This window comes from Leguminivora glycinivorella, chromosome 3, assembly GCF_023078275.1.
Source record: "Leguminivora glycinivorella isolate SPB_JAAS2020 chromosome 3, LegGlyc_1.1, whole genome shotgun sequence".
Taxonomy (NCBI): domain Eukaryota; kingdom Metazoa; phylum Arthropoda; class Insecta; order Lepidoptera; family Tortricidae; genus Leguminivora; species Leguminivora glycinivorella.
The window spans coordinates 25,966,655-26,038,743 of NC_062973.1; the positions used below are offsets into that span (position 1 = coordinate 25,966,655).

At 37.9% G+C, this 72,089-nt stretch overlaps 4 protein-coding genes across 4 annotated transcripts; all 4 read left to right on the forward strand.

Annotated features, from left to right (window-relative positions):
* The first annotated feature begins 25,008 nt into the window (after positions 1 to 25,008).
* Positions 25,009 to 37,428, forward strand: LOC125224674 (organic cation transporter protein-like). The gene is made up of 8 exons (XM_048128101.1): positions 25,009 to 25,482; positions 32,997 to 33,190; positions 33,552 to 33,765; positions 34,142 to 34,382; positions 34,471 to 35,637; positions 36,059 to 36,252; positions 36,849 to 37,062; positions 37,402 to 37,428. The coding sequence occupies exons 1-5, from the start codon at positions 25,049 to 25,051 to the stop codon at positions 34,891 to 34,893; spliced, it is 1,506 nt and encodes a 501-aa protein (XP_047984058.1). The 5' UTR covers positions 25,009 to 25,048; the 3' UTR covers positions 34,894 to 35,637; positions 36,059 to 36,252; positions 36,849 to 37,062; positions 37,402 to 37,428.
* LOC125224962 (organic cation transporter protein-like) lies at positions 35,234 to 37,066 on the forward strand. The gene is made up of 3 exons (XM_048128480.1): positions 35,234 to 35,637; positions 36,059 to 36,252; positions 36,849 to 37,066. Exons 1-3 carry the CDS (start codon positions 35,234 to 35,236, stop codon positions 37,064 to 37,066), a joined length of 816 nt encoding a protein of 271 aa, XP_047984437.1.
* An 8-nt stretch (positions 37,429 to 37,436) lies between the features above and the next one.
* Positions 37,437 to 39,051, forward strand: LOC125224675 (solute carrier family 22 member 12-like). The gene is made up of 2 exons (XM_048128102.1): positions 37,437 to 37,625; positions 38,120 to 39,051. Exons 1-2 carry the CDS (start codon positions 37,611 to 37,613, stop codon positions 38,537 to 38,539), a joined length of 435 nt encoding a protein of 144 aa, XP_047984059.1. The 5' UTR covers positions 37,437 to 37,610; the 3' UTR covers positions 38,540 to 39,051.
* Positions 39,052 to 40,654: 1,603 nt separating this feature from the next.
* On the forward strand, positions 40,655 to 43,851 carry LOC125224734 (solute carrier family 22 member 15-like). The gene is made up of 5 exons (XM_048128172.1): positions 40,655 to 41,271; positions 41,524 to 41,716; positions 42,077 to 42,290; positions 42,572 to 42,812; positions 43,365 to 43,851. The coding sequence occupies exons 2-5, from the start codon at positions 41,575 to 41,577 to the stop codon at positions 43,767 to 43,769; spliced, it is 1,002 nt and encodes a 333-aa protein (XP_047984129.1). The 5' UTR covers positions 40,655 to 41,271; positions 41,524 to 41,574; the 3' UTR covers positions 43,770 to 43,851.
* Positions 43,852 to 72,089: the final 28,238 nt, after the last annotated feature.

Here is a 72,089-nt window from a genome sequence, read left to right on the forward strand (position 1 = left end):
TTTAAGAGTAATCAGAATAAATGGGACAACCATTTAGTTTTCTGACTAAAAGCTACTGAGCTAAAAATGAGGTCCAGGAAACCAACATAAAATCCTTTTTGAATATTTTTCTCTCATGAAAACTCTGTTAGACGTAGACAGTCGGTCAAGATGATATTTTCATGATTTCTGAGCACAACACACTACCATTTTTTTTGCATGGTTGGCTCACCCATCTATGGCAGATTTCACGTGGTCCTCCATCTGATAGGCGGTTTCCGTCGTGGCCCAGTACCACTCTTTTTGTTAAACACCACGGACTTAAACACATAATCAATCTCGCTTCTTAGGTCTCAAATCCAAGACAAGGAAAGAGAAAATGGTTAAGCGCGAAGTGATAACAGAATAAAACGTAAAAAAACACGTCCAACGGTAGCCCCAAAGTAGCAGTCCCTACAGAACTACCAGTTGCGCGGTATCACGATACCCTAACGCGAACATTTTCCAAGTTTCTTTATTAAACCCGTGTTTATGGTCGCATAAATTCGCTTTATCTTTATGAATATTCAAGAAAGTCGTTAACACAGCCCGTCCACTTTTTTCGCTGAATAATGACTTTGATGTGGCGGTTAAGATAGATGTGTTGTTGGTCGACATAGTACGGAGTCTATTTCTTGTGTGAGCCAATTTAAAGTGGTCTCAAGTGTTTGTGCTTAAAACTGAAGATCTAGTGGCTAAATTTGCTACAAAGCTGGTCATTGTTGGCAACACTAAAGGCAAGAGAGCACGAGGCCGATCACCAACACGCTGGTGTTCCAAACTGGTGTGTCTAACCAAATGCGGTGAAGGCTACTTTGGACCAGAATCGATGGAGATAGATTGTCCGTTCGAAGGGTTCCAGTGACCACGATCCTAAGTAATGAGGATCGATTAAGAGAGAGTGATACAAGCAAGTGTGACATGACTGTCGACTACAGTACTCCCAAAGACGTAATCGATATTATTATGGTCGTGGTAGTCACTAACACCTTGAACACGATCCTGGCTTGCTTGAAAATATCCGTAATACGCTATTTTTGTCAGCAGTTAGACTAGGCACGACCTGATCAGGAGGCCTAGCACATGATTGCTGCGAGAGTATGTCGCCGCGAGATAGCTCACAGGTCTTCTTCTAACTGTATTAATGACGATTGCCGTGAGATAGACTACCCGTCCTTATGTCATGTGATAACCCTGCAGTGCATAACAAAATAATATAATTACTTGCTATGTATAAATCCTCAATTGACTCCGTATGGTACGTTAAGAAATTCACCGCCCTTTTTCTTCCTGTGAGTGTCGTAGAAATCGACTGTGGGATATGGAGTTCAATTGTGACTTGAGACTCTTGGGAGATGTGTTAGCAACATTTCAATTGTAATTTTCTTTAAGCTCCTTAAGTAAGCGTTGCACTGAGAGTTTCTTTTGCTCTGCCTACCCCTTTTTGGGAATATAGGCGTGGATTATGTATGTGTATCTCAAGCGATCGACTTGTCTGACAGGCTATAGGAATAGCAGCAACGATTTATCGCAGCTAAGTTATGGCTGAGCACGGCCCCGGCCTAGGTCTTATTCAGATTTACGTCCCAGCTAGGTTTCACTCGTGCCATGCCTCATATATTACTTTAATAGAATCTGTGTACTGCCGTATTCGAGCAATGCTGCTAAGATATGAGCAAGATGTCGCTCTGATTTGTCTTGAGTGACGTTTCTTCGAACAAACGTAATTTTTGACACTGATATTATCCGATCCATATCGTATTTAGATCTAATATTCAACGTATATTGAAGTTCGAATCGGGCTGTTGTACGTTTGTATTTACGCACACATACATGCACAAACTCATGCATATAATTCCAAAAGGCCGAGCACATGAAACTGACCAAGTTTCAGAGCCACTTTTGACAATTAAGTGCACCACCCGCTTAACTCAAGGTTAGTGGTGTCAGCTGTCAAATTCTATATAAAACGGTGGGTTAACCTCGGGTTAACCCTCTATTTTCGGTGGTGCAAGTGACCCTAAGAGGTTGAAAGATAATAAAATTGTGATATTAGCATGTGGCCAGGCCATTGGCATTGCTCTCACCAAATTTGAACCTTTATCTCACAGTTGACAGGTCTTTCAGCCGTCTCAAAACAAAAACTGTTTTTGTTCGCATTGTATAACTTGCAACTACCGGTTTGGCTCAGTCGGTAGTGACCCTGCCTGCTAAGACGCGGTCCTGGGTTTGAATCCCGGTAAGGGCATTTATTTGTGTGATGCACAGATATTTGTTCCTGAGTCATGGATGTTTTCTATGTATGTATGTATTTATCTATTTAAGTATTCAGTATATCGTCTCGCTTAGCACGTGGTTCAACATAGTACAATCTTTGCTTAGTTTTTCAATTCCATCCTCGTTAAAATACAACTTTGCCCCAATATTTATTTATTTATTTAACTAGGTACCAATATACATTTTCATTGTCCCCGACGATTGTATGTATAATCGATATGACATCCACTTAGACTACGACAAACACTTCTATTAATGACACTTTAATTTCCAACCTTGTTGAATAATTTAAACACAAGAAAACGTTCTGTATTCTAATCGACTTATAATTTCAATAATGTACTTGTAATAAGTAAATTTATACAACATTTTTTTCTTACTTTCATTGTGGTTCATACTTATTATTATGTACCTACTTGATTATGCTTAGATGAAGTGTAACAACAAAAAGAATGTGATAAACAAAAATCCGAAGGTTATAAAAATACTAGTGATTAAATACATACAATAACGCCTGTATCCCATAAAGAGGTAGGCAAATAAGGGGTTGAAAGAAAACGAAACTGTGACATTGCAGTGACAGGTTGCCAGCCTCTCGCCTACGCCACAATTTAACCCATATCCCATAGTCGCCTTCTACGACACCCACGGGAAGAAAGGGGGTGGTGAAATTCTTAATCCGTCACCACACAGGCGATTAAATATCTGGTGAAAAGTGTTTGAATCTTAAAGAAAAAGACACACCTAAGATAAATAAAAGCCTAGTACATCTTTCTTAATTATACACGTTTAAAAACTATTGCTCATATTTTTCAATCAGGCGTTGTAAATCCTGGATAGTCAATGATGATACTCGTAGTTAATATTAATAAAGATCAGCTATAAGTAATAGAATTAAGTAAAATAAGCATCTGCTATAATTGACATTTAAATTTATTTTTCATATATTTTGTTTTAATGTTACTTCTAATTTAATTTAATTTTACGTCTAATTTAATTTAATTTTGCAATTTATTTTAATTTAATTTATTTGTGTTATTTATTGTATTTTAATATGGGCTCAAGGTCGGAAATATTTTTTTTTAATAAGTTTTTGATGTTTATGAACACTCGAAAGGCGTAAGTGTCTTGGTGAATTACACTTGTATTTCCGTAGATAAAACTTTTTCTGATAATATATGTGATCTGAGACAGTTCTTACTTACATTTAGGTACAGTTATTACCAAGGACGATATATATCGTGACTGACAAGCCCATACAAAAAGTGTACCTCTGAAATGTGTGGGCCTTTTAGAGATAAAACTAGATGGCGCTGTTTCGCAGCCTGGAAGTGGCAAAAATCATATTTCCCCAAATATTATTGCGTGTTTTTAGTTTTTATAAGAACAAAATGTGACATATGTATTTCTTTATTTTAATATCATGAATTCACGTCAATACACATTCTGAAAAAAAAATTGTAGGCACCGTCAGTGTACTAGTTATGATAGTATTTAATAGGTGGCGTTAAAAAATTGAGGTATGATTCTTAGCATGAAGATTGTCAATACTATACACAATGAAATAAAAAGGACCGTTCAAATTTTGCATAGTGACTTTTGGGGTCATAATGAACAACTTTTATTACGGGATCAATGCTGAAATCGCGAAAAAAAATTAGGCTTTTTCATACATTTCGACTGTCATGTGAGTCATGTCGCTCATTTCTATGGAACAGCCAATTTTTTTAAATGTATGTAATGTATGTAATTTTTTAAATGTAATATACCCTGTATAAATTATCCTTGGTTATTATTACATACATTTTTCGTGACATTTACGCTGTCCAGTAAAATGTAAAATACTCATGTTAGAGTTTTCGTATAAAAAACTTTAAGGGTGGAAAAGAGCGCGACAGCTATTTAAACAGGGGTGAGTTACGACAGGTCACGGGGCAAAAGGGTAGCTTTACAACGGCTTTGTGAGCTCATGTCGACACCCTGCATTTTATTAGGCTTTTTATTTAACTTACAATATTTTTTGGTTTGTTTAAGTTACATTTTTAATAAAAATAAGTGTAATTTTAATAAAATTATGGTCTCACTATTTAATTCTGTCATACCTACCGAAAAAAACTAGTAGTACATTTCATGTATGGTAAAAAAAGTTAAAAGGGTCATAATATACGTACTGAAAAAACGTCGTACAGTACAGTACGATACACGTGCGAAGAGGAAATCCGTAACTCGTGTCGATTTCAAATACTCCCTTCGGTTTCATTTTAATTTATCGTCACTCTTATCTCTCTTCTTCCCGCACTTGTATATTGCCTAATGTACTATTTTCGCCGTGAGTCGTAATACTGGGAACTTGACAATAGTTATTTGTTATACAAGGGGGCAAAGAATAGAATCCTGAACTTGCAAGTTTTTAACACACGAGAAGTAATAGTACATTACATCAGAGGCCGGGAAAATGAGGATTTCCGGCCAAGCGGATAGGGATACGAGGCCGGGATATCTCAAAAACCGTTCACTTTAAGAAAAATGTTTTTTAGAAAACTTTATATCATTTTAAAAGACCTTTCCATTGATACCCCACACGGGTATGTACATCGAAAAAAAAATTTTCATCCCTCAGTTACATGTATGGGGGGCCCCACCCCCAATTCTTTTTTTTACTATTTAGTGTCATAATTTTGTAGCGGTTCATACAACACATATTCCCATCAAATTTCATCACTGTAGTACTTATAGTTTCCGAGTAAATCGGCTGTGACAGACGGACAGACGGACAGACGGACAGACGGACAGACGGACATGATGAAACTATAAGGGTTCCGTTTTTGCCATTTTGGCTACGGAACCCTAAAAATGCCCTAAAGGACAATATTTTATAAAAAAAAGTTACTTTGCAAGCCTAGGCCTAAAAAATAATATGAAATCCCTTTACAGTCCTCTCGAGTTGTTGCGCCCAAAAAGCGATACTTCCCAGCCCATTTTAAGGAACGTAAAGACAATATTTCATTGCATGTTTGAGAAAAATACATTTGCACCCGAGTGTAACACTATAGCGAGGAAACTACAACGCAAAAAATGCGTTTATCACTGCTTCCAGTAGTTCCACAGGTGGTAAATCATCTTTATTACTAGATTCACCTACTTTTATAAATTTTAAAGCAGTTGATTTGACTTTATTCAAGGTCAAATTACTTTACCCCCTAGTGGATAAAATGCGTTTTTACTCGCTGGTATTAAAGGACAAAATACGTGTTTCCGAGCTAGTGAGGGGAAAAAACAATAAGGTAGTGACTGTCAATATAAGTCTAGTCATTTGAAACTAACCGTGTATCATTCAAAAATAACACGAAATTGCTTAAATTTCTGAGGTAGAACTTATAGAAAATGAAATTAAGATATTGCAGTGACACGTTATTACTTAATAACTTAGTGCATACCATAGATTTAGAATTATTAAACTAGATTGTGGAATCACATTTTTTGCCATACTAAATTGAACCTTATCACTGAGACAGAAAGGTGATCGTATCAGACTAGCGAAAATGGTCCACATGAGAGGGCATTGTTTGGGCTGGTGTCCCTCTCGCACGTGTGGCCAGTGTTAATTTTTGACATACATATGCACATTGCACAGAGCTAATAAAATGCATCATTAAAACACTGACATCATTATTAAAATAAATCGATCAATCGACATATCGACGTCGTCCATTAATAAATATCTAACGAGTTACCGATTAAACAAGCAGTAATATAACCTTCCAACCAATTCAATGCAATTTCAACTCAAACATGTCTGAATAAGAGCTAAAAACTGTTGACAATTAAATGTGACTTAAGGTCTTTATTAAGAAAATAAGTAGCAATTGAGTTGACAATCTAATTTTCAATAGTTCAATACACGTGGCGTTTCCTATGTCGTCAATTTGAACTATCACTTAACGTATCGATTTGACATAATAATGTGTAGGTGTAGCAAAAACGATATAATACGGGAGTGACAAAGCCCATACAAAAAAGCGTACCTCTGAAATATGGGTTATTTAGGCTTAAAATTAGATGGCGCTGTTTCGCAGCCTGGAAGTGATCAAAATCATATTTTCCCCAAATATTTTTGCGTGTTTTTATTTTTTATGAGAACAAATGACATTATTTCTTTATTTTAATATCATGATATCACGTTAATACACATTTAAAAAAAATTAGGCATCATCAGTGTAGTTATGATAGTATTTAATAGGTGGCGCTAAAAAATGGAGGTGCGATTCTTAGTTTGAAGATTGTAAATCCTATATAAATAATTCTTGAAGTGTAGTGTAGGTTTAATAGGACGTTGGTTTTTTTTTAAATAAGTGACTCTATCGCGAATACCAAACATTAACTATGGACCTATAGTTTCATGTGCTTTGCCTACTCCTTCTAGTAACACACGCGTGAATTTATGTACCTGTAAACTCACAAACCCACTCACAAACACGCAAACACACACATTTCTTTTTTCTCTAAGATTGTTTTTCAAATACCTTATTATATTTAAATCTTTAATTTATAATATCAATATCGTGTATTATGTTATGTTATTTAAAAGACTGTCAGCACGGTAATTTGTTAACCTGCGAGTCCTGCGACCGATTGATCTCGAAGGTCCTGTCTGAAAACCAGCGCTAGGCCTTCGGCTTGGCACATGCTGATATTGGCTAATGCCAATATTTATATATTACTTGTCTAGTTAAGTAACATTTAGTAAAATATGTACTGTACTTAGCATGTAAGGTTACTTTTAAGTTTTTTTCTTTTGAGGCAATAAATAAATTCTTATTCTTATTCTTATGTAAATCTGAATAAAAGGTACATAAAGTAGTACGAATTTATTAACTTTAATGTTTCTGTTACGACCCAATTGCGTCCCCTTTTTATATCAGAATAATTCAATAGAGGGTTACATTCTAATCCTAAATAAGCCGGCTACCAAACGTAACATGAGCTTTGCAAAAAATCTATTTCACGCTTTGACTAAATCCTTCATAGTAGTGGAACCAAGGAATTGGTAAGTGAAAATGTGCCTTAAATTCTTGTAAAACAGTTTAAGACTGCAATATTATTGTAATATTAATAATATTTTCCGTGTGGTGACGGGTTAAGAATTTCACCACCCCCTTTCTTCCCGTGGGTGTCGTAGAAGGTGACTGTGGGATATGGGGTAAATTGTGGCGTAGGCGAGAGGCTGGCAACCTTTTTCACTGCAATGTCGCAGTTTCGTTTTCACTTTTGCCAAGAGTGGCACTGCTTTTGCAGAAAGTGAATACCCCTATATGGGAAACAGGCGTGATTGTATGTATGTATGTATATTAATAAGTTCGTGTTTCCTGGCTTTGTCAATGATATTTAATGTCACTTTTGTCATTTTATCAGCGAAAGTGGAGCGACAGCTGACTGTTGTCAGATAAATACTAAAGATTATGGCATCCAGTTACTATGATAGTTGGGCCATTTTTTCAAAGTTGTTCACCCTACTTTTTTTTAGATTAGGAAATGTTTATGTGGTTTCCATTTGAATCGCGAGCTCTTTCAATCCGTAATAGTAGAAAAAAAGTGTCCCAAGGTTTTTTTCCCATTCCGTTAACATTTTTTCATATATTTTATATGGCGGTAAAGGAATGGAAGGTTTGAAAAATGTATGGAAATCTTGGGACATTTATTTTCTCCCATCAGGATCGAAAGAGCTCATTCTGAGTTATGAATCGCGTAAAAATACCCATGTTAGAAAAAAGTGGGGTGGACAAATTTGAAAAAATAATTGTTCACTTATGATTTTAATAGTAAAGGCATAAAATGTCATGCAATAATTAAGAGGTTACCTACATTTTATGTTGTCATTGTCAAAAAGGTTTCTTTTCAATGAGATATTGAAGTTGTTGTTATGTTATTTTTTATTACTAGTTTTTTATAATACAGAATTATTATTTACCTAAACAAAACTTTCGGTAAGGACTAAAAAAGAAACAGCAAGACAAATATAAAAAAGCTTGTCAAATCTTGTAATCTTGTATTTTTTTTTAATTGTAAATACTGTTTATGTCCTATGTCCTCCACAGGACAGGCTATGCCTAGTGTGGGGACCAGTCTAAAATCTAACTCACTGTGTTATTTAAATAAATGTTTCAATGTTTCAAAAACAAAAACCTTGTAATTTTATCCACAAGTATATTTTTTTATCCACGTTGCAACAACTATTAACAAGCCACTAGTACAAACAACCACAAAAAACACCCCGAACGGATCAGGGGCTCAGAGACCCCACTCCATTGTACAAAAATCTCATTGTCGAGAGCTAATTACGCGCTTCAATGCCACCTTTTGACAGCCCTGTGACGCGCCCTGACGGATTTGTTATTGCGGCAACCCTAAACATATCCACCCTTTAAACTAATTTGAACTAAATACCACTTCAAATAAAGTCTCATTTTGATAGGCCATTTTTATGATTGTACAAACAATCGACTGTCAATCTTAATAGTACAGTTGGAGTAGGAAATATAGATGCGAAGAAAGTTACAAAAATATGTATACACGACTTTATTGCTTACACGTTAAAGTTGTGAATAAATTTTTGGGATTTTCTCCGCATCTATATTTAATAAATTAGATGTATGTAATTCGGCTGGTTTTTGATTGTCATATGTTTGTATGAGTAGTTCATTCAGTTAGTTCATACCTTAATAGGCTTGTTTTCGTATCGGGTCGATCTTGATTCGATCTCTAGTTCATAACTGTGGTTTATTTTTCTATTGTGCTGTGATTAGCCTTACTTTTGTCAATGGGGATTGGGAAAAATAATACTTGAATTAGTTTTTGAAATGGAATTATGTTTCAGTTAATTAAAAATGTTAGGGCTTTGTGAGCTCAAGTTCTATTTATAATGTTGGTGATTATTTTTTTATAGATACACGATACAAAAAATATGTATAATTGATGGAAATAGCTTCTCTTTTTAAAGCCAATTGTAAATAATTACTGCATGCATTTCAGATGAAATTGGCATTTGATGTCCACACTTGGTAGTTTTTTGCACTCCTCAAGTGGAGTCAACCCTCAAGTAAAATGGCGTACGGAAATCTAGCATTCTTATAAAGTTTTAAATAGGTAATTGATGAACTCTTTTTTTCTAAGTACAAAAACAATCTCCATGTAAAAAACGTATAGGTACTTATACGTTTTACGAGTACAGATACAGTACCAAGAAAAAAAGGGAAGTGATTTTTTCAGAAATCAAATCAACCTTTTAGAAATGTACAACTCTACTTTCAACCATTTCAATGAAAGGAAAAAAATGAAGCAGCTGAAGTAGCTTTACAAATATATGATGACATTTTGTTCACGGCTCTTTAGAATGTATTATTTCCAAAAACACGCCCGATAAACTCTGTAATCGGAGCTAATAAAAGAAACATCTATTTTGCGCAAATTCCAAACAGGGCCAAATCTTATTTGTACACAACTAATCTAACAACAATGTGACAGCTTTAAAAAATCCAAAACGTTGTAACTACCAAACTGTCAGATACCATAAATAGCCTTAACACTATTGATATAGCGTATAAAATTCCGTCAAAATATTTTTCCCTGAAAGGTCTTTTTCAATTTTATGTCATGCCGTTCGGTCTGTCCGCAGCGCCGCAGCTTTGCATAAATACCAACTTATATTTACCGACCGAATTCAGTAAAACTACCTAATCTCTGTGTTTAAAAAGTTGAAAATCGAACGAATAACTTAAATGGACGATAGATTGGATGTGGTTTGGGCTGTGACAGTTGACAATAAGGTGTCGGATAACGTTAATTCGATTCGGTCAGGGATTAGATCACATCGTTTCATCTAGACCAGCCTTTACCTGATCTCTGGTTCTATATAACTCTTATGAAATGAGGGGTAATTTAAAACTAGTTTTTATACATTCGATGAAGTGCGTGTAGGGTAACAATGGGGACAATGTGTCTATCTGATATTTTCCGGTTCTGTTATGTGACGGACAACTCGATGGGGTGGTTGCTAATAATGTGCGTCGTTTATAATTCTTTTCGTGTTTATGGACAGGCATGTTAGCAGTGAAACGTGTAAAGATAATCTCCTTCAACACCAAGAACAAAAATCAAATGGGGTACTACCTATAATTTTTTAAACAGTTTTCTGTCTCAATATCATACCGCCATCTTTGTTTTAGGGCTGGTTGCATCAAACCGTATGTCACTAACTCCGATCTCGTTCAATCGCTCCCAAACTAGCGTTTGTTAAATTTTTGCTCATTTAGTTCAGCCAGACCAGCGATCACTGCGGTCGGAAGTGGGACCGAATAGTGTCAAAATTATACGAATAGACGATAGTAACATTCTGAAAGGTTGTGAACGATTTAATATGAAAACTGTTTTTTGTTGCTCTGTCAAAGTCATTCGTTCTCGATCCAAACCGCTCGCGCTCGCCGATCCTATACTGAACTAAATGAGCAAAGACCGATCTCAGACCACGGAAAGATTCAGTTCATTTCGGTCTATGATGGGATTTTATTCCTAACAGTTCATAGTTCGTGAACGACACAAGCCTAGCGTTTGTTAAATTTTATTATATGGGAAATTCCATAGCCGTTTGCTGTGTGACGATGATGTGTCTGTCAAATATGGTTGATGCAACTGGCCCTTAGACTAGAAACCTCTTACGTACTTTCAGATTTCAGATGTCTTATAAAGCTGTAATTAGTCATGGACCCTGACAATAACTTTCGTCCTTTTGATCCATACAAATCCATTCCTAATACAACAGCTAAATTAACCAAGACATTTTGGTCATAAATATGTCCTCATCATAAATGGCTGTTACTTCATTCGACTTCCTACTAGTTTTTGTTGGATTATTTACTTTAACCTAAGTAGTGTAACTTAGTATTATATCAATACAAATAAATACAACAAACAGACAGACGTTCGGGATTATAGATAGATGTCCAAATTCCCAGCTATTCATCATCGGAAGGGCTCAAGAACCCCTTATCGACGCTAATGTATGCGCGGGAGACAAAAGAATGATCGTGTTATGGGTAATTGATATCGCATACGATCTGCATGGATTATACGTGATTATGCGGCGACACGGCCCGAATCAGAGGTCGGGGTAGGGATCCGTGAAAATATGTAATAATATTTTTTTTTAATGAAAACTTATACGTGATTGACCCCAGTCAAACCTGGTGGAAAGTGAAAACCGGACTATAAGATGAAGATCGCCGGTTCAATGATAGCTTTTTGAATAAATAATCTGGAAACGTTTTAAATAGAACCATTTGGCAGGTTTCTGCGATTCTAATGACAGAAGGATTTTAGTCAATGTTGATTCATTACGACATTCATTTTGTAGCTGCATAAAAGCCGATACATACGGAATGCTACTGAATTGGTATGTGAGAATTGCATTGAGTTTTTATACAAATTGGTCCGCCTTTATCAGCCCTAAATGTGTTATAATAAATAGTACATTTCATCTATTAATATTAATTGATTTTAGTTCTAAGCTTATTTGTTAGTTTTAAGTGTTTGTAACCCATAACTTGCTTGCCTGGATTCTCTGTAAATGTAAGTTGGTAAATAAATAATAATAATAATTTCGATACAAGTGCGAAAAAGTCGAAAAAGAGTAGTAGTCGAAACGAGTGGCGATAAATTAAAACATGACCGAAGGAAGTGTTTTAAATCGATACGAGATACGAATTTTCTTTTCACACGTGTATCGTACGACGGTTTTCAATACAGATGACCCTCCGAAGTTTCGATCTGACAAGAAATGAACTACTTTTCGCACTAGTGCGTAAAAAATCACCACCTGTGCATGTACAAAAACTCCGTTCGGTCGTGTTTTAATTTATCGCTACTCGTTTCGAACTTCCTTCTTTCCGCGTGTATCGTCGTACTATTTCCATAGTCATTGTTCATAATTGTATTAGAGTGGTTTTGCATTAGTGCCATACAAATAGTTCCCCGCCTACGACGGGTCTTATTTTCAAGATTCGGATCGGACCTAGTACGAACCCGCTCTTAACTTGGCGTAGTGAAAATTTCACGGAACCTTATCTTCAAGTCTGGCTCAAGATTCGCATCATGTTTGCAAGTCAAATGCCTGCTATTAGCCGAGCAGCGCGGGAGTGATTTTATGGTAATCGCCGATTATCATGCTAAGCTTCAGCCCTCCAATCATATTCGACATTTATACCACACAATTAGGTTGTTTTCTTGTTTTTGAAACGAGGTGAGATTAGGGTGGGCGAAGGGTTTATAAAGGTGTATTTAAGTGGATAGGTACCTTATATTATTTTTATTAAACTTTTTGATATACAGTATGTAAACTAACGAAAACCATTTAGCCGTAAATGTCCAGGTGATACTGAGAAACTTTTACTATGATCAATTAAATCACGAAAATATTTCTGACAGTTTCATGTACCTACCTATATACTTGTAACACCTACTGTATCATCACAGACTAAACGAAATAAAGAATAAAGAATAAAGAATAGGTAGTTTTATTTTATAGTAGATATGGGATAAATTTTTATTTCGCGTTTTGGGTGTTGGTCCCATTAAAAGTTTCTCAGTATCACCTGGACATTTACGGGTTACAGTAAATGGTTTTCGTTAGTTTACATACTGTATATTGATAATTATAGTGGACAATTTTGTTTGAATAATAACTGTAATCATAGCTAAAAATGGTATTCTGTAGATAATGTTTTCCTTTAGTTATAGGATTGTGGTTTAATTTTTTAATGACAAGTTATTTTGTAAATGTCGTATGTTAGGTACAAGGCGACTATTTCCATGTAGTGTGTAGTGATTTTTTCCATGTTTTACAATAGTTTACATTTTTAAATAGGGTCTGGTCAATTGGTCATATACGGCACGCGTGTTCAGTGGAACAAACACAAAGTGAATAGTGTAAAGCATGGAAATTAAATAAATAAATATTGGGGACACCTTACACAGATCAACTTAGCCCCAAACTAAGCAAAAGCTTGTACAGTACTATGAGTGCTAAGATGATATACATACCTACTTAAATAGATAAATATATACTTTACATAGAAAACATCCATGAATCAGGGACAAATATCTGTGTTCATCACACAAATAAATGCCCTTACCAGGATTCGAACCTAGAACCGCAGCTTAGGGTCACTTCCGAATAAGCCAGACCGGTCTTCAAATTGTCTCGATTAGTTAAAATTATCCGTGAGGTCTTTTTGCTTTCGTAAGCTAAAACATGAAATAAGTAACGCACGTCCCAACTTACCATAACATTAAAATTAAAAAAAAAAACCCCGACCGCGACATAATGGACCGATTTTCATGAAACATGGCTAAGAACACTCCCAACTAACTCAGCTTTCAGACAAAAAAACTAAATCTAAATCGGTTCATCCGTTCGAGAGCTACGATGCCACAGACACACACACACAGACAGGCAAACAGATAGACAGACAGACAGACAGACAGACAGACAGACAGACAGACAGAGACAGACAGACACGTCAAACTTATAACACCCCGTCGTTTTTGCGTCGGGGGTTAAAAATACGGCCCAACATCATCCACACTTCGCATTCACAACCTTCTGAAATCCCTTAAATTTCAATAAACCTTCCTTACAAAGTACCGAACCCTATGAATAACAAACACGACAGCCCTTTCCGTAAGAAAATTTTATTAAAGAGTGTTTTTAAAATGCTCGAGGGCGGCCATTTTGAATTGCCGCCATTTCGTGTCAGTGAAAATTGTAAGTTATTGCGCGCGGAGTGGCAACGGTTCTGGACTTTACGGTGGCTTGAAAAAAAGGAGTTATTACTTCTGTCGGGCGGTTTTAGGGAAGGTACCGTTATGGGAATAGTTGGAATCTGCATTTTAAATGCTGAAGAATGTTGTTTAGTTTATGATAGCGCTTTTTAAATGCATTTTCAGTGACACACGGCCGTATTCGAGCAATACTGCTAAGATGTGGATAAAATTTACATCGACAAATTCGATGCCTATCATATCTAAATCTAATATTTGTATGTCTGAATCGGGCGCTTAAAACTGTCCAATGTTCCCAATTTTTCTGGAAAATTGTAACTTTAAGCTTTTATAATGAGAGTTCAGGCGACGCCAAGCGGTCATACTAATTTGTTTGTCATTTACTCTATCCCTTTCATTCTCATGAAAATAAATAAAAATAAAAAGTCCTATCATATATGACGAATGGGGTCAGCTCACCCCGTAGACCATAACGCCAGAAACTTTCACGAACCATTTGACCCAAGATTAGTTCCCCGACTTTTATGAATCTGTCCCGAGGTCGTTTCTCAGCGTAATGGCGCAGGGTCGCGATATTTCTGAATTATGGCCCGCAAATACACCCAGAAATGCCTAGAATCCACTTTAAGAGTCTACTACGGATAATTTGTTGAGAACATTTGGGTCCGTGTTTTGGGGAGTTATCTTTTTGGTCAGCGACGTGGCTTTAGTAAGCATGACGTTTTCTTAATATAACCGCAACGTTCTGTAAAAGAGCCTTGGCTTTTTGATATAATGAAGAATATTTGTGCAGTTCTCGAAAAGTTGTTAAATTTGTTTTTATTATTCCTTTTTTGTTAGAAAGATTTATTTCTTGAATTGAGATTTTAGTAAGTTTTATTTCGTCATTAAGGTTCTCTAGTATCTACATTTTATTAATTATAACAATTATCCTGTATATATCTTACGAAAGTCGACTTATATCACTAAATGTTAGTAACAAAATAGGATCAATTAAAATTTGCTGACGTGGCTATGTACAAACTTTTTGAGAACTGCTGATTTTGAGGGATTGATATAAAAATTACACTATGAATTAAAATTCGGGCCTACCCCAAATCTTGGGGTTTGTTGTCAAAGCGGAGCTAACGCTGAGATAGCGCAAGGAGTATAAATAAATAAATATTATAGGACATTCTTACACAGATTGACTGAGTCCCACGGTAAGCTCAAGAAGGCTTGTGTTATAGGTACTCAGACAAAGATATATATAATATACAAATACTTATATACATAGAAAACATCCATGACTCAGGAACAAATATCTCTGCTCATCACACAAATAAATGCCCTTACCGGGATTCGAACCCGGGACCGCGGCGTAGCAGGCAGGGTAACTACCCACTAGGCCAAACCGGTCGTCAAGTATGATAATCCTTTTAGTCCAATGTCCTTACGCATAATAAAATGGGATGTGTGAGACGATGATGACTTTTTCTCGGTATCTGCTGCGGTTGATTCTCTGCGGTCCCCACAGAACTTAATTTAGATAGAAGAACTAATTCATATATTTGTATAGGGGCCGAGCGTGTCAAATTTTGTACTGAAGTTGATTCTTGCCTGTAATTTTAAATATGTCTCAGGCTCTTGATTGTTCATAATTTTTGTGTTGTTGCAATTGAATATCACGTAACAAGGCATTTTTTATGTTTTGGTTGACTTCAACTTACAAAAATTGACGCCCGAAAGCTGCAAGCTGCGAGTAAAGACGGACAACTCAGTGGATTTCACTGAGTTCATTTGACACGCTAAGTAGATACGTTTGCTTGATCTATGGTATATTATGACATCTGTGGCGGTCCCTTTCCGAAGTATTGGTGTGATAGAAAAGGACAAATGAACTTTATCGGCTTGATAACTTTAGAGTACGTTTATGAATAAGGGGTTTAGTACTTAAATTACATTACAACATACAACATCTTCTTCTTCGTCGAAACCTCATGATTGAGAGTCGTGACCACCATAAGTCGCTGTACGTTGCAGTGCTCTCCACGCAGGCCGATCTTTTGCCTTCCTAAAGGATCCCTGGAGCCCAACGCGTGTGACCTATAATCACAACAACATACAATCACGCCTGTATCCCATAAAGGGGTAGGTAGAACACATGACACTACTAAAGCTTCAGTGCCACTCTTGGCAAATAAAGGGTTGAAAGAAAACGAAACTGTGACATTGCAGTGACCTGCCTGCATTGTGTGTTGCCTGTGTGGTGACGGGTTAAGAATTTCACCACCCCCTTTCTTCCCGTAGGTGTCGTAGAAGGCGACTATGGGATATGGGTTAAATTGTGGCGTAGGCGACAGGCTGGCAACCTGTCACTGCAATGTCACAGTTTCGTTTCTTAAATTACATTAATAACTAAATTAATTGTCTGATTCTGCCTTCCATAGTCTTGGGCGGTTTTGTCTTGTCAAAAAAGGCCCAGGTGGATAAATTAATATACCTATTAATTTGCATCTAGCTTGAACTGAAGATTGTTTATATATCTATACTTAGAACTTCAAATGTTTGCCTTTTATGTCGCGTTCGCAATATCCATCTAAAACAAAGAATTACTCAAGTGTTAATAAATCAAACATTTTAATAACAGTTGAAGATCAAAGGCTAATTGAAGAAAACGTTATTTTTAAAACATTAAAGAAGTAACGATGAGAGACGAGGGGCGTTCCGAAATTAATTCTTGAGAGGTAACAATTTGTCTTGTGAGATTAAGAGTGCAAAAACTGGGGGCTTAATAGCTCAACTTTTCATCTGGACGAATTAACAAGGAGGGTGGCAGTAAACAAAAACAGAAGAAAATGAGTATAATGCTATAAATAACGTGTTTTTCTCTCTCATAGAAAATGTCAAGGTCAGATGTTAAAAACTGATCTATTTGAAAACATACGTAATAATGTCAGACAGACAAAAAGTATATTGGCTAAAAATAATTGTATTCAATATAATAACTCAATAGTACATAATAATAGAAACAATAAAATAGGCCCTTAAATAAAACTACAAACTAAAACTAAAATCTAAACTTATAAATAAACTATAAATAAAATATTTGCCCCAAATCGCCGTCCACTGGCAACGTGCCCAGAAGGCTGTTAGCATTGCCACGTTGTATGGCAATGCTGATCCGCTGTGCCATATATGACCCAGCCCGCTGGTTACGTGTCAACTAATTAATTGGATAGATTGCAGCATCATCTCTCTGGGTGCGTATCGATCGATATAACTTTTTTTGATATATTTTTAGTCGTTATAACGATCATTTGATATAATTATTGAATCATATAACAACAAATAATATACTAACAAATTGTATAATTCTTATTTAATAAAATGATCATTTTTTCGAAAAACATTTATTATAACATACTTTTAGTATAATGCTTATTTCCGATACTAAATAAATTGTATAACACAAAGTAATTCCTTATAAAGCACAGTTAGAATACTTAGAATAAAAAAATTGTACAATAAATTAGATCCAGCATTTACCAGAAAAGTAGATTAGGTTAGAACTGTGACCCCTACACACAACGCGCTGCTACCAGAAAAATAGGTTAGGTTAGAACTGTGACCCTTAAACACATCTACTGTCAGAAAAGTAGGTTAGGTTAGGTTAGAACTGTGATCCTTTAAAAAAAGAATAAAATTAATTCATTAAATGTTTTATACTGTTTGCTAGTTATATTATACTAGTCGTATATCAATAGATAGTTATACTATATAGCGGTTATTATAAATAATTGTTATACGAAATAATGATTATACAAAATAAAAGTAGATCTTTTGTGGTTATACCAAATGTTAATTATGTCAAATGAGTGATAATATCCTTTAAAAATATACCAAATGTTGTTATATCAAATGTTACTATACCAAAAAAAGTTATACCAATCATTACACACCCCATCTCTCTCACTATACCGCAATTGTTATTAAGAGGTGCAAGCACACATTGCTCGATCTTTTTGCCTGCCTGACTTGTCCGTTTGCCATGTCTGTCTTTGAGATGTGTTTGGAGCACATATCTACCTCGCAAGTCTCAATATATGAGCCAAATTTGACACGTTTATGTGAAATCGTTTTGAGTTATGAGGGGGTCAAAAGTGTCTCCAAATGATTCGTGTAATATTACGGTGCTGCTCGCCAGTTCTGTTACTTGAACTTGGCTTGACACGCTGCCGCGTGTCTAGATATTACACACACTTAATGTCTAGATATTATAGCATTATGTTCACCTTTTGTACTTTAAGGTTTTCTTTTTTATGGGATAGGAGGCAAACGAGCAGACAGGTAGCCCGATGGCAAGCGATGAACGCCGCCCATGGACACCCGAAACACCAGAGGCTTTTGTGCAATAAAGGTTAAATAAATAGGTGATAGTTGGTATTGTACTTGTTAGATACATTTTCAGTGGTATTTTGATTAAAACTTACACAGAAGATGAATTTTGATTGAAATCGAGACATGAAAGGGAGATTCAATTTAACGTCGTGTGCGTCAGTTTTTATCTCATCCATTTCATTAAAGTTTCCATTTAATTCTTGAAACAACTACTTACTTTCATTTCTCTAATTAGTTCTTAAAGAATTTTATCTTCACCTCTGACCTGTATGTATGTCTCACACAGGCAATAAACGTTAATAACAATCTGTCACAATTAAATGTGACATTATCGGCGTTATTAACGGCGACACCTCGCGTTAATTTAACGGTTATTGTCTCGGTTAAAATTAACTGTTATTTGCACTTGATAACTGTCTTGATTCATTGCGAGTTTTGATTAATATGTTACTGCCAGACTTGTCTGTGTTTTATGTTGTACTAATGTACTTGTTCTTATCTATTGTTTGATATAGTTAGTAATATATTATGTTTACAAACACTGACAATTTTTATTAGAACTAAGCGAGATTTCTTATATCAACTTATTGAGTTTTCAGTCTATGTGATATCATTTCATTGGTATTTAAATATCACTCGCGTTAGTATTACTAGCAATACTGCGATATGATACTAATATGTCATTGTCGTAAAACAATCTTTAAACAAAAACTTCATTTTTGATATTAACGTAGTTGACCCTTTTATGGCAACGAGATGGTACTATTTCATGAATATTAAAAATATTAATATGCTCATACATACCCGAAAGGGCGAGTTCATACATTTTTCTGTAAACCTTACATGGACCACATAATTCTAAAAGAGGAGGTAAATCGGGATGTAGTAGGTATACCTAAGGTAACTGTCCCATATTACGGGAACTTAAGACGTTTCCTACTTTGAGTGAGGATTGTAAAAAATATTTGAAGTTTCTAGTCGTGTTAATTATTTTATTTTAAGGATAAGTCTTCTACGATGGATTTAAGACACTATTTTGCATCGTAACTTCTAATTTATAGAAATTACCGTTGTTTTACTTAACCCTTAGTTTGCCCATTATTCCGGGATACAATTTTGGTATGGCTTCAATTCCGGGAGTCGTTGTACGTAATTACGGGATACCTTTAAAGTCCACGTTGTTGAAGCATAATGTAAAAAACGAATTAAAAATATTGTTTACATAAATATATAAATGCACATATCGTTTTGATAGATGCTTATACAGAGTGTATTTTTTATAATTGGCAATGTTTTGATGTGTTGGGGTGGGACGGGAAATATGATATTTTACGGTATTAACTATTGTATGATATAATGACAGGGTGTTATAAGTTTTACTGTCTGTCTAAGGCATCGCTTTCGAATGGATGAACCAATTTAGATTAGATTTTTTCGTTTGAAAGCTGAATTAGTCGAGTGTTCTTAGCCATGTTTGATGAAAAACGCTTTACAATGTCGGGGTTTTTTTTTAAATTTAATATCAATCCAGAAGCTATTGCCGGTTATAAAAATTGCATTTTTACTATTTTATATATATGTCTATCCTATTATGTATTATCCTCATGTAAATTTTAGCTTTCTAGTAGTAATAATGATTGAGCTAAATCGTAGACGGACAGACTGACTGACGGACAAACCAATATGCGGTATAAAGATTTTTAGCGAACTAAGGAAGTTTAAAAACATAATAGTCGGGTCTCTATACCTTATTTTGTGTTTTTATATTTTAATATACTTTATATAGGCATACCGGAATAAGATACACTCATATAAAGTCGTGTACTTAATTACAGCAGTCAAAACGAAGGCTATATTAAAAGACAAACAAGATTTTTTTCTTAGTACATTGGAAGATTATATAACAATTATACTCAAAACATCGAAATAAGTAACCTTTGTGCTTTAATTTTGTGAAATAAAACAAATTTAATGTCGATGCCACACTCCAATATTTCGCACGTATTACTCAACGAGTATACATTTCGTACTCAATTATGAGACTAAAATCTAAAAAATATATGTACCGTAATTATGTCACTATAATCTGTAATCTTTACTCAATAAATTTACATCAAATATATAAATATACTTCACCGGAAATAGTAATAAAACATAAAAACATTGCGGACTGTGTTTCCGTTATTCCGGGATAATCCCGCAATTATGTACACCGCGTCAAAATGGTGTACATTATTCCGGGAGCGGGTATTTTAATTAAAATATGCTTTAAATTAATTTGAAAAGATGATATAAATGTCTTTTAATAACTATAAGACAATTATGATACAAATTTAATATAAATAAACTTACCCGCATCACAGTAAACCCTTAAGAAGTTCCGCTGCCGCGTTAAGCTCACCGTCAAACACGCCCATAGAAACCACTGCGTGGTTGCGACTGACGCGTTTGGAGGTACCTCACGGCTTCAAAAGATATGATAGATATTCGAAAATCGACTTTTTCGGTTCTATTTGATCTATAGTTAATAAAATAGTGCCTTAAATTAAGATTTTACTAATAGTTTCCTTATTTTACGACAAAAACCAAAGTATCCCGGAATAATGTACCACATTTTACTATCCCGGAATAGTGTACAGTTACCTTACCTCCTTATGAATATTTTCACCCAACCAAAAAAAAACCGAAATCAAATCTCAAAGATCAAAATAAAACCAATTCCATACCTATCGAATGATCCTCCAGACGCCATTTGTAAACCCAATTACGGCCGTCACCGCCACCGCCGGTAATAATGATAATTGATGACGAAATCTGCGAGCTTTTTGTGAAGACCGCCTGTATTTCTTTGGGACGCGTTTGCGTTGACGTACGGCACGATAATTTTAGCTTTTATACGACGTGTCGCAGTTAGCTCATTGAGCGCACATTTTATCCAGCCATGCAAGGTCAAGTAACCATTTGTGTTGAATTTTAAAAATGTGAACCTAGATTCCAATTGCAATATAGTAAGGACGAGGCTGACGAGGCTAAAATGAAATCAAAGTTAAGTTTTTGTATATGTAGACCCAGATATAGTAAAAGGAAAAACTACAGACCTAAACTTAGATGGAGAGACGACCTGAAAAGCCACGACAAATACTGGTGGAGATCGGCTCTAGACAGGAAAGAATGGGAACGTTTGGGGGAGGCCTTTGCGCGAAAAGCGCCATGCAATTAATTAATTTATTTATTTATTAAGTATGTAATCAATTCATTAATTTATTATCCTTTAGAAATTAATTAGTAAACAATAATTCGCAAATCAATTAGTATAAATAATTATTTCATGAGCAGTCTGTTATCGCGATATTATTATTCAATTGAAATATGTTTAAAGTAGGTAAATGCATGTTACCGATCAAATGTAAAAAAAAAAAAAAAAATGTATCTACACATCTAATGTAATCTATAGTTGCATGAAATAAAAGGCTATTATTATTATTATTATTATTATATGTAGACTGTCAAAATGTTTTTAGTCTATGAAGTTATTGTTATTTTATTTAGGATCTTGTGTTTAAAACTACAAAATAAGAAATTGTAATTTGATTTCGTCCCTACTTGAATCTTATTGGCACGTGGGGTCCTGGCGCTCTAAGTCTCTTCAAGGACCTGTCGAAGAGACTAAGAGACGCCACCGGAGACCGAAGAGCTGGCAGCTTCCTCACTCAGCGTAATAGCTTGACAATCCAGCGAGGAAATGCTGCCATCGTCTTCGGTACTATGCCACAGGGGCCGTTTTTAGATTTATTTTAGTTTAATTATAGATTTATTTAGTTTAATTTTTATTTTAAGTAAATTTTTAAAATAATTTTAGATTTATATTAGTTTAATTTACCTGCAATATTGTTTTAAAATTGTGTAAATATGTTATTTACCAGAAATAAATGAAAATCTTATTAAGTCTCATTCATCTTTTGTGTTGATGGCCAAGACTAATTTTGGGTCATCGCGCTAACCAAGTGTAACCTTCAAAATGACGTTAAATCACTCAATATTTTTCTTATAAAATGTCTTACTCCAGTGGAAACGTGCAGGGGCTGCCGCCATATTTCTTCATAACACGGCCCTGTTTAATTTGTAAATCGCTTGACAACTGATTAAAACTCTTCTAAAAATTCGCAACGCGAGGGTCGCGTCTACCCATTTTTCTTCATCGGGATATTAAAATATTTTAAGATGGATATTACATTTATACTGGGGTTCGGTAGGTACAATTATTTTTTTTCTTTGCAATGTTTCTAAAAGTTTCGTTTTTTCTGAAGTAGGTAGCAGTGGCGGCTGGTGAAAATTTGTGCTAGGCAACACTGAGCAAAAATAAACGTACCTTTTACATTAGGCACTTTACTAGCAATCAATTTTAGGCAAACCGGTGGGAATCGGCTTTTATGAACCAGCCGCTGCTGGTAGGTAGTAGGTACGTAATCTTTCCCGTCTCGCTTGTGAACGCGCGTACTTTACATAGGAAAGACAATATGATGCAGAGTGGTACAACGACGTTCTCATCTATTTGTTTTTTGTCTGCAAACACCTAATTAATCCTAAGATTCGGGTGTTTAAGATAAGATAAAAACCCAAGAGTATGCATATTTAATGTAGTCGTTTCTGCTCGGATAGATAAATATGTAGTCGACTCAGCTGAGACATCTTACTACTAGTCCCTATATATACCCATTTTTAGGGTTCCGTAGTCAACTAGGAACCCTTATAGTTTCGCCATGTCTGTCCGTCCGTCCGTCCGTCCGTCCGCGGATAATCTCAGTAACCGTAAGCACTAGAAAGCTGAAATTTGGTACCAATATGTATATCAATCACGCCAACAAAGTGCAAAAATAAAAATAGGAAAAAAAATGTTTTATTAGGGTACCCCCCCTACATGTAAAGTGGGGGCTGAATTTTTTTTCATTCTAACCCCAACGTGTGATATATTGTTGGATAGGTATTTAAAAATGAATAAGGGTTTACTAAGATCGTTTTTTGATAATATTAATATTTTCGGAAATAATCGCTCCTAAAGGAAAAAAAGTGCGTCCCTCCCCTCTAACTTTTGAACCATATGTTTAAAAAATATGAAAAAAATCAGAAAAGTAGAACTTTATAAAGACTTTCTAGGAAAATTATTTTATAACTTGATAGGTTCAATAGTTTTTGAGAAAAATACGGAAAACTACGGAACCCTACACTGAGCGTGGCCCGACACGCTCTTGGCCGGTTTTTTTTTAAATTGAAGATGTAATAAATATCATTCCAATAAAGGGGGCCCATGACAGTTTACCGGACGTCCACCGAAAACTTATGTCAGGAGAAACTATAAAGGTACAGCGCCGAAAGGTCATGGGGCGTTGCTTTCCGACGGACTAAAGGTCTGGTTTCCTAGGATAGCAATGCCGTCATATCGACGACAACAACGTATAGGGTGCAAACTGCAATTATTTTTTTCAGAAAATTGCACCTTACCCACCAACGTACAAGGTGCTATCTGCTACAAAAAAAAATCGCAGATTTCGCCTTGTACGTTGTTGTCGTCGACATAGTGGCCTTCTCCATTCTTTGTACTTGCGAAGTATGTAGGCGGCGACTTTCGTATTGGTACGAAGAAGAACGGAAACGTCCACTATACATAAATATGACGGCATCTCCAGCTTTAGTAACATTATATTACTTAAATAAAATGTTCTCAAGTTGGCAAACCTGTGGATCCCCAATACGTGAAAGAAAAGTGAATAACAAACACCGTTAATTTGCGCTTCGACGGCACGTCAGGGTTTTGATGGCGACAGCTGTTAATGAATGAACTTTGAAGAAAATTCTGAGCCGATGAAAATAAAGCCCGGTTTTTTAAGGGACGGTGTATTTGCAAGAGCTGAAAATTTTTTAGGGGAAAATATTATAGGGATGCGACAACAATCTTTTAATTGATGGGGATAAGGAATCTCTCAATCATTAATGATTATAGTTATATGGGTAGGTATGTCTTTAGCACATATTTATTTTTAACAAAAGTTGCAAGTCATTGAACAAGAGTTCGTGTGCAATTAGGCACAAAAAGCGTAAGTTTTTATGTGGATTAGGGTTCAGCAATTTGATTTTACTAACCCTTAACGACAACGTAACTATGACGGTATGCTAATTAGGCCCAATAGCTTTTATAACCTACAATGCCCATCTATTTTCATACAAGTTTGTGTACTTAGCACATCTAGCCCTAGCCTTAATTTTCAATTAAACTTGATCTATTCTCATTAACCATTAATAAAATACCATCTGTTATTTTCGTTTGTAAGATTCACCTTGACCAAGACACGATGTCTGTTTTCCCCATCATTATTGTCTGTCGCGAACCATTAAGTGTCTAGCATAAGTACTTAAGTATCTCTTCAACGTTGACCTTGACTTCGCAAAATTTGCGCTTAAAACTAATGAGTCCTGCAATGTTTATTCTAACTGCAGCCAACGAGTGCGAAGCATCTTCGTGATTTTGAAATTAGAATTTAACAATATGGATACAGAAAAGCCTAAAGATGTTAAATTAAGTGACGTAGAATCTAAGAAAGATGTAAAGAAAAGTGGAAATAGTGATGACTATCTTGAAAAGACAATTGGTGCTTTTGGTGCGTGGCAGGCTAAAGTATGCATTCTTGCATCTCTGACAAGATTTCTTGCGATGTGGAACATGCTAAACATCATGTTTCTGACATATGACAATCGCTTCACTTGTGTTGAATTCAAGGGGACTCAAGTAGCTAATGTTACACCGTCAACGTGCTACGATGATTGCGTTCAGTACGAGTTTGAGACGGGGATTTTTGTAAAAGGTTTTGTGGAGGAGTTTGGACTGATTTGTGAGAGAGCCTGGATGGCTAGTTTTACGCAAACTATACTCATGTTTGGATTGCTGTTCGGTGTTTGGTTGTTTGGATGGATATCTGACAGGTAATGTGATTATAAAATATTTGGTCCTTATCTTTATTCTTAGTGTATATTTTAGTTATAGTTTTTTATTTATATTCTTTGCAATACCCTAACAGGGTCTCATGTTGTGTTGTTCTTTTTATATCTGCCACCTGTTAATCTTGTACTAACATGGAAGCAATAAAGAATTGAATCGAATTGAATATCTTCTGATTGCGGAATTGAATACGCAGTACACTTTCCAGTAGTTTCTTAATACGAAATTTAAATGAAAATTTGCAATTTGTGTTAAGTGTAACTGTTCTTTACGGGATAAGGTTCAATTTTGCTTGGGAGCAAGTAGTAAGTCAAACGCGTCTGGATATTAAACTTGATTTATTGCAACTAAACGAGAGGGTAAAAATGCATAAGTATAGCTACGCAGATAGGTAGGTATAGATATAGTACGGGGACAGAAATCGACACAACATACCGCCCACCAAAAACAACAGTTTTTAACTTAACTAGGAAAAAAACTTAACCTAAAACTTACGGACATACTTAGTTGCTTGAACAATATCATATCATCCAAAATGCATTCCAAATTCCAACACATCTTAGGTATCACAAGCACTAACATCACTATCGTATGTTTTAAGTTCAACACTAATTAACGAAACTAATGATTTTGATACATTTCACTTTCTTATCACTAAATAACGAATTATAATCCGAGCGACGCTGGCAGGAGCCAAAGCAAGAGGATAACTGATAAACAAGTTCAATTTCTTGAAGTAAACAACAAACTGCCTGCGTTGCGTAGGTAATAATCGAGTGGCCGCGTAGGGTATCTTTATCAACATTTTAGTACCTAATATGATGCTTACTTTCTAAGTACTAAATTTATATTACGAGTAAATGAGTCAACCATAACAACAAAATATGTGTACATACATACATAGAATAGGTACATTTTAGTGGACTGTATAACTAAAAATATTTTATTTAACTAACGTCATAGAAATGAGTTTCTATGTTTGTAGGTATATGTATGTTCGCTCGTTTTTATGGATGACTTAAAACATAGTAACTTTATAGCTAGATAATGTTTTAACTAACACATCTTCTATTTTAAAGATAAACAAGATGAATAGGTAAGTAAACAAGGAAAACTTAATAATATCTAAACAAATTAAGGATTTACATACCTATTTATTTATATGTAGGTTAGCATTTAATTACATTTGCGGAGGTAATGAGTTACAATGGTATGTTTAAGTACCTACAAACTATAGGAATTTTGGGATCCGCTCGGTGACCCAATAATAGGAAGTGACTATGTTTTACATTTAACATCTACAAAATTGTAATCGATGCATTTACCTATAAATTACATACTTAAGAGTTTCTATACACTTAGCATAAATTACATAAGACAAAGTAGGTATATTTTACTTAGCGCTTGGAATAAAGAGTAACAACAATTTTCTCGCAAACCTTTGTGCTTATGTATTGAGTAGGTATTACAAATTATAACTACAGTCGGCCGGAATTATAAGTACCTAAAAATTTATTAACATGCGAAATAAATTTAACCGCCCACCATAGCTCATTATTTTTTTTACCTTTGATGTATGTTATTTATTCATCACCAGTTTTAGGTAACAATATCAATTTAGATAACGGTCTTTTTAGAATATGATCGCCCTTGCATTGGACCGTTGCAACACGAACTAAATTGTCGGGCCCTGCGTGCAGTGCCGTGATTCTACCTAACAGCCACTTGGCTGGAGGTAACTCCTGCTCCTTTATAATAACAACATCTCCTATACAGGGTGCTGTTACAGCGTCATATCACTTATGTTTTTACTGGAGTGTGTTTAAATAATCTGCTTGCCATTTCTTCCAGAAGTCTTGCATTTGTTTTTGTACGAGCTGCCAGCGTGTTAGCAGATGTAACTTCTTGGTTTCATAACTTGTATCTGGAACGTTCTTCAGAGCCTCACCTACCAGAAAGTGTCCTGGCGTGAGGGGATTGAGTGTATCCAGGGTGTCATCCAGCTGGCAGAGTGGCCTTGAATTTAGGCACGCTTCCACTTGGCACAGCTGAGTTGCCAGTTCTTCATATGTCAACTTCGTAGTTCCGTTGACTCTCAACAGATGGCGCTTTGCTGAGCGAATTCCGCTCTCCCATAATCCTCCAAAGTTTGGGGACTTTGGCGGCACAAAGTGCCACGTTGTGCCATCATTAGCTAAGAGTTCAGCAATTTCTTTAGGTACGTTGCTAGTACTCTTGGACCACATAGCTCTTAGTTCTTTATCACCACCAATGAAATTGGTCCCATTGTCACTCCATAATTGTGAGCAATGTCCTCTTCGTGCGACGAATCTCCTGAACGCCGCGATGAATGCTTGAGCTGTTAAATCAGTTACTGCTTCCAAGTGGATTGCTTTGGTGCACATGCAGACAAACAAGCAGATGTAGCCTTTTGTAGATGTACGGCCTCGACCCTTTGACGTTCTCAGGTACACTGGCCCTGCAAAATCAACTCCACTGTGGTAGAACGCGCGATTCTGTGTAACTCTTGAAGTAGGTAACTGGCCCATTAACTGCTGTCTCGTAATGGCGTTGTTTTTTATGCATACGATGCATTTCCGAATATAATCTTTAACCGAAGATTTGAGACTTATGACCCAGTACTTACTTCTGACGTAGGTCATTGTTTGCATGATTGTGCCATGTAAAGTTTTGGCGTGTGCATCCGCTATTATTAACCTCGCAACATGTTGCTTGCTTGGTACGATAATCGGGTGTTTAGCGTCTTCTGGCAAATCTGCTTCACTCAGCCGGCCTCCAACTCGCAGTAGTTCGCGTTCATCTACGTACGGTGTAAGTTTAATTAGTGAACTTTTGTTTCTAACCTTTCCTTTCTTTTTCAGGTCTTCAAACTCTTGGCTGTATACTGCTTTCTGATAATATCTCACGCAGCAGATTTCAACGTCTTCTAATTCTTCGGCACTCAAGATTTCTTTATTTCTTTTGTTTTTATAGTTTATAAATCTCTTACAATGTGCTATCACTCTCTTCATCCTGACCATAGACGAAAAGCTTTCCCATATGGGCGTGTCTTGTACTGATGTATAGAATGCTTTCTTACATTCTAGGTCTGTTGTTGGAATTGTAGTGGCCCGTAACACCTCAGTGTTTGTATTCTTTAACCATGCGGGTCCACTCCACCAAAGGTCATTGTTTGGAAGTTCACTTGCCCTGATACCTCTTGAGGCAAGATCAGCTGGGTTGTGTTCCGTCGAGACGTGTCTCCACCTGTCGTTATCTATATGCTGGATGATCTACGATACTCTGTTGCCAACGAATACCTGCCACCGGCTGGGCGGGGACTGCAACCACGAAAGCACCACCATCGAGTCTGTCCACGCGTACATTCTCTGCATAGGTATGTTCAATAGTCCTGAAATTTCATGTAGCAGCTTTGCTAATAATACCGCAGCACACAGCTCAAGCCTCGGGACCGTTAATTGTTTCAGGGGAGCTACTTTTGTCTTTGAAGCCAGCATCGTGACATGAACAACATCATGCTCATCGACCACCCTTGCATACACTACAGCTGCAAGTGCAAGTGTCGATGCGTCAGAGAACCCGTGCAGTTCAACTTCTTTGCAGCGAGAGGACATCTTGATCCATCTTGGAATCTCAATCGTTTCCAGCTCTTGTAGTTCGTCTCTGAAGCTAATCCATTCGTCAACTAACTCTGAAGATAGCTCATCATCCCAACCACAATGACAAAGCCATAATTTTTGGATCATGATCTTCGCTGTGATTACAACAGGTGAGAGCCAGCCAAAGGGATCAAATAAGCTAGCGACATCAGATAATATTACTCTTTTTGTTACAGGTGTCCTGATCGCTGGTAAGTTTACTGAAACGTGAAAAGTGTCATCCTTTCTATCCCAGGTAAGTCCCAGTATCTTTATAATTTTGTCTAATTTAATTTCTTTCTTATCTTTTACAGGTTCCGGAGTCTTCAAGTCATCAGTCAAGTCCTTCAGGAGTTCTTCAGAGTTGCTAGACCACTTCTGCATCTCGAACCCACCTGCCTTTAGTAATGCCTTAATTTCTTTACAGGTTTCTTTTATCTCGTCGAGATCTTCGTGCCCTGTCATAAGGTCATCCATGTAGAATGAGTTTCTTACTACCGCCGCTCCTCGAGGGTAGTTGTTCTGCTCATCATCAGCCAAACGTTGAAGAGTACGTACAGCCAGATGAGGTGCCGCTGCTGTCCCAAATGTAACTGTAAGTAGCTTATAACTATCTATTCTTTCAGATGTGTTGTCCCGCCATACAATACGTTGTAAGTCTGTGTGTTTGTCGTCCATTCTTACCTGACGATACATCTTTATAATATCGCCAACAACACAGATTTTGTGAGTTCTCCATCTAAATACCAGACTACGCAGGTCTGGCTGTATTGTAGGTCCTACCATCATGCTGCTGTTTAAAGAACATCCGTTTGGGGCCTTTGCTGACGCGTCAAAAACTACGCGCAGCTTCGATGTCTCTTTATCTTCTCTTATTACAGCACAATGAGCTAGATATACTGCATTATCTTCGTCTTCTGGGTCGACCTTCTTCATGTGGCCCAGCTGTAAGTATTCGTGTATTACCTTAGTGTATTCAGCTTTCAGATTCTCGTTCCTTGCGAACTTTCTTTCCAGCTGCTGTAGCCTCACTACTGCCTGATGCTTTGTATCTCCACACGATTTTACAGTGTCTTCAAAGTTTGTCTTTAAAGGAAGTTGTACTACGTACCTCCCTGTGTCGTCTCTCCTTGTTGTTTGTTGATATATTTCCTCGCACCGTTTTTCCTCCTTTGTCCACATGCTCTGCTTCGTGTATAGTTCAGATTCAACCTCCCAAAACTTCTTCAGGAGATTATTATCCTCTTCAATTTGTCCAGTAACATGTAGACTTGTAATGTGCTGTGAAACAGTAAATGATGTATTATTATTACCCCCTGACAAAATCCAGCCCAGGTGTGTTTTTTGTGCAATAAAGTTTCCTGGTCCCTTCATTAAACCTGTTTCTAGGATTTTGCTGTAAACTTTCGCACCAAGGAGAATATCAATCCTACCGGGTGAGCCAAAGGTGGGGTCAGCTAAATCTATTTCGTAAACTTGTGGCCAATTAAGATTTCTAATTTCCCTAGATGGTAGCTGACGGGTTATAGTTTTCAATACATAAGCATCTACATTTAAACAATAGGAAATATCGTACCTTGATTGAATGTTCAACGTTACCCTATGCTTGATTGTCGTCTCACACTCTTCAACGGCAGAGATCACTCCGCTGACCTTGGTTTTCTTCAAACCCAGCAAATCGACCGCCCTTGCAGTCGCGAAGGACTCCTCCGAGCCCTGGTCGACGAGAGTCCGCAGCACGTGTGACTGCCCCGACTCCGCTGTGACGTGCACCAATGCTGTCGTCAGCAAGGTGCCTAGACCAGGTTGTAGACCTCGTGATGCGCTCGATGACGTGTGCGCAACAACGACGGTTTGTATCTTCTCTTTGTTGTTGTTATTTGTTTCTCCAGACGTATGCGACTCTCCACTTGCTTGTTTCTCTCGGTGCAATAACGAATGATGTTTTCTTTTACAAATCTGGCAAGTTGTCTTCTGTTTACACTTGAATACATTGTGATTCGGTATCAAACAATTAAAACAGAGATTATTCTTCTGTACAAAACTGTATCTATCTTCAATCGATTGCTTAGAAAACTGTTTGCATTGATATATATAATGATCTTCATTGCAGAATGTGCACTTCACTTCGCTCGTTGCAGTTACATGAAACATCTTTGTTTTCACAGGTTTGTATACTTTACTTGCAGGTTCAACCATCTCCAGGGTACGAAATCTGTTTTCCAGGAACGATTTTAATTTATCAAAACTAGGTAAGTCGTCAGACTCATCTCTGCTAATTAACTCTTCCCATTCCTTGTGAGTGCTCGAGTCCAGTTTTGATACTATAGAATAGTTAACGATTGCGTCCCAATGATTTGTAGGTAAGCCTAGATGTTTCAGTGCACTCATACATTCTACCGAAGTGTCTAACAGTTGTCTTAAAGCTGTAGCTGATTCTTGTGTTAACGTTTTTTGTGTAAAGAATTTCTTAAAAACACAGTTCGCTATATATCTCTTATTGGCATAACGTTTCTTCAGTACTAACCAAGCTTCTTTATAATTTTCAGCAGTTATAGAAAATTGTCGCAACAATGCCTCCGCTTCTCCAGCTAAACTGCTCTTTAGGTAATGTAGCTTCTGAACATCTTGTAAAGATTCATTGTTATGCACTAATGCCATAAATAAGTCATGGAAAGACTGCCATTCAGTGTAGTTGCCATTAAAAGAAGGTAGCGAAATTCTTGGCAATTTAACTTCACTACTATTCGATGTACTAGGTGTACTAGGTGTAGGTGTGTGTTTAGACTCACTTTTTGTCGGCTCCATACTTTCTAACTTAGACATCATTTCGCCTTTGTAAGTGTAATACACTTCTTCAAAATCCTCACACATGTTGTCAGCGAAATAATTTGTAGCTTGACGCTGTTCCATAGCGACCGACAAAATTAACATTTCATGTACGGCTTTAAACTCCTTCCAGTACGTTTCCAGTGTATCTATTCTTCCCTTCACATAACCAGCTGTTAATCTCTCCCGGGGAGATTTCTTGTAGTTAACGTACGCCTTTTTCACCTTTTCTAAAGTATCGGCCTGAATAACTATGTGTTTTTCAATGTTTTCCATTGTAGTAAATGTCTATCACAAAATACAGTCAAAAAAAAACACCACGTAAAGTACGTAACCACTGTAGGAAAGTTCCAGTCCTTTGTTAACTTTTTATGAGTAGGGTAAGCGAGCGCCGCACAAAATTGTCCAACAATTTCACCCAAATCACGGCGGCTCACTACTGTAATACACGGCACAGTACTGTCTTATATTTTGTAGTTAAGAACCACAAAACGTTTGTATGCACAATACACCTTGTCCTTAGTTCGATTATAGCACTTAATTAATATGCAAAACTGTTTTGTTAAAAACACCGAATTGTCTTAATCCTTATCGTTCTTTTTGCTTAATTCACTTGAGTTGCATATTTGTCCAACGAATTAAACACATTTCAACTGTTATTTAACGTTATTTCACCGAAATTACACTAATTTTCTATTGAACCAATTATTTTTACGAGTCACTGTCCGAGCATCTTGGTTCGTATGGACCATGTTCTTTACGGGATAAGGTTCAATTTTGCTTGGGAGCAAGTAGTAAGTCAAACGCGTCTGGATATTAAACTTGATTTATTGCAACTAAACGAGAGGGTAAAAATGCATAAGTATAGCTACGCAGATAGGTAGGTATAGATATAGTACGGGGACGGAAATCGACACAACAGTAACATTCTAAAAATAAAGAGCACCACTCGTAGGTAGATGGAAAACCAGCAACGAAACTTATTTATGAAATTATTTTTTCTTTTCCAGATTCGGCCGCAGCCGAGCTATAATCTCCTCAGCTTGTCTCGTGGTGGTCCTCCAGTTTGGTTCAAGCTTCGCTCCAGACTACTGGACCTTTTGCGCCCTTCGGTTTCTCATGGGAGTGGCCACGGGCGGGCAGATGATTGTAGCTGTGGTGATCGTGCTGGAAGTGGTAGGAGCCAGACATCGTGAGCTTGCAGGTTTGTTCATATTTCATAAGCTTGTGTGTTGTGTAGTGAGCTGGTTTGTGGTTCAAGCTTAACAGACGATCTGCGCCCTTCGACTTTTTTTGACAAACTGAAAGAAAATGGCGCTTCTGTAACGAGCCGTGGACAAATTATAATTTAAATATTTATTTTTTCTATGTCAAACCTCGGGTCGGTTGTATCAAACCATCTGTCACCGTTAAAGCGTTCGCAAATTTTTTGCGTGGGAAATTCCATAGACCTCTGTTGCGTGACGTTGACGTGTCTATCAAATGTGGTTGATGTAACTGCCCCATAGTGTAGAAGTTCAGAGAAATCAAGCTTTAATTTGTAATTTAAAAAAATCTTCTTACAGGCGCCTGTATTTCCTTACCGGACGGAATAGCCGAAGCAACCCTAGTCGCTTTCGCTCACTTCGCCCCAACTTGGAGGATCTACCTGTTTTCCATCAGCGCTGCATCAGCACTCTTAATGCTCATCCAGATATTGTTGCCCGAATCTCCAAGATGGCTGATGTCTAGGGGACAAGTTGATAAAGCAAAGATGATTATGACCAAGGCTGTTACGTGGTAAGAAATGTTTTTTTTTTATGATTAAGGACGTAATTTGGGAAAAGGATCCGGTTCTCACAAATTTTGCAATATAATTAGAATTTTCTGTTAAAACATATTATAGCAATAATGTCACAATTTTAGTTTTCATTCAACCTCTTTTTGCTAAGAGTGGCACTGAAACTTGAGTAGTTCATGTGCTCTGCCTACCCCTTTATGGGATAGAGGCGTGATTGTATGTATGTTGTATGTATGTATATATAGCAAAATGATCCACTTTTTGCTAACCCCCGTTGTGTTTTGTGTGACAACGTTTTTGCTTTCCTTGGTGTCTGGAAATAAATATTACATAAATAAAGTGGATGGACTTTAATTAATATATTACTTATTTCAGTAACAAACTGAATGCAGCTTCTCTAGAAGAAAATATTAACAGCAAAACTCCAGTCGATTCAAAAAAGAAAAACAATAATACGTATTTGGACCTATTCAAATCCAAAAAAATGTCCATTAAAACTCTGGCAGTCATTTTCATATGGGTGACTCATGGAATGTGTTTCTTTGGCATCAACCAATATTGTACGTTTTTGGGCTCCAATGTCTTCCTGTCTGTTATAGTAATGGGCTTGATTCAGGTATTTATATCAGAAATTAACCAATCAAATATTAGCGATGACTTCACATTGTGTAATAGATAAGGTTAAAGTTTTATTTTAATTTCAGCTTCCTGCCTGCTTCGTCGCAACATGGTTGAACAAAGTATACGGTAGAAAAGCAACCATGATAAGTAATTTAGGAATCACTGGCCTGACTATGTTGTTACTTATCTTTATTAAAAAGGATCACTGGGCCGCTTTAACTTTAGGAATCATTGGACTTTGGGCAGTTAATATTACTTGTAACGTCGCATATGTTTGGGTGTCTGAATTGTTCCCTACTCCATTAAGGAACATGGCTTACGGTATGGGGTCCTCAGGAGCTAAGGTTGGAGCTATGATTGCACCTTTTATAGCAAATCTTGGTCCTCATTGGGTGCCATCGTTGATATTCTCAGCTGTATCGTTCTTAGCTGTAGGCGCTAGTTACGTTTTGCCTGAGACTAAGGGAAAACAATTGGAAGACGATATAAATCATGCAGATAAATAAAAACATAAAGAAGTTATTTTTAATTAAGTACACGTACAAGTAAAATTAATTATATTAAGGCAATGATTAACATACTTACAAATTACACTTGAATTGTCAATACGGACAACTATTAATTACCACAACTCTTTAATACTACAAAACCTGCATGTTTCTTTGGGTATTAATTACCTACTAATTCTTAAGTTAAGGAACAAAAATACCGGATTAGGCCCTGACCTTGGTTTAACAAATGTAGCACGTGAAATGAATGCGAGTAGGTATTATCTTCATTCTAATTTTAACCAACGAAGGTGAAACATCTCAAATACTCGCTACTAAGCGGTGTCATATATTTGATATGGAAATTGAAAAGACGGCTAAGAAAGATGAAGAAAGTGATATTGATTATATTGAAAAAACAATTGGTGCGTTCGGTTGGTGGCAAGCAAAAGTGTGCATTCTCGCGTCCTTGACCAGATTCTTGGCTATGTGGAACATGCTAAACATAATGTTCCTGACCTACGACAACAGTTTTACGTGTATTAGATTCAACGGAACTCAACCAGTGACTGTGACCCCTACAACTTGCTATGAGAACTGTATCAAGTATGATTTCGAGTTTGAAGAGGGCTTATTTCTTAAAGGTTTTGTAGAAGAATTTGGATTGATTTGCGATAGAGCCTGGATGGCTAGTTTCGCACAGACTATACTTATGTTTGGTTTGCTCTTTGGAGTCTCTTTGTTTGGATGGATCTCGGACAGGTAATTCTAAATTTAACAATAATTTATTTTTATGCATAGCACGTGCTTTTCATTCTGAAAACTTGTTTGATTTTGTACCTCTAGTTTCTAAGCGATGAAACAATGTGATAAAAACAAAGAAATGCTGCCCGGCTATTAGGTATGTTTCCAATTTTATGACTTATCTACGTGGTTAAAGCATCCGTCACGTTTTGGCAAGTATATTAAGTGTGAGAGTGAATGATCCACGTTGATAATGTTAAGTGAGAAAATTGCAAGCATGATGACGATACTTAAATACATTTGGACAAAACCTTCCGATAATGATTTTAACAGTAAAATCTGAACCTTGCTAGTCGTACAAATAAAAATTGTCTTAGTTAACATACTCATTAAAAAATGGTAAACAAAACAGTGATAAAAAAGAACTCTTTCCTTTCAGATTTGGCCGTAGTAAAGCGATATTTTACTCCGCTTTCCTGGTGGTAGTTTTCATGTTAGGGTCTTGCTTTGCTCCCGACTATTGGACATTCTGCGGTTTACGGTTCCTCACTGGAATCGCCACTGGTGGCCAGATGATTGTTGCTGTTGTTCTGGTGCTGGAGGTCGTGGGAGCCAAATATCGCGAGGTTACTGGTAAGTGATTTTTGGCGCGCTAGTCACCTATATAATTTATACCACAGAATTAGATTTAGATAGAAGAAACGAGTTCATTTATTTGTATGGCGGCCGAGCGTGTCAGATTTTGTACTGAAGTTGTTACTTGCCTGTGATTTTAAATATGTCTCAGGCCCTTGAGTGTTGATAAGTTTTATGTTGTTGCAATTAAATATCATGTAACGAGGCATTTTTAATGTTTTTGTTGACTTCAACTTACAAAAATTGACGCCCGAAAGCTGCAAGCTGCGATTAAAGACGGACAACTCAGTGGATTTCACTGAGTTCATTTGACACGCTAAGTAGATACGTTTGCTTGATCTATGGTTTATATGACATCTGTGATTTATACTAATTGTACACATCTGTGATTTATACTAATTTATACTAATTGTGTCTGGCGTGTTACGCATGAACGGTTTATTGAGAATTTTGAAAACAACTGCCGTCTGCATTCGTAATAGCCTAGTGTGTAAATGACCCAAATTATACACCTAACACCTATTGCTACTTACAATTTATGCACTTATTCTATTATAAATGAATTGTTGCACAATTGTTGTTTCTTTCAACAGGTGCCTGTATCTCCTTGCCCGACGGAATCGCGGAAGCAACCTTGGTGGTATTCGCCCATTTTGCCCCCACATGGCGAGTTTATCTGCTGTCTATCTGCACTGTGTCAGCTCTGTTGATGATCCTGCAAATATTTCTACCTGAGTCCCCGAGGTGGCTGATGTCTAGGGGGCAAGGGGAAAAGGCAAGGACGATTATGATGAAGGCTGTTGTTTGGTAAGCATTGTTCTTTAAAATGTAGATTAAGTTCTAGATCTAGTTTTGAAAATTGCTGGTGGGTTGTGTATGAATGTCATATTTCGGAACATGTGAAATGCTTACATAGGCTCTCCATTTCACGCCTGCCTATTTGCCTAACCATAGCATTGCATCACTGTAGATTTAATCAACTTGTAGACAAATTCAGTACCCATCGGATTTTACAATGTAAGAAAGAAAGAAATAATATTATATTACAAAAACGAGTGGTCGGAAACAAAAAATAATACTATTATTACAGTGCAATATGTATCTATGAAGCTGAAACTAAATTACTATACATATTTGGATTTTCAGTAACAACCGGACTTCTACTACTCTTCTCTATCCCCAAGGAAATAAATGACAATAACAAAGCCACATACTTCGATCTGTTCAAGTCGAAGACGTTAATTGTCAGAAGTTTAGCGAGTATTTGCATTTGGATTGTCAACGGAGTCTGCTTTTTTGGCATCAACCAATACTGCACTTTTTTGGGGTCGAGTGTTTATCTTTCTGTTGTTGTGATGGGACTCGTTCAGGTATGTTTAATAACAAATGTCTGCCTAGAGTTCTCAGTCTAGAGCTCATTGAATTATAATACCACCGTGGGCCCGAATAACCCGAATAACCACGTATTTTTGATGTAAAAATTAACAAAAAATGTTTTAGGTACGACTTTTGGAGAATTTTTACTATTCATTTTCACGTAAAAAGTAAACGTTATTCATAAAACTGGCACTTAAAATGAGTTTTAACGTTTTTTTCTAAAAGCCTCATTTTTGAAAGGTTTTACTTCTCACTTTTTATAGTGAGACTATTCTCCATAATAGCGTCACCACCAGTAAAAGGGCTTTTTGTACTAAATAAGAAAATATTTTCTTTTTAAATTGATATTAACTCTGAAACTAGGCGATATCCAGTAGATAAAGTTTATATGCTGACATTATAGTCTCTAAATGTGGTCAGGAATACACTGTCAAAATCTTTCGGGTTATTCTGGCCCTCGGACTATATCACCCTGCTTTTATTTCAGATACCAGCCTGTTTGGTTGCTACATGGCTGAGCAGAGTTTTCGGTAGAAAACTGTCTATGATAAGTAATTTCATCATCTTGGGCCTGACCATGTTCGTGTTAATTTTTACACCGAGAAATCATTGGACTGCTTTGACTTTCGGTATCATCGGACTTTGGGCAGTTAATGTTACATTCAACATTGTATACGTGTGGGTCTCAGAATTGTTTCCTACTCCGTTAAGGAACATGGCTTATGGTATGGGTTCTTGTGGAGCAAAGGCCGGAGCCATGACTGCGCCTTTTATAGCCAATCTTGGGCCTCATTGGATGCCATCTTTAATATTCTCAACAATGTCTTTATTAGGTGTAATCAGTTGTTTAGTTTTGCCAGAGACAAAAGGGAAGAAATTAGAAGACAACTTAGATCATACGAAATAATTAAAATGCAATAGTAAAATTTTGTAATATTTACTAAAGACCTAATTGTAAGATTTTGAACGCAAATTAAGATAGACCAGATGAACCTGAAATCACGCTGACGGTACAAGAGAATTCAGACCCTGATGTTTGTCGCTGGTGGCAACATTTAGCACAACGTCACTAATTTTTTTTACTGCAATTTAGTAACTCAAATAATCTGGTACTCGCAAAAATACTTTACAAATGAATAAGGTAAGTACTTTTAGGTACCTTTTTCCTTAAATTCAATAACGAGATTTTTATCCTTATTGAGCATTTTTTGCCTTAGTAATCCGTGACTTGTATTATTTACAAGAATTTTACGACAAAAAAACATGTCAGTATATTGAATAGTAATATTAGATCCGGGTACAACTTCATTTGAAATACGCATAAAAGACCAAAAAACAAATTTCAGGCGGCTGTGTTAAACAAAATTACCGTTTCCCGGCTCCGTCAAACAGTAAATAAGACACACCCTTTGCCAGTACATAAGATCACATGTTCGTTGAATTCGTCTCCGCCTCGGCCGTCAATTACTATTTGTCCTACTTACTTTCGTGCAACAATGAGTTTAAAAAAACGTGCTACTTAGATACATTGCGAAAAAACAACATTTACTTTAAACTACCAAAATTGGGCCATATTACATTTCACCTTGAAGTTGCACTTGTACGACTGAATAAAGATAACAATTGTGTTATCTTTATTCTGTCTCAAATCAAAGGTAAACAACAATCGGAACTAGTGTACGACGACCTTTTTAGCCACAGTACAGGTTCTGAACGTGCCAGACTCTTGGCTGTGGGGACTAAGGAGGCCGGGGCCTGTTTGCATGCTTTCCCTTCGGTGCACACTGGCACTTTTTTGGAACCAACATCCTACCTGTTGGCGGTTGGGTGTTCGTGTTTGCGCTCCTCATAAGTGCCCGTGTGGTGCCCAAGTGGATATGCGCGGCCACCATGGGCTTTCGTGTCAGAAAAGTGCAGGGCGTTTTTCTAGGCACTCGGCCCTCAACGACGTCTTGAGACGAGCGCTCACCAGCGCAAACCTGCCGGCTTTGCTGGAGCCTCCTGGAATGGTCAGGAATGACGGGAAGAGACCTGACGGGATGACATTGATTCCGTGGGAGATGGGGCGGGTGTTAGTGTGGGACGCTACATGCGTGAATACACTGGCCCCGTCCCATCTTCATGGCACTTCCGTCTCACCGGGTGCGGCGGCGGATGCGGCTGAGCGTCGAAAAAGAGCAAAATATAGCGGTCTGGGCCAAGAGTACACTTTTGTTGCTTTTGGCGTTGAAACTCTTGGTCCTAGGGGTCCAAGTGCCAAGAAACTTCACGGGGCGCTGTCTTAAAAAAAATATTGATGCCACTGGGGACCGTAGAGCTGGCAGCTTCTTCGCTCAGCGCATAAGCGTTGCGATTCAGCGAGGTTATGCTGCTAGCATCTACGGAACATTGCCGAAGGGGGAATTTTTATTTTAGTTTTAATTTAGGCTGTATTTAGATTTACTTAGGTTAATTTACATGGTTTATAACTTATTAGTTTATAATTTTTGATGTACAAATAAAATATATATAAAAATATAATATAATGCGTCTACTTAAATATCCTCAAAAAAATGGAAAATGAGAAAAATGAGTCTTAAACAAGGAACCCGAAATTAGTTTTTTGAGATTATCTCGCATCTGCAGACTGAGTTGCAGTCCTTATTGCTCACCGGGATCGATAAATGGCAGATAATGTTGATAACGTTGACGATGAATGTTAATTATTTATCAAGAACGCAATTACAATTAAATGAGAAAAAAAAAATGCTAAAAAACCTTCCATCATAATACACGGACCGCTTACTATGACCTCGATGTAAAATGGCATTAATCTACAAGTTTTGTTTTTATAGATACGTACTCCAACCCAACCATCCACCCAGTACATCAACCCGTATTGTTTAAGAAATTGTATTGATTAAGCATAAATGGTCAATTATATCATTCATTTTATGACACAGTTGAGTTTTTACTTATGCGGGTCCAGACGCATCTTGTATAAAATGCGGTTCTAGTACCTACTGTGTTCATTTTGTCAAGACTTTGCAAATTAGGCTTCAGTTCAGCAGTAATAAATGTGTTACATTTTGATAAAATTGACAATCGCGCCTTCCTGATCGGTATTATTTACATAAAAAGTGTCTTCAAGTACGCAACTACTTAACTTGAAATTTGTGAAACAAATTTTAACGCAGGCGATATGAATAAAGTATAATCCATATTAGTAATAAAATAATTGTTAATCATGGAGGTGGATAAACTACGAAATGAAGAACAAAATGAAACCGTAGCTGAAGAAGACGATGAAGATTATCTAGAGAAAGTGATAGGTGCGTTTGGCGCATGGCAAGCCAAAGTATGCATTCTCGCTACAATGACAAGATTTCTGGCTATGTGGAACATGTTAAATATAATGTTTCTGACCTATGACAATACATTCGTTTGTGTAAAATTTAATGGAACACGTCTAAACGTGTCAACATCAACATGTTACGATAACTGTGTCGAGTATGCATTTGAAGAAGGCATTTTTATCAAAAGTTTTGTGTCGGAATTTGAGCTGATTTGTGAAAAGGCCTGGATGGCTAGTTTTACGCAGACGGTTCTGATGTTCGGTTTGCTGTTTGGGGTTTATTTATTCGGATGGCTTTCTGACAGGTAAGATAATAAAATATTGATAGGGCAGAGTCTACCTTTAATATCATAAATTATGCGATTGCTTCTTTCATGTTTTTATTAGACGGATTTTCTTTTCTTTCATTTCGTTTTATTTCGGTTTTATTTCGTTCTCAAGAATTTACTTACGCTTTATTAAAATTAACTACTTTGTGACTTATTTTTTCCTTTTAATATCAACATTCCATACATCATTATTACTTTTACGAGATTCACTGTTGACCAACATTTCAGATACGGTCGTCGCAAAGCGATCTTTTCTCCGCGTTTCTCGTGGTGGTTCTTATGGTGTCTTCCAGCTTCGCTCCTGACTATTGGACGTTCTGTGCCCTCCGCTTCTTCATCGGTGTTGCTACAGGCGGAGTGCTTATCGTCAGCATCGTCATGGTGCTTGAGGTGGTGGGACCGCAGCATAGAGAGGTCGCAGGTATGTGTTTTTAAATTAAAAAAAAACAAACCAACGGTTAAGGTTAAACAGGGAAGAGAGACAATATGAAAAAACCTGCAAGTACCTTATCCCCTTGGACCACCAACTAAACTGAAATATTTAATTTACTCGTTGTTTCAACCTATGTTTTTTTTTCTTCTATAGGCTACATCTAGCTGACTTTAGTTTTACTAAAACAGTCTCATATATGATCAGAAATGTTAACTTTCTATAAGAACACGATATTAATTATAATGGCATTCATAAACTTTTTCTGTCAGAATCGATGCAGCGTGGAGGAGAACTTTTAACAAATAATCTTTAGTAACTTCTCGTTTTTAAATTTCGTGATACTTGCAGGTTGCGGAATAAACTTGCCAGACGGTCTTGCCGAAGCCTCCCTGGTATCCTTCGTCCAGTTCTCACCAACCTGGAGGATATACCTTCTGTCCATGGGTGGTGCATCTGCTCTCATCATGGTATTCCTGGTGCTGCTGCCTGAATCACCTCGGTGGTTGATGGCTAGAGGACGGTTGGATGAAGCGAGGGTTTTGATGATGAAGGCGGCTAAATGGTATGATTTATTATGATGTATTGTATTACTTATTTTGTAAAATAATTTCTATATAACACATATCGTAGTTGCAAATACATACATAGTTGTCAACCTCCAAAAGCCCAGCCATATTGTAAATCCAATATTTGCAACTAAAATGTGAACCTGCAGTGTAGAGAATAGAGTTCAAGAAATTTCGAAACTGAAACTCTGTTCCAATTTAATTTCATTTCAATTTAAACGAACTAAACTAGGCCGTATACCTGTACCGAGCTGATTTTTTTTCTATTTTCTTCTAGCAATGATCTCGACCCTTGCACCACCGAAGAAACCATAACCACCATTATTTCAAGAGAAACCAAAGAAATCAAAACCACAACATATTGCGACCTGTTCAAAACTAAGAGGCTGTTCTCAAGGACAGTGTGTTCTGTGCTGGTGTGGATGATAGCTGGGATAGGGTACTTCGGCATCACGCAGTATTGCACGTTCTTGGGGACGAATGTGTTTGTCTCTGTCGTTATTATGGGGTTGATGCAGGTGAGCTCATCTTTGATTTCAAATATGTATCAAGAGAAGCCAAAGAAGACTAATATTTTTGCTACCTTTTAAAAAAGAAATTTCATTAATTTGAGTTGTTATTACGGGCTTAATACATGTATAAAATATCTATTTATTTTAATTACTTCGATAAGCACACTTGATAAAAATTTAATTTAAAATTATACCTCTAACATGGGTAGTTTTCTGATGGAAGCCTAAAAAAATAAAAAGGAATTTAAAGACGTTTATTTCCCTAATCTTTAAGTTTTATTAACAGATAGTATACAGATACACTTATACAGGGTGAAATCAAAAGGACCGTTTAAACTTTGCATAGTGACTTTTGAGGTTAAAATAGTCAAAATGTATGAAACAGCCAAGTTTTTTTTCGTGGTTTTAGCATTGGTCCCATAATAAAAGTTGTTCATTATGACCTCAGAAGTCACTATGCAAAGTCTGAACGGTCCTTTTTATTTCAAAGCAAATGTCCACAACTTGTAATTTTGAATTGATTGGTCCATTACATGTTTGTCTGTCTGTATATTTCAGATACCTGCTGCTTTTATAGCAACCTGGCTCAACAAAATCTACGGCAGAAAAGCAACTATAATCAGCAACCTATCCACCACTGGCCTCACCATGTTTCTCCTCATCTTCACTGCTCCCGACCACTGGGCAGCACTGACCTTAGGAATCATCGGCCTCTGGACTGTTACCATAACCTTCAACGTCCTCTATGTATTTGTGTCTGAACTATTTCCTACTACTTTAAGGAATATGGCGTATGGTGTGAGCTCTTCTGGAGCTAAAATTGGAGCGATGGTAGCTCCTTTTATAGCAAATCTTAGCCCTCATTGGGTACCTTCGTTGATATTTTCTGTATTAGCATTTTTGGGGGCGGTGTTTGTTTCGCTTTACCGGAAACTAAAGGGAGGCCGTTGGAAGATGAAATAGGTCATGTGGATTGACAATTAATTAAGACGAAAGTCTATTAGATAATTATCTAAGATATAATAATAAATATCATAAACATGAAGGTATCTTTGATTATAAATTATTTATTACTAGCTTTGCCCGCGGCTTCGCTTGCATTAGAAAGAGACAAAAAGTAGCCTATGTCGCTCTCCGTCTCTTCAACTATCTCCACTTAAAAATTCACGACAAATCGTTGCTCCGTTTTTCCGTGATGGTCGGACAAACAAACAGACACACACACTTTCCCATTTATAATATTAGTATAAAAGTATAAATGCTATAAAATATTATTGAAATAAATAATCAAGTTGTGATGCAAGTCAAGGGCACTAATCTCTGCACAATCAGTGTGACCTGACTCGATAATTACTGCCAGAGATAACTGAGTTTTGTCTAGAGCTAACAAGTTATTGATTTCGGGCGCCCGAAAAGGGGTTGACATTGTTTTTTATTATAATTAATGTTGATAAAATTAATCGCCGAGTGTGGTGTATTTAATTCTAAAAGCATATTTTTCTTTTAAGTGATAAACTGTTTATTTTTTTTAATAGGTCATAATCACAGTCACTTGATTTTTCTTTAAATGACTAGAATACCTAGAGGTATATAAAACGTCCTACGTTTCGATGGAATCAGGCGTTACTTTGCGGAAATCCATGTTAATCGTAAACTAGAACTTTCCTTTGCTAATCCGCGAATAGATAACGTGCAAGTCAATCAGTGCTAACCTGTTATAATTACTTGTGTATTTTTTACATGCAATTAATTTTCCCACCCTCCCACCGCAAAAATAAAAATAAATACGCAAGCATGCGGTGGGAGGGTGGGAAAATTAATTGCATGTAAAAAATACGCAAGTAATTATAACAGGTTAGCACTGATTGACTTGCACGTTATCTATTCGCGGATTAGCAAAGGAAAGTTCTAGTTTACGGTCCTACGTTTCATTTTCCCATTTTGTTACCATTTTCAAGCCCACTGTATAACGAAAGGAATAGAGAATACGTAAGTTATGTGAGATTCTCTACAAAAAAATATATTTTTGCTGTATTTGCCGTAAAGACGACTCATTCGTTTTTAAATTATAGTTGACGCTTTAATTCTTGTCTGCTAGTTTGCCTATATCATAAAAAAAGGTAATATAATCTTATTTTATTTTATCACGTTTTGCGTGACTTTAAAATTATTTTTTGTTAAAAAGTTTATTTATTTGTTGATTTTTAGTGGTTCCTAGTGATATTATATGTATCAGTCCGAATACATGTACAGTAGTGAAAGAATTATCCTTTAACTCCTAACCATTGAGGAGTTGACCTTCCATCATCAGCTCAGCCACATAAAATTATTACCATCAGACGTAAATACTGGTGTACCTTTGAAAAATAGACTAAAAACATTACATGTGCCTATAACATTTGAAGAGTTCCCTCGATTTCTCCAGGATCCCATCATCAGACCCTGACTTGGTGCCAATGGGACCATCTCGGGGTTATACCGGTTCGATCAAAAAAAAAATTTTGAAAATCGGTCCACGATTCTCGGAGATATCGAGTAACATACATACAAAAAAAAAAAAAAAAAACATTCAGTCGAATTGAGAACCTCCTCCTTTTTTGAAGTCGGTTAAAAATAGTAATATTATCAAAAAACGATTTTAGTAAACCCTTATTCATTTTTAAATGCCTTAGTCTTACAAATGTATAGAAGAGTACAAAACGCGAGAATTTAAAATGTTATCCATACTAATATTATAAACGGGAAAGTGTGTGTATCTGTTTGTTTGTCCGTCTTTCACGGCAAAACGGAGCGACGAATTGACGTGATTTTTTTAATGAAGATAGTTAGTTGAAGGGATGGAGAGTGACATAGGCTATTTTTTGTTTCTTTCTAACGCGAGCGAAGCCGCGGGCAAAAGCTAGTATATCATAAAAATAAAGTAGATCCAGATAAACTTAACCTATGTTGAAAACTCGTTATTTACAACTTTTAACGATATGCTCAACGCCTAACAATTGTCATAAATTACACTCGAACTACTAGATTACATCTACATTATTTATAGTTGCTCCATTATCAGCCTATTTAGATAGAAGGTCAAGGGACACTGAATTTATGGCGAGAAGTATTGATAGATAAGACATAACCTACATCACGATAAGTGTCACGAAAACAATATTAAGTGAAGAGCGTTTATCGTGAACATTGAGATAACATAAACATAAAGAAAAAGATAAAGTGATATAAATCATACAACATCTGGTTGACTCTTGAACTGTAAAAAGGTTAGCTATTATTGATAATATTAAAGTTATACTAAGCCTGTGTAGATGTGAATAGCTGCAGTAAATGGGATGTAAATACCAGGGTATTAAAACCTACCTTAAAAGTTTACCCAAGATGCCCAAGACCGGAGTCAAAGGAAATATGATTCGAGCCCTACATCCCAGCAGAAGGTAACAAGACTTAAGAGGATACGGTAGCGAAAATGCTAAAATGGAAAGGATTTATCAAAAAAAAATGTCCATTAAGAACAACTCAGTCAAAAGATATTTCAAAAACATCTTTAAAATCGAGGTTCCGCTCTCGACCACAGAATATATAATAGTACAAGTACAGAAGGCTCACTCCTTTGAAGTTCACAAAACGCCGCCATTCTAAATTCTTACCTACATTAACAAACGGACCGCACGCGTGCAGACGACATTGAATTCTATTGCGCCGCGCGAAGGTCGTCGCCACTGAACGGGCCGCGAACTCGCGGCCGCCGGCATGTACTTGTAGCGCGGTGAAAGGATCGCGGAGTGAGCCGCCCCTGTCTCGACTCTTTCCTTCTTCAAAACTTAATCAATCGGAACGAAATTTGAGAATCTGAATAACAATGAAATAATATAATATGTCGCACCGTTTAGCTTTTTTGGTTAATTGTTACCAATCTTGAGTATAACACCTTTTTTTGCACCACAATGAAAAAGGCCGTTTTTGGAAATTTTTGATTGGCTCTAGAATCTTTAAAACACAGAATATCAAAAAAATCAAAACGGTCCGACACAGATAAAAATAATAAATCATTGCTCTTGCTTTATCTTCAAAAACCGGGTAGGAAATAGTCGAGAGCGTTTGTATGGAGAATTGACCCCTACCATATCGTCTTACCTTAGTCAGCTAGGTATATGGTACGCAAAATGGAAGTGAAAATGTTAGTTTTGTTGTGCATAAATGTTATAGGTTATTTTTATACAATTTACAAGCTACAGCTGGTTTTACTCTCAACTCTTCCCATGTCCATCACCAATCATACTTCTTTTGAGAGGCATGTGGCACCCAATCAATCTGTGCAGCACATCCTGATTGGGTGTAATCTTGAGCGATCAAAAAGGCCGCGCCCTCGACGTGTTGATTGCGTCAAACGGACCGCCGTTTATTTTATTTGTAGCGACAAATTGTGGCTGGTCACTTACTTTGTAAAGTGATATAAAAATAAAAATAGTAGTTTTAGGGTTCAGTGGTCAATAACAAGAAAATCTGAAAACTGTTTGTGCGTCTTTCCATCAACGCCTTTTCATACCTCCTAGTGAGAAAGAAAAAGTTGATATGAATAGGTACCATGCTTTTCATTGGGTAATTATTTTTTGTCGAGTCTATTGAATTCGTTACCTAACGTCGTTGAAGATTGAAAATTTCAAATTTTTATTTGCATTGGTCAGTTACCATTTCATTGCCATTTCAAAAGACTTTACTAATCATCATCATTCGCTTGCCCTTATCTCATTTACTTGGGGTCGGCGCCGGCGCAGCATGTCTTTTTCTTCTACACCAGACCTTTCTGTCAGACGTTGTCTCATTCACTTCATTCGTTTCATATCATTTCTCACACAGTCCATACACCTTTACTTATCGATTGGTGTTTTTTCGATTACGAATAGATTTTCACCTTGGCTACATTCCCAACTAAGTTGTTGATTTCGATTTCGGCACACCGTCGCGTGCGGCCTAAAGCATTACCCCCCTTTTCGTAACCCGCGCCTTAAACTGTCAACAAGCAGCCATAATAATCGCTTTATATGCGTCTCGCTGTTTTATCGTCCTCGATAGAATTAAATTGGCCGCAGGGGCCATAAACAACTGGCTAGGAAAAGTTGTGGACGTTTATAGCTAATTCTTGATTCGATTGGGTCGCGGAGGTAGTGGGTTCTGCGCACTAATGGAAAGGACACAGGTTTGGAGTCTAGACTGCAAAGTTTAGAATGAGCAGTACGAGTAAAAAAAGATCTAATAAAAACGGATACAAGTTTTGAAACACAGTGGAAATGGAAATGCAATTACATTGAAGTGACTAGTTGCCCATTTCTTTCATTCCCAAGTTACAAATTACAAGTTGTATTTGTTGTTTAATAATGACAAATTGAATAGAGACTTGTTTTTGTAACTTGTAACTTTCAGCTTTGAGAAATGGGCTAGGTACTGACTGTTCGTGTGCCTCTCATCTCAACAAGCGAATTCTAAAATAAGATCTATGGTCATTTTGTTAGAGTATTTCAAGAAACATAAATAATCAGATGGATTACCGGTGGCCTTTTTTTTTGACGGATGGGAATGCAGTTACGCACGATGTGTGGGACTCGCCGTTTCTTTCCCCTCCCCCAGCGAGAGGGGGGAAACTTGGCCCTACCCACTAAACCCACTCCGGAGTTTCATCCTCTTTGCCGTTCGTGAGGGCGCGCTGATATTGATGTATGTCATTCACCACGGGATGAGACGGTGGTAAGAGCATTCGACTTTCTATTGGAAAAAGCAGTACGAAAAGTTTTTTTTACATTTTTTGCCAGTTTCTTTTCGGTGAAGGAAAACATCGGGAGGAAACCGGTCTGATCCAATCGCGTCGCTACTCGCTATTCTTACAATTCGGTACATTTTAGTACAAGTAGTTACATGAAAATGGTCACGTCACATCAACTGCATTGGCTAACGGTCTGGCGCAGTCGGCAGTGACCCTGCCTGCTACGCCGCTGTCCCGGGTTCGAATCCCGGTAAGGGCATTTATTTGTGTGATGAGTACAGATATTTGTTCCTGAGTCATGGATGTTTTCTATGTATTATATAAGTACATACTTATATATTATAATTATATATCGTTGTCTGAGTACTCACAACACAAGCCTTCTTAAGCTTACCGTGGGCCTCAGTCAATCTGTGTAAGAATGTCCTAATAATATTTATTATTGGATTTTATATTTCTTTATTTACATGAACATATTTATATAACTATATAAGAAAATAAGACTAAACTTAAAAGCTAGCTAATGTCTAAAATAGGCCCTTGAGGCATTGTACCAAGGATACTGGCGACATTTCCTCGCTGTATCGCAATGCTGATACGTTGTGCGAGGAAGTCGCCAGCTCTTCGGTCACCAGTTACCTCAACCAGACGCTTCGCGATTTCTGTGAACAACTTGTTCGCCCTGGGGCCCCATGGACCTAGAGTTATTTATTTATTTATTTAACTGTGTAGTTAACAATAGCTTGGTCTAACTTGAGACAAGCACTTTCCAGTTACACTTTAATTCCTCGTTTAAACCGGCGATATGAGAGCCTCGCACGTAATAGCCACAGAACAATAACGTAATTTGTACTTTATTTATGCCATCTGTGTTTGAATACAGTACCGTCGGCGTAACAAGATTAGTTACGCTTAATAACGTAGGGTAAATGTCGCGTTATTTTCAATATTCGATTTTGTCTTATTCGATTGTATCTTAGTTACAATGTCTAGTGGCCTATTTCACTATAGTGACAACTGTGGCCCGACAGTGACACTTCGCTGTTCATTGCCTGTTCAACAATGAAATATTGACGCTGAGTACAATTTTACTTATCAACCCAGAAATAGTCAAAGAATTGTCAGTGTCAAGTGTCAATGCCACTATGATAAAATAGCCCACAGGCCGCAGATGAATTTAAGATATTAGTCAAAATAATCTCTCTTTAATTTAACTAACAATATATCCTTTAGGCGGGGCAAGACAGGTTCATATTAAACCAGTTGAGTTTTAGGCCAAAATCTGAGTAAGTATGACTCTAATGTTGCCAGTTTCTATTTAATTCTGATTCTGAGTAAGTTCGATAATGTATAGGGTATTTTATTAGTTATCCAAGTTCCTAATCCTTTGGATATCTGATATTTTTTACCTACCTACCTACTTTTTGAAAACTATACACTGGACCGATTTTGAAAATTTTATTGAGTGTTTCACACACCTGTGGCGATTTGTCAAAATTTTTGACGTTTACAGAAGCAATGCACTTGTTTGTTATGTTGCAATGCTGATGCAGAAACCCTGATGTATATCTTAACCAGAAACTGGTGATTACGATCGTCATATATTTCTTTGAGTTTATGGCTACAACAATGTATAATTTACACAAATACATTACTTTGCTATCAAAAGCAAACTGATATGAAACAATAAGTAAAGGATCATTGCAGCGTACTGTGGTGACCACAGGCATTACATCGTAAAAGTAATTCGCTAGGGCATCGCTAAAAAACACCCACTTAGGGTTGCTATTACACTCGCTTCTCATGAACGATCGAGTAAAATGCTCTGGAGGACCAGTTTAAACAAAACAGCTTATATTTTATCTGAGATGAAACTCATGCTACAATTTGCTTGTGCAAATTTTGTACTTTAGGATAGCGATGGTTAATGTTGATTAATCATTTTTAACAGAATCGTTCACAAAACATATCAACAAAATTATCAATACCTAGTCTAAATTTTAGACTAGACTAGACTCTAAAAAAGTTCAATAACACCTAAAGAGTAATGTACCACAGCATCAAGGAGAATGGTCGCCCGTATTCCTAGCGAGGGCTTTTCATCTTTAACACGACAGTTAAATACAAAAAAAAAGGATAGCGATGGAGCTTAAGCTTGAATTTACAATTTCCTAGAGTCAGGACAGTTAATATCAAACCAAAGAGGATCGAGTATTATAGTAAAGTAAAATGTGTAATCACAGTGCAAAGGCTGCCATCTCTCGACACAGGCTTAAAACTATTGAACCTCAGTTTTGACAATTTGCCCCATATGTGTTACATGTCAAATATTAATATTAACGCCATCTAGCCGAGCGTCCCCCAAAGGTATAACGCCACGCCATCTAGGCCGGACCTTTTTCTATATGGTTCTGAGGTACGTTTTTTTCTTAGACTTCTATCTTCTATCTGCATGAATGTCTGTATTGTATCTTTGTGTCTTTGCATCAAACTAAATACTTACCTAACTAGATGTAACTAAATCCGCCTGAGTCCTACTCGTGCAGAAACGCAATTCAAGATAGCACTGTCTTGTGTCGGAAGCCAAGTCTCATTTTGAGTCACTTGGTAGTTGTGTGTCTGGGATGAAAGTGGTCACACTACTCTGGTCTCATAGGGCCCAAGAAAATGTGGCCTTACTAGTCAGAAGGGAACACGGTAGGGTCCGAGACACGTAAGCTGCAATTTGTCCGGCGGCGACCGTCGCCGCTCGATGAAGCCACAAATCCGGATAGATCGCCCGATAACTGCAAGCACTAGCACGATGTTTAGTATTTCTTCTCTAGGACGTTTTTAAATTAAATATCAATGCAAACCGAATCCATTCGTGCGAGTGCACTTCTCGAATTAAAACGTCATATTTAAATTCAATTTTGCAACGGAATTCAACTTTATATTTATAATGAAATACCAATCTTTGAATATTATCTCTTTTGCAAAGTCTGATATGCGAAAATCGTTTCAGAGAATTAAAGTACCTATGCCAAATAGAGGGAATCCCCTCCGTGGGTCTTTTGACCCTTTTGACACATATTCCTCTACCTGAGATTTCTCGAGGACGCTGTTGTGGCCTTGGAGATATCTCCAACTTTCCAGCTACTTAGCTAAAGTTGATAAACAATGAGTTCTCTTGAAAATATTTATACGTACATGAAATTTAGACGGCCCTTTAATACCTCTGCCACACTATGCTCCTCGCGCTGCCCCTCGCGCTGCCGCGATGTTGCCCTCTCCGCCTCACAGTGCCCTACTTGCGCGATTAATCGCTCTAGGTTGTTGCCGGCCCTCTGACTCGCGCCAAAAAACCGACAAAAAAGGGAACGATGGGCATGACGAGGAGCATGACGAGCGGCATGACGAGTAGCGCGGCCACACTATGCCTCTGCCTACTTCCCACGCCTCTCGTCGAGTGTGTGGCAGAGGTATAACATATTAAATGTTCAAGACCATGCTAGAACCGCCGAGAAATCTGCGACGACGAGAAATGACGGGGATTAGACACGTGTGATCGCGGCCCCTGGCCGAGCCTTCAGAGCTGAGGAGCCTCGACAATCTAGGGACACAGACTGGACAGAAATGTTAAGACGCTACAGGAGCGAAAATGCTAAAATGGGAAGGAGCCCCTCTTCCAATTTGGGAAGTTTAGTTAAATATACTAAATAGTGTTGTTAAGTAGATTTATCGAAAAAAATTGTCCATTTACAACAACTCAGTTAAAAAATATTGCGAAAAATCTTTAAAAACGAGGTTCCGCTCTCGACTGTTTCCTCCTTCAAAACTTAATCAATCGTAACGAAATTTGAGAATCTGAATAACAATGAAATTACAAATTTTGAATACCAGACCTTTTTTTGCGCCATAATCATTAAGGCCGTTTTTGGAAATTTTTGATTGGCTCTAGCGTCTTTAAAAATAAGAATGTCAAAAAAATCAAAACGGTCCAAAAATAATAATAATCTGTGTTGAAAAAATCAGTACTCTATCTTACAAAAACCAGGGAGCAAATAGTCGAGAGCATTTGTATGGATAATTGACCCCTTTATTGATTTCAAATAAATACACTTCGAACCGTGGCCACGGTTCGAAGATCCCCACGCGTGGGGATCTTTTGTGCAATTGCCACTTTTGACTGTAAGATCTTTCACCTTTGAAAAAACTTTCTTCATCATAAAGACATGGGTCTTGGAAGATGTGGCTAATAGGTAGCTTTCTAAATTCGTTTGGTTTCCAGTAACCCGATCCAAAGTTCTTCATTTTTTGTCTGGCCAGGACGTGATATTTACACATATTAATGATATTAAACACAGAAATTAAGACCATGAAACAATTTATAATCCAACCAGCCAGCCTCAACATGTCTAGCATGGGACGTCTATCTTAAAGCATCATCTCTGGCGATGGCAAAGCACTATGATTGATACCTCGTCCTGTGGGCAGAAAATTTATGCTATCTCCCATGGTATCGACCATGCTATCAAATTGCCATGCTATACTACCCAGTGTTTTAGCTTCGGGAAGGGCTGGTGATTATAGGTATGAATTACATAAGGTTCTTGGGGTGAATTATGATGGATGAATGAGGTAAGGTGTTACGGTCAAGGGTTAAACTGGTGTAGTAAATAATAATAAGCTTATAGGGCTCACTTAGAAGTGTATAATATGGCAAAAAATACCATCCTAAACCTACTGGTACAAATTTCCAAGAAATGTTTGATGGTTGCTTGAAGAGATATCAGTCTATTCTGGCACCCTTATGAGCATCTTCAGTATCTCCATCATGTCACCATCATCATCACCAGTCTTTAAAGCAGACTCTTAGTTGTCAACCATCAAAATAAACGCTGGTACGTCAACTCTTCGGTCACCAGTGTGCGTAGCCGAAAGGCACAAACGCTCACGTAACGCTCACGAAACGGAACGCTCGTAGACTATTTCTATCGCTCTTACGTATTGGCGCGACAGAGCCAGACTACCTTTCGCAGGCGTTTCGTTTTCGTTTGGCGTCGTAGAAATGCCATTCGTCTACAGGGCCAGTTACGTCAACCAGACGCTTTATGATTTCTGTAAAAACTTGCGCTTGGACCCCATGGATCTAGAGTTTCAATGCCGAAAGGTACGGTCAAACAATTTGAATCCTAGGCCATTCTAGAACCCTGTCTCATTTAAACCATGTTCTATTTGCCATAAGAAGTCACATTAACGTTTACTGTGCAAAGGTTCTACAGTGGCCTAGGATTCAAATTGGTTGACTGTACAAAATTATACTCTTTGCCAAGGCTCTTGTATTCGTTACGTTTGGTGACATTTCACTATGTAACATGAACCCTTATGAACGGACTAGTAAAACTAAAGTTACTATTCTAATAACATTTTTAATGTGTATCAAATGTATTCAGTATTCAGTATTCATTCAGTATTCATTGAATCATTGCTTTGTGTGTACATAAGATCTTATAAATGGTAATGACTCAACACAACCCTGTAGGGGCACTGCAATAAAGTAACAAACTAAAACTAAGTAACTAATAACACTATATACAACAACAAGATTACTATACAATACAATGACTACAATGATACAATGTAATGACTTATTTTGAGCAACATGTTAAGATTTAAAAGAAAATTCGGTCAACAAGGACAGACATGTATGATATTGATACTTCTTTTAATGACATTCAGCCATCAAAACAAACCTCCAACCTCGGTAACACCTACTGTTTAGTATGCGCGCCAGCGCACGACGCCCGGTGGTCTCATCTGTATGCGCGTGCGTCTCGTTAGCGCTTGTTTAGTTTTGGTTTTAGGCTTCTATTTCCTATCCAGGGAAGTAAAAATATCGGTAGATTAGGTAGGAACTGAAACAAATAGGTACTGTAATCAATTATATCTGTTCAACGTGTGACGGAATATGGCTTCTCATTTCAATTTCTTTCCTTCTTAACGCTTCACAAACATAGCGCACTTGAACATTTGGATTACTCCCGTAAGATCGGGATAACACTTTGCTTTCTCTAGCATCACTGCTATTCTCCTGTCAAAATGAAATCCAGAAAGAATCGCTCCAAACGCGTCATCTAAGTGCATGAAACTGAAACTTTGATTGTATGAAACTTCTTTTTTGTTACCGAAAATTTATATGGATCTGGTAACAAAAAAGGAAGGTTTCGTACAAACTACATAGGAAAGTTTAGGAAACCTGGATCTTGCTCAGCATCTCGGACTCTATCAGCCTACCAATTTTAATCCAAATCGGAGACGTGATCCAAATGTACAAATTTATCGGGAATTGCTGCTAAATGAAATGAAATGAAATGAAAAATGAAAAAAAAATATTTCAGGCGTAATCCCATAGAACCTAACCTAAAGTACGAGTAAATCATTTTATAGGCTGTCAATGCTGTCATCAACTGCTTTCCACATTTGATCAGGATTTTTTGAAAAGGACAATTTTTACTTACATAGATTTCATGTTGGCAACAACGTAGTGTCTTCCCGTTTTCTTTTTAAATCAAAGGATACAAAACCATTATCTAAACATCTAAGTGTGTCTACTAGATTGAATAAGTTATCCTGTATTAGAAAACGATATACTTAAATAACTCTAACTCCCACCCATCTGTGGGAAGCATACACCTGCCGTGTGTGCGGACGAGGGATACTCTCTCGAGTTGGGCTATACAGCCACGAACGTAAGTGTCACAAGGATGCTGCTTGAATCATCTGTTATAGATGCAAAGGCCTGTTATATTATATATACTTAAATAATACACAAATACTCAGAAATAAATATATATATAGAATACCACCGACGCTTCACAGGCAAAATCACAATCCACTTAGCCAGTGACCGTCCAAATATACGCATACAAATCATATTAGGCTTCGTTACACTAGATATATTTCACGCAGTGTGCGAACATTAGTTTCCCAGTTTATGCGGCGAAAGCCAATAAGTTTCACGGGCGTAATGTGACAATTTACGAGGGGGTTATGATGACCTAAGGGGGGGGGGGTATTCAGGCGGGTCGTAAAGCGTACGGGTTATATTACGAGTGGTAGATTGGTTCATTTTAAGTGATGAAAATGAAAATGAAAAATGAAAATGAATTATTTATTTCAAGTAGGCATATTACAATGCGCATATGCGCTTTACCAATAAATAACTTATGACTTATGAACGTCAAATAAAGCTACGCCGGCTCTACGCCTCAGCCTCGAGAAGATTTCAGTCCCCCCTCAGTTGGGAGGGGGGTATCCACTATGGGACCGGCAAGAAACTCGGCGGGCAACTTCTTTTCAAAACATTACATCTTATAATTAACATGCATCAATAACAAGATACAATTTAACATGCAAAAGTATTCATCAAAGAATATGAACAGACTAGGAAATATGGAAATTAATTTCAATAAATTATATTATTGTGATGTGTTTGACAGTTATGGAATTATTCACCCATATTTACTTTGGATGCTTATAGCATTTACACAACGATGCAAAAACGATGGGGGGGGGGGGGGGCATTCCACGACAAAGTCGCTTACGACATGCTTTTGCCTTGTTTGGCAGCTAATCCGAGAAAATACTGCCAATTGGTTAACCAAGTCATAAAATCATAAAAGGTTGTCAGACACAACTTCGCTTTCAGCGTCTTTAGAACAATTGCATGTCGTAAGCGATATTCTCCTGGAATGCCCTGGGGTATATAGTTTATAGTTTGACGCGTCTGTTTATCTGTGTGTCTGTGTGTCTGTCTGTGGCATGAACGGATGAACCGATTTAGATTTCGTTCTTTTTTGTTTGAAATTCAATTTTCAAACAAAAAAGAACGGAAGTGTTCTTAGCAATTTTAATAACAAAACTACCGTGAGACACTGACATATTAAACATATTGAATCAACCGGGTCACTCACATATGAAAAACGCGAGCTCAATGAAAATGAGCCTGGTAGGTTTGAACTTTGAACCCGCCACCGTATTGAAAGTCAAGGAAAGATTATTAAATTTTGAAAAAACCTCGACATAGTGGACCAATGTTCATCAAACATGGCTAAGAACATAATATGAGACCTGGTCACTCACGTGTAAAAAGCGCATGCTCAATGAAAATGCTCCTCGTTACGGAGCGAAACATGTCGAGCGTTTCCCGACTTTTTACACTGACCCGGTTTATATGTTTAATATGTTCTTAGCCATGTTTGATAAAAATCGGTCCATTATGTCGGGGTTTTTTTTTTCAAAATGTAATAATTCTAAAATATGGAACTAATGTAGACTTGTAAAAACGGTAAGCTTCATTTTTTATATTAAAGGAAAAAATTGAAAAATTTACGCTTCCGGCGGGACTTGAACCCGCATCATTTGCAATCCGTGGAAGGCTCCTAACACTCCTAAGGGTCCTATAACACTGTACGGGAGAGTGCCAAATGCGTTGGCGATGTCTAAAGACACCATATGCATATAGAAGAGATGTCGGAAGCCAAACTGTCGGTTGGACAGGTCCGGCCCGAGTTTTCCAGGTGCCGCTGGATTCGGCAAGCTAGGATCCTCTCATACATTTTGGCCGTTTCGTCCAGCAGCACCAAGGGACGGTATCCTGCCGGTGAGTCTGCTGGTCGGCCTTCTTTCCTCAGGAGGCAAAGTCTCCCTTCTTTCCAGCATCTTGGAAAGAGCCCAGCAACAAGGCAGTCATCAAAGAGGGTCCTGAGGCGGTCTCCGAGATGCTTTAATGCCAAGAAAAGCACCCTCCCCGGTACCCCGTCAGGTCCTGGAGCTTTGCGGCATGCCTTCAGACGATCTGTAACCCATTCCATTTCATCATCAGACACAGCCGGGACATCAAATGGGGGTCCTTCCGGGTTTTCCTAGGAGGAGGTTTTATAACTTGAGACTCCAGTGCCGTTACAAGATGTAATAGTCTGTCGGTAGATGGCGCTAGACGTCACCCCAAGACGTGTGTACATAAGGAAAGGCATGGAAAGATTTGCGATGTCCGGCGCGGCTTCCGTAGCTCAATTGGTTAAGAGCCTTGCACGGATTGCAAATGATGCGGGTTCAAGTCCCGCCGGAAGCGTAAATTTTTCCATTTTTTCCTTTAATATAAAAATGTTTAGAATCGTTAGCAGACGTTTCTGCTTGTTAAAAATAAATTCGGTAAGCTTCAGTTCCAATTACTAGTCCTAATTATTCTATTTAGTACAGTCTTCTAGATTTCCACATGTTAATGCTGTAAAGGCGCCACACGACCTCGCAATGCTATGTCGTATAATTTTCACATTGAGGCGTAGCACTTGCTACGTTATTCATGGTGTACAATCAGACTTGACAGGCTTTACGGCATTGGATATGGATTTCGGTAAAGATAAGGTTATAAAAACAAAAAGTTAAGTAAACGTAAGCACCTACTGCTTGCCCTTAGAGTAGGTCAAAGACGCCTAGTCTTACAAAGTTGGCATATAGAAGAGAAATTTCGACGATTTTCGCTGTGACGGGGTGGCCTAGGGGTTCATGGCATTTAGCCCGAGTAGCTAAAGACGCCGGTTCGAATCCGGCCTTCGCCACTGGTGGATGGTGTCCGTCATTTTTTGAGATCTTATTGAAAAATTGTCTTTTAGCATGTTTTAGTGTCCTACTGCTGGGCAAAGGTCTCTCCTCAGTTTCTCCATTCAAATCCCTTCGCTTGTTGCACTTTCCCACCAATTCATGGGTCATCATCATCTCAAGTAGTCTCTTTCAGCTAGGTCCATAGTTTTCCTCCTATAATCACTGTTGTTTCCTTTCCAGAGTCATTTCACCTGATAACCGAGCAAACACATGATGACGAGTCTTACCCTCGACTTCTTGTCCCACTCTAATTAATAGAGCTAGAAGATGACGGTAGGTAGAGTGTGGCTAATGAAATATTGCCCCAACTTTTGGCGGGAAATTCAAAAAATCTAGGGCTGGTCACACTTGGTATAGGAGATATAGTTTTGATACTAGAAAATATTTTTGATTTCTGTGCACACTTATATTGAAAATCAATAGAAATTGCTAATATATGTACAGAAATTTGACAAAATCTGTTAGCATTTGACGTATTAATGATATGATATTAGTGGATATGACGCCCGACTTTCAATCCGGAGGTCGCGGGTTCAAATCCTGGCTCGTACCAATGAGTTGAACTTACGTACGAAATATCATTTAATATATACCACTAGCTTTACGGTGAAGGAAAACATCGTGAGGAAACCTGCATAGATCAGCGAAGAAATTCAAAGATTTATGTGAAGTCTCCAACCCGCATTGGGCTAGCGTGGAGACTATATAGCCCGAGCCCTCTCAGACATGAGAGGAGGCCTGTGCCCAGGCAGTGGAACGTATATAGGCTAAATTATATTATTTATTTTATTTTTTATATTTTTATATCAAATTACTACTGACCAGTCACTTCACTGATTTCTTCTAAATTTTGGTTTTTCGTAAGTAAGTCGTTACGTTCCAATATTTTTATTTTATTAATGCTTTCCAGAGCTTCGAGTTTCTCCTTGTCTTTACACTCTTTTCCTGTTTAGATTTAAGTTTTTAAGTGGAGAGATTTAAGTTTTATGATATTCACATACTTAATCAAAGTTATAGGCAAATGTTAGAACTAGTAATTAAAGTATCAAAATATTAATAGAATTATTTATTAGCTTAAACAGCAAATTGCGGACCTCGCTTGGTATCGTCATTGTTATAATATTTAAGATTTACCCTTAATAACCCGCGAACAATTTGAATAAGTGACATAAATTGACAGCAAACTTTTAGCCTTTTTTTAAACCATAGACAATTGGTGATACCACAAGGAAATATCTGTCAACAATATTTGGCTAGCCAGACTCTATATCGTTGCATCCATTGTATGCTTGCAATCAAAACCATTGTACATACCTACATAAACTCACGCCAGTACCTCCCAAAGAGGATACACAGAGCACAGGAAACTGCTCAAATTGCAGTGCCACTAATAGCAATAAGTGGCTTGACAAAAAACGAAATTGCTGTACACCAGAATTGAACCCATATCCCATAGTCACCTACTACGACACCCACGGTAGGAAAGGCCTTTAAAACCTTTAAGTTCGTATTTCAGCCACCAAATAGGCAACTACTACTCCAAATCCCTTTCAACCCGTCGTTCAAATTCCAAATAAAGTCAATTATCATTCCTCCATCGGCATTTGAAAGGTTTTATGTCTCCCAAAATTGCTATCGATAAATCTAACGTGTTTTTACTAAGTCCGTCAAATGAAATGATGGTGTTTGCATGCGCTGCGTACCCCATTGTGGAATAGCGGAAAACGTACCTGCAGATCACGGCTATAAAGGTAGTGATGTGCTGTTGTAGGCAATATTGTCAGTAAGCGTTGAATGGAAATATTGCTGAAAATGTCAGCTAGCTCGACGTATTCCGCTATGGACGAGAAAAGTTTCAAAAAAAGAGAAATTTATACATTTTTATAAACTTCCGAATTCCTAACATTTTGTCTAAGTATTTATATAATCGAAATACCTAATTATATCCGAAGCGTCAGAGCGTGAGACTTTCAATACGGTGGCGGGTTCAAACTCAGGCTTGTTCGAGTTTTTTGGAGCTCTTGTACGAAATATCATTTTATATTTGCCAGTCGCTTTTTGATGCTGCAAAACATCGTCAGAATACTAGGCTATTCCCACAAAGGTCTAGTTTTCCCTCTGGGTTGGAAGACTGGGATTTGCTTGCAAATCCGGAATCCATCCATACTGTCGTGATGTGTGGCAAAATATACCGCTTTCCATCAGGCGGGCCGTATACCTGTTTGCCACCGACGTGGTATATAAAAAAAAAATAAGGAAGGACAGATAATAATATTACATACATACAATCACGCCTGTATCCCACAAAGGGGTAGGCAGAACACATGAAACTACTACACAACCACTCTTGGCAAATAAGGGGTTGAAAGAAAACGAAACCGTGACATTGCAGTGACAGGTTGTCAGCCTCTCGCCTACGCCACAATTTAACCCATATCCCATAGTCGCCTTCTACGACACCCACGGGAAGAAAGGGGGTGGTGAAATTCTTAACCCGTCACCACACAGGCAATAATATTACACTTATGAATAATCGTGTTAAAAAGCATTTTTCCCCATCGAACTCCTGGCCATATTGTCCACGGAAGGGACATCCCTACTCACCACTAAGCAGCAGATTTGCTTGCGCGGGCGCACCGCGCCACTCGCATTTATTTCTTTATTTATGCGGCCAATAAGGCCTACATTCAAATAGTTCATTAGGGGCCGGCGGGCACGTATGGGCCTTCCAAATGGCTTTGTTTTTAATGGTGAGGAATTTGATACGACAGCACTGTTCAATTAATGACGTCTCAAGAGCTTCGGACACGTAGACTTATGGTATATATCATCATCATTCCCTTGCCCTTTTCCCATTATTTGGGGTCGGCGCAGCAGATCATCTTCCTCCATTTCTCTCTATCAGCCGTCATTTCCATACTAATACCTTTCACTTATGGTATAAGCAGCAAACTAGCAGACAAGCCACCTGATGGGAAGCAGTCATCGTCGCCCATGGATATAATCAACATCAGGGGAGCCACTTCTTTGCTGACCTTTGAAAACCCTAATTACCTGCTTCTTGAAGAACCTCATGTCATAGCGCAAGAGAAACACCTCAGACGGTACCTTATTCTACAACATTCTATTCATTAAATGCTTAAAATATGCTGAAAAGTAACACGATTTTGGCACAGGCCAAAATTATATCAAAATAATTATGAACTATTCGCTTAAATTATCAGCCGGAATTAGGGATCGATAATTGAAGGTCCTAAGTTTCGAGCAGGTTTATGTACCCATTATTTTACAACCAACAACAAAATACCTAATATGCCTAGGCTAACTTCAATGTTAGTCGCAATGGAAGTAAATACAACACGTGGGTACTAGATAATAGTAGACAGCGTTGTTAAGTGGGTATTATGTACAACCATTGCAATTGCGAAGACTTTGATGTTTATCTATCACGAAGGAGTCGAGAATGCTACGATGGTTGCGATAAGTTTGAAGTGTTGGATCGTCAATGGGTTACAATGTTGCATCTAGCATCTTGTCAGCCAATTATGGTGTTTCCTTGAAGTTGTAACAGTGTCAGAGGTTGCTTTTAAAGTAATTGGCTAAGGGATTCATTCCTGCATGACGTGATAATAAATTTCTGTGGTAATTATGGGTGCATTACGCTCCAATCCATTCGATGAATCCGATCCTTTGGCATAGAGCTTGCGACAGCGCTTTTATCTTTATTTTTATGAATATCATAGCTTTGTTCAAACTATCTGGAGGTCTATGGAAAGCGATATTCTAAACCAAACAATAGATGGAGTTGAAGCTAAAGGAGAATGGGGGGAAAACATTTAATTGTGTCACCTATATTCTATAGTTTCTACAGTCTACTTCTTCGATTTCCATGGGAAGAAATGTGGTGGAGAAATTCTTATCCACACCACACGGGCAAAAACCAACGCCTGATATAACGTGATAATATTTTACACGAAACAGATCCTGCAAACACACGAGGGTATTCGTCAGCCGTGAGTAGTCGCGGGTGTCGGCGTTAAAAATAATGTCGGCATCGCGATCAAAGAGGAACGTGGATGCGGCACTTGTAAGAGGCAAGAAAGGTCTGATAAGTGACGTTTTTGTATTACGTCGGTGGCAAAGTAGCATGCGCATCTTTGTCTTCCTTGCTTTATCTCGACGTAATTACCGCTTCGATTCATTTTGGAATTAAATGCCAAAATACAAGTCTAGTTTTAAGAACTAACTAACTAACTAATGTTGGGATTTTTTTATACTCTCGGTGGCAAACAAGATCCGCCAGATGGAAAGCGGTCACCGTAACCTTGGCCTCAAAAGGAGAACATGCACGCCACCCATTATCTTGACACTCCTTTTGCTAGTTATTTATGCCAATCAGTAGTTGTACTAAAAGGACAATAGACACAAATTAGTTACGTAGGTCCTTCCGCCATGGTCACACTCGTTGAGCTCTGGCAGCCTTACTCACCGGTAGGAACACAACACTATGAGAAGGGTCTAGTACTATTTGGCTGCGGTCTTCAGTAAGGCGGAGGTACTTCCCCAGTTGGGCTCTGCTCTAATAAATTCGAGCAAGATGATAACCGCTGTGCTGTGCCCTACCACACAAAGCGGAATATCATTCGCTATGCCCTACCTCCTTCTATTATCCATCCTTACTTGGTAGATCAGTGTTCCACCAATTCGCACGAAGTGCTTTGCTTTCTCTTTCAACCGCAGAGCCAAGGAGCGGAATCACTTTATATTTCCGAGCTCATATGTATACGCCGGCAACCTTCAAATCAAGGGTTAACATGCACCTTCTGGGCGAACTCCATCGTAAGCCACGTCTTCGCCTCCGCCAGTCTGTAAGCACGAGTTAGCGGTAACTATAAAGTCCGCCAAGGAGTGGAATGCCCTGCCTGAGTCTGTGTTTCCGCATGAGTACAATCCAGGTCTCTTTAAAGCAAGAGTTAATAGGTATCTCATAGGTAAGCGTGCTCCACCGTAGACTAGACCGCATCATCACTTACCATCAGGTGTGATCGTGGTCAAACGTTTACCTATTCATACTAAAAAGGTGACCGGACACCTGACGATCTTTTCCTTCAGTAAATAAGTAATTAAATAGGCTTGGCATATGAATCAGCATGTAACCATGTGCTTGCCAAAAATATTTATTATGTAATTTTTTGTTGACAACGAAACCGAATCCAAATGTTTTCGCACGTCTCCTTCGTGATTTACTCGCGAGGAGAGCGGGGCGCGGGATCGACTAATAAAAAACACCCCGACGCCCTGACTGATGCGACAATTAATTTAATCCCATTTCTCTGCGTCTTCGCGCTAGGGTTGACGATCGTGTCGAGTCAACTTTTTAAATTAACGTTGATATTGTTGGCATAATCTAAGATTAAGGTACACTGAGAGTTTGCATTTGTTGCGGGTTTATCCGTTTGAAACAAAAGTATTTCAGTAAACTTAATAAATCACAATATTGATGATACAAGTCAAATTTGTAATAAGGTCAAACTTGTTAAAAGATATTTTTTTTTTTATTATAAACTGGCCAGTGATTGACCTTAGTCGCACCTGATGGAAAGTGACGACAAGGCCGAGGTTGTAGCTCACTGGTTCAGTAACAGCCTATTCACTCTTGACTTGAATTCACCCAGATTGTATTCGCCCGGGAATACAGATGAGGGGAGCATTTCATTTATTTCATTTATTTAACATTAACGTCATGTGCATTACAGAAGGTGTTAGTAGCATGTTCCATTCCTTAGCAGTTCGCATTAGGAAAGAAGAGGCAAACCTCTTCGTGCGAATGAAAGGTAGGTCGACAACGTAAGGGTGAAACCGCGCCCGGTATCTTGGGGTATGCAGACGACAGCACAGTCACGGTGAGATATTTGTTCGATGCACGGGCCAGTGCCAGTGTAACCCAATCCCTTAGAGAAGGTATGTTGGAGGAAACGAACTCGACTCTGAAAGCTGTATCCGATTGGGGCCAGGCCAACTTAGTCGAGTTCAATGCCTCAAAAACGCAGGCGTGTCTCTTCTCCGCCAAACGGAGTCAGTTCACCCTGGCTCCTACTTTCCGGAATGTATCCGTGGCAGTAACGGACCGCCTAGAGTTACTCGGGCTAACGCTCAACTCAAACCTGAACTTCGGTTCTGCTATTGAGTCCAAGGCTAAAACTGCAGCAAAAAAACTTGGCATCCTTTTTAAAGCGAGGCGGTATTTCTCGTCGGAGCAACTTCTCTCCTTATACAAGGCGCAAGTTCGCTCGTGTATGGAATACTGCTGCCACTTGTGGGACGGCTCTGCCAAAAGAATGTATCCGGTAGAAGACGGACAAGGACGCAACTCGACGGCGATGCTCGAGGCTTTGTAATCCTGCCTTGCCTGCCGGAACGTCGCCAATGAGTCTTCGAGCTCGACGTTCTATTGAGTCCAAGGCTGCCAACTGATATTTGGCAGAGCCGTCCCACAAGTGGCAGCAGTATTCCATACACGAGCGAACTTGCGCCTTGTATAAGGAGAAAAGTTGCTCCGACGAGAAATACCGCCTCACTTTAAAAAGGATGCCAAGTTTTTTTGCTGCAGTTTTAGCCTTGGACTCAATAGCAGAACCGAAATTCAGGTTTGAGTTGAGCGTTAGCCCGAGTAACTCTAGGCGGTCCGTTACTGCCACGGATACATTTCGGAAAGTAGGAGCCAGGGTGAACTGACTCCGTTTGGCGGAGAAGAGACACGCCTGCGTTTTTGAGGCATTGAACTCGACTAAGTTGGCCTGGCCCCAATCGGATACAGCTTTCAGAGTCGAGTTCGTTTCCTCCAACATACCTTCTCTAAGGAATTGGGTTACACTGGCACTGGCCCGTGCATCGGACAAATATCTCACCGTGACTGTGCTGTCGTCTGCATACCCCAAGATACCGGGCTTGAGCAGATCATTGATATGCAGCAAGAAGAGAGTCGTGGAGAGAACTGACCCCTGAAGAACCCCGGCAGTAATCTCCATAAGATCGGACGAGCAGCCGTCAACGACTACTCGAATGGATCGGTTCCTCAGAAAATCAGTGATCCAAGAGCGCAGGCCAGGAGGGAGCCCGTATGCGGAAAGCTTGGCAATAAGGCTGTCATGCCAAACCCTATCGAAGGCCTTGGAAATGTCGAGGGACACAGCCAAAGCCTCACCATGCCTTTCGATGGCTTCACCCCAAAGGTGGGTGGCGTAAATCAGAAGGTCCCCGGTGGAGCGGTTACGACGAAACCCGTACTGCTGGTCACTGAGGAGATCGTTACCTTCGAGATACGCCAGAAGCTTGGTGTTCAATACACGCTCCATACAGAGTATGGAGGTGATTGCGATGGGCCTATAATTCGATGGGTCGGCGCGACTCCCTTTCTTAGGGACTGGTTGCACATTGGCAAGCTTCCACGTCTCGGGAACAAAACCCGTATTGAGAGAAAGCCTAAACAGGCGCGTCAAAACAGGAGACAACTCTGGGGCACATGTTTTGAGCACGATAGCTGGAATACCGTCTGGGCCACTAGCTTTTTTGACGTCTAGGCAGCGCATCGCTTTCAACACCTCTTTTTGGTGTATTTTGATTTCGGGCATTGAAGCCCCGCAATACGGCAACAAGGGCGGAATAGCGGTACCAGCGTCTAGACGTGAATTCTCCGCGAATAGGGAGACAAACAAGTTTGCTTTCTCTATCGCAGTGTGCGCCAGTGACCCATCCGGCTTGAGCAAGGGAGGTAGCGAAGGACGACAGAAATTCGACTCCACCGATTTCGCAAGCGACCAGAACGCCTTACTCCCTGACGGGTACGAGGATAGTTTGGTCCCAATGCGGCTAACGTGGAGGAATCGGGCTTTCTGAATAACCTTCTTGCAGGACTTGGCAGCTTTATTGAAACACTGCTTCTTATCGCGTACATCCGGGGCTTTGCGACTACGAGCATCAGCCCATGATAGATAGGCAGAGTGCTTGAGAGCCTCAGCCTGAGCACACTCTGCATTGAACCATGGACGAGCTGCTGCACCAGTTGGGACGTCAGAGAAGGGCACAAAGTACTCCATGCCCTGGCGGACCACGCCGGTAACAGCTTCCGCGCATTTTATTTGATTGAATCAGCCAAACATGTGTTGAAACAATATGTGTCATGTTGCTTTTATAAAATCGACTTGTTGATTCAAATATATTGTTGATTCAAATGACGAGTAACTTGTAAAATGTACCTACTAGTTACACTTAACAACATTTTTAAACTTGTTGTTTGAAGCAAAGAGCACGTAGGCGCTATTTTAACCAAAAAGCTTTTGTGTTGAGAAACATAATGATACAATACAAATACTCTTTATTGCACACCTCAATACAGAAAACAACTTCTTCTTATCGTGTGAAGGGATCTAAATAATATTTTGCCAATCAATATCTTCTTCATGTCTGCCACTTCTTTAAGTTTTTTGCACAAAATAACTACCCCATGTAGTCTCAAAACCCCAAAAGAAGAAGAGTAAGCAATATGTTCATCATTAATGACTTCCTTATAAAAATATCCTATCCCTATAATATTTTTATTACAAGCAATCCATCTTCACGCGACAACCCTACAGGCGCAGACATCAGCGCGGCAGGCGGCTATTAAACAAGACTAATTGAGCGATAAATTCTCGCCGATAAAAACGAGAAAAATCCTAGATGAAGGAATATTGAAAGCGGGCCGGAATTGATCGCTCCAATTACCCCTGACACCCGTCTGGGCCAGATGCACCCTATTAGTGGCTGTTGTCCAAATATATTTGGAGGTTATTTTTGAGGTTATGGTTATGTTCGTTCTATTAGTGGCTATGTTGGGAAAGAGATTAAATCTGTGAAGGATATTACTTGCTTTTAGGGCTCCATGGACTTTTCCTTTTTAACCCCCTGCGCAAAAACGGACTGTCTGTCTTTGCTTTCAAACGGATGAACCGATTTAGATATTTTTGTTTGAAAGCTGAATTATTTGGGAGTTTCTTAGCCATGTTTAATGAAAAACGGTCCACTGGGTCGGAGTTCTTCTTTTTTTTTAATTAAAATTTTGTGTCGTGGTTGTAGGTAAAATCAGTTTAGATTTTTGTTTCGAAAGAAGGCCCGTTAAGCCCGTTTATCTTTGCCTCCTATGGTATGGTGAACAATAGTCATAGGAGTCACTTAAAAGAGTTATTAGTTGTGATCTTAAATTTATGATAGACACTTATAAACTGCAGGATTAACAACTAGTCTGTTCGTAACATAATTTCTTCACGTAATTGTACTTCTCATAATTTTCACAGGACTTAAGAACAAAATTATCGTTAGCGGTGTAACATAGCGATGAAATACATTTCATAAATTACGCTGACACTCCTAACAATCACCAAAACGTCTTCCACTCCATCCAATGCCGCTTTTTAACCGTCGCCTCATATCTCAAGAAGGACGGTTATCAAGTCGTCTGTATGTTTTTTTTTTTTTTTTTTTTTTTTTTTTTTTTATGTTTGTTCCTCGATATCTCCGTCGTTCCTGGACCGATTTTGAAAATTTTTTTTTCGATTGAATGTATATACATACAGATTGTTCCCATTTTTCTCAGAACCCAGTTCTGATGATGGGATCCTGGAGAAATCGAGGGAACTCCTCAAATCTGAAAGGCATACATATGGTGATTTTTGTGTTAATAAAGGAACAGCATGCATTTAGGTACGGAACAGTGACATTTGGTGCAGTGGAACTGCTGATGATGGCCAGAACGGAACTCTTCAAATCTGAACGGCACGCTTATAGTGACTTGGGTATTTTTATACGAACAGCATGCACTTTCGTACAGAACAGTGACATTTGGTGCAGTGGAATTTCTGATGATGGTCAGAACCGAACTCCTCAAATCTGAACGGCACGCTTATAGTGACTTTGGTATTTTTATAAGAACAGCATGCACTTTCGTCCAGAACAGTGACATTTGGTGCAGTGGAACTGCTGATGATGGCCAGAACCAAACTCCTCAAATCTGAACGGCACGCTTATAGTGACTTTGCCATTTTTATAAGAACAGCATGCACTTTCGTCCAGAACAGTGACATTTGGTGCAGTGGAATTTCTGATGATGGTCAGAACCGAACTCCTCAAATCTGAACGGCACGCTTATAGTGACTTTGGTATTTTTATAAGAACATCATGCACTTTCGTTCAGAACAGTGACATTTGGTGCAGTGGAACTGCTGATGATGGCCAGAACCAAACTCCTCAAATCTGAACGGCACGCTTATAGTGACTTTGCCATTTTTATAAGAACAGCATGCACTTTCATCCAGAACAGTGACATTTGGTGCAGTGGAATTTCTGATGATGGTCAGAACCGAACTCCTCAAATCTGAACGGCATACTTATAGTGACTTTGGTATTTTTATAAGAACAGCATGCACTTTCGTCCAGAACAGTGACATTTGGTGCAGTGGAACTGCTGATGATGGCCAGAACCAAACTCCTCAAACCTGAACGGCACACTCATAGTGACTTTGGTATTTTTGTAAGAAAAGCATGCATTTAAGTTCAGAACAGTGACATTTATTTAGTTATGTTTGTTAAGCATATGTTTTGAAGTCAAAGTTTGTCAAGCTTCGATTTCTTATAATATAATCGGATTCATGAGGAATTGAGGAAACTCCTCAAACCTTAACGTTATACGTATATTCATTTGTGTTTCCATCTAATAATTAAAGCATTAAAAGCAGTTTTAAAAAATACTTACACATTTCTACATAATCCAACATTCGCAAGTAGCTTTCACCAGAACCCGAAAGGCGACGGTTTTTTTTTTTTTAAATTATCTAAAACATTTTCAACTAGCTTGCAAACAAAACAGTCACTGGTCGCGTAACACATCGATATAGTAGGGTGACAAAGCAACCAGGAGCCATTGCGATTAATATCGTTTACAAGATAAAAGCCGTTGAGTTAGTCGCGGTGCCAGAAATAAAAAGCAGCTTCATCCGATAACTCAGGCGGGGTTACTTACGGAGGCAGGGTGGCTGTGATTCATGGCTTTTTAAGGATATTTCACGTGTTCTCTGAAAGCATTGAATTTGATATAACGAAGGTGTACTTAACGCGAAAAACATGATTATTTCTCTCATATCGAGGTATTTTAGATAATCATTTGGACAGTTCAAATCCGTGAATTTGACCCACTCAACTGTAATACGTTACGTGTCCATGCAAATTAAAAAAACATGTTATGTTAAGAAGTTTTGAGCTTAATTTACTGCCAATGGAGTTTAAACTGTAAATTTAAATGGTGTAAGTATAAAAAATGGTGATAATATTATGATAGTGCACAGTGGTTTGAATCAAAGATGAAATTGTCAATAACTATAAAGCATGGGTTTATGAAGAAGAATATCCATTAAGTACATGCAAAACAATGCCCATCAACAAAACCGAGCTTTTTTCCTTTTTTCATTAGCAGTTCTGGATAAAACATTTAGTAGAATTAACGGAAAACAGCAATACTTAAGGCTCACAACATATTATTTTCAGGACTATCCTATTTCAGCCCAAGTGAAGGTCACCCTGTTAAAATACGCTGCTGCAACTAATAGGCGAGATGGTAAGAGACACATGAATTGAAGTTGATGGCGTCTTCACAGAGATATTGTGTATATTTTCTGATCGTTTGGGGTCATCGAAAGGGATGAGGATTACTTCAGGCGATAAAATGGGACGCTGTAAAATTATGATCACAAAAGAAGATCATATAATAGTTTGAGAGTAAATGAATTTGCTTATTTATTTTGAAATAAAAAAAATATTAACAATGATTCATGCTTAATAGGAGCTGAAACACTAACGGTTTTTATGATACACATTTTTCAACACAAAAAACAAAAGGAATATCCGTACCTAATATACCGTAACATTCATTAATAAATTTCTTAAGGTTTGTACTATAATTTACCAATCGCTTTTACGATATAATTTACATAAAGAAAAGGCCCAGCTTCGTAACAATTTTATATGCTTGTGCTAATTCTTGTGACATCAGTTTCCAAGCGGACCCCAGGATTTTATTATTATTAATAGCCGTTTGAAAAAGCCATGACACAGAATGAAAAAAAAATCTAATCAGGACTGTCCCACAAAATCCCAAAGGGTACCAACCCTACACCAGCGTGCGACTAATAGGTGGGCCGCTAAGGAGCACATAAATTAGTCCCGGCGGCCATCTGTTTGTCGATATGTCGCCGCCGGCGGCTTTTGATATTTTAATGCTTTCGGGAACATATTGTTATGACGATGTGTTGAGATGTTGTGGCGGTTTTGAGTTATTCTTTGGTGACTTTCATAATTTTTGTAAAATGAATATTAGTAAAAAAGTAGAATTAATATCATAAAACTTTAGTAAATTCTTGGGATTAAGTAGTTTCTCATAGAGTTATGGAAAACGCCAGCAAAATCTAGTCATAAAACTTTTTTATGAGACTTCTGTGTCGATTCAAATAACGTTTGGCATGATTGAATAAATAGATTTCATCATTAGTTTGTCAAAAGCGGTCCCCAGGCTCCCATAAGCTGTGGCAAATGCCGGGATAACGCAAGGAGTATGATGATGATGATATAAAGTTAACTTACTTAAACAATATTGGTCCTTCGAACCAGATTCCTTTTCAAATATAGCCTCGTTTTCTTTTACACAAATCCTCTTACACTAATTTATCTAACAGTTAAGGCGTGACTTACAAACATCCATATTTATGGTATCGAAAGATCTCAGAAGCCATTCACGGTCGGAATGAAAAGGGCGGCCATTATGCTTATACGAGTATATTGTGCTCGACCATAGATATAGAAATTATGGAATGGAACAGTGGTCGACACTTGTGACGACCACAATATACTATGTATAAAACAATGATTTATGTGTGTCAACCACTTGACTGTGGTGGAGACACAAATGTTATTCTATAATTTCTAGATCTAGGGTCGAGCGATGTGTTAGGCAGGCACAACTGATTGCTTAATACTTTAAGTAGGTGTGTTTTGTAATTGTAAGCGTTTTTCGCTACGTAAGGTGTTATTTGCTACGGTCGTAGCGCGTAGCTCGCGCTGCCATTTAATGTGTTTAAGGTAACCTCAAGTATGCAAAAGGATGGATGGAGGATGAGGATGAGAGTTTATGTGTGCGCATGAAAAAAAAGAATTAAAACCAATGCTAAAAGCCTTTGGAATATTTAAAAAAATAATTTCAGTGAAGTAAGAAATGGGAAACTTGCGTACAGAAGATTTTTTTTTTTGGATACGGTGGTTTAAATTTGTGCTTATTTTCCAATTACAATTAAGTCCCGATTTTGGTCGCACTATCTGAGAAACAATATCGTTTAATGTAGATCTGTGGGCGCGACATCTGTCTATTAATACGTTATCTCGTACTATACAAAGAGCTTAAGTCAGTTGCAAATTTATTTTATCATTTTACTTCCTGCCTGTTAACCTGTTATGTTAGTTTGACAATATACTTTGTTTTAATGTATTTGTAGATAGATAAGTAAATATATTGAAGATTGAAGAGCCTCCTAAAAATACGTATAAACTACAAAGAACAATTAACATTGAAGTAAGTGGGTAATATGATAGAGTAGGTGAGAACTATGTTGCATTTACTTACTACGAAAATTTAGTAAGTAATAGGTACTTTTACTAACTTTAGAATGTGAAGGTCAGCCACACTTGCCCGCAATTGACCTTTACTTTTTAATACAATGCTACATACTAAAACTGATACATTTATCCTCACCTAAATCTGAGCTAACCTCTGCCATTACACAGCTGTAAAAACTCTCATA

Bases quoted from the DNA above. Each gene is read 5' to 3' on its own strand.
- LOC125224674 (XM_048128101.1), top strand. From the start codon at position 25,049: ATGGATACAGAAAAGCCTAAAGATGTTAAATTAAGTGACGTAGAATCT. The intron at 25,483-32,996 runs GTAATGTGATTA...TTTCTTTTCCAG, and splicing joins TTTGGATGGATATCTGACAG to ATTCGGCCGCAGCCGAGCTA. The intron at 33,191-33,551 runs GTTTGTTCATAT...ATCTTCTTACAG, and splicing joins CAGACATCGTGAGCTTGCAG to GCGCCTGTATTTCCTTACCG.
- LOC125224962 (XM_048128480.1), top strand. From the start codon at position 35,234: ATGGAAATTGAAAAGACGGCTAAGAAAGATGAAGAAAGTGATATTGAT. The intron at 35,638-36,058 runs GTAATTCTAAAT...CTTTCCTTTCAG, and splicing joins TTTGGATGGATCTCGGACAG to ATTTGGCCGTAGTAAAGCGA. The intron at 36,253-36,848 runs GTAAGTGATTTT...TTCTTTCAACAG, and splicing joins CAAATATCGCGAGGTTACTG to GTGCCTGTATCTCCTTGCCC.
- LOC125224734 (XM_048128172.1), top strand. From the start codon at position 41,575: ATGGTGTCTTCCAGCTTCGCTCCTGACTATTGGACGTTCTGTGCCCTC. The intron at 42,291-42,571 runs GTATGATTTATT...ATTTTCTTCTAG, and splicing joins ATGATGAAGGCGGCTAAATG to CAATGATCTCGACCCTTGCA. The intron at 42,813-43,364 runs GTGAGCTCATCT...TGTATATTTCAG, and splicing joins TTATTATGGGGTTGATGCAG to ATACCTGCTGCTTTTATAGC.